This window comes from Ambystoma mexicanum, chromosome 1q, assembly GCF_040938575.1.
Source record: "Ambystoma mexicanum isolate Mex_15411 chromosome 1q, UKY_AmexF1_1, whole genome shotgun sequence".
NCBI classification, from domain to species: domain Eukaryota; kingdom Metazoa; phylum Chordata; class Amphibia; order Caudata; family Ambystomatidae; genus Ambystoma; species Ambystoma mexicanum.
Genome location: NC_090922.1, coordinates 1,048,752,592 through 1,048,824,680, shown reverse-complemented (window position 1 = coordinate 1,048,824,680; position 72,089 = coordinate 1,048,752,592).

Sequence of the window (72,089 nt, the reverse complement as noted above, 5' to 3'; positions counted from 1 at the left end):
GATGTGCCACATTGTACACCCACACCAACGTTGTCTTATCGTATTTTCTTTTGTACGTCTGAATTAGAGCCCCCTCGAACCCCTGAACCATGAGGCGTGGCTCTGCCAGATTGTACACCCACACCAACTTTGTCTTTGTCTTGGGACGGGAGGATAGCTCTATGGCAACACGCAGGTCTTGGAACCAAGACCACGTTGAGCAAACACAGGTTGGAATCCTGGACACGTGCTTGAAAAAAAAGAGGAAACTGCGCGTTATAAATAACATGCCCTTCCACAATGAAACTAGTGCCTAAATACCTATGGGTTATGTGCGCTGTAAATAAATGTAAAAAATAAAAATACATATGATTATTGTATTCCTGAACTAGCCCCCCACACAATGGCTTTGCCAGCTTGTACACCCACATGGGCCTCATCACGTGTTGGTCGGTGCAGTAGAAATGCTTCAGTAATTTGCCGCATGACCACACTGCACAACTACTTTGAGTGCAATGTTTGATGTTTGATGGTAAGGCTTGAATAAAGCATGCTCAAAGGTGCAAATGAGGAGCTGTTTTGGGCAAGAAGGGGCAGGTATTAGGTGGGAATGGCAATAGGGATTAGCATGGCCATGGGTGGGTAAATAACCAAACACCTAGTGTCCCTCCTCATTTCCCATTCCTCCCTATCTGTACTCTAATGCAATAGTTATGGCTTACAGGTATCACAAACATCACTTAATTGCCCATTCTAAAAACATGGCACATCCTAAACCAAACACATCATACAATTCATACCAGGGACTTCAACAAATACGAACAAATTCGGAATGCTTTGCTTAGATCATTACTCAGTGCAATAAAAACCAAACAGTCATTACAAAGTACTACACACTTAAACATTGAGACACAATCTTATATTGGAAAGTTTCAAAACAGAGTATTTGAATATACTTAAATTTGAATATACAACATAATATATTTGAATATAGAACATTGTTGTGCTAATCCGTTTATATTCAAATTGAACTGAATCATTTTCACAGAGAAGGTCATTATAGAAGTATTCAAAGTAGTCTTGGCTTTTCTTAAAATAAGAAGCGTTCAGATGAGTAATATCATGGTACGAAGGATTTATTAAAAAACAAGACTATGTTGTAACAAAAAAAAAGAAAACAAACAAGACTTTACTAATCTACAAGTGAAATATCCAAAATATCGATGTATTTCTTACCTAAGGCTCATAAACCGTTTACAGATGTACCCACAGGGAGATCCATAGTCAAGGGGATAGGACCTACGCTGCTGGAGCCCGTTTCAGAATGTACAGCTGGCGTCTTACGCCCATTAGTGATCCATCTTACTTCATATGCTGGAAACAGCATGCATATTCTACAGCTTCTGAAAGATGTTTGGAAACAGGATTATTGGTTAGTGGTGCTAGATGTTGTAACTCTCTACACCTCAATGAAACATGAGGTAGCATGTAGGAGCCATAGAACATTTCTACAATACAAAGTCAGCAACACATTTTCTGGAGAAGGCAATAATCATGGATTTTCTCAACTTGATACTGAAGAATACCTTTTTCATGCTCACCAAAGATATCTATCCACAGTTAACAGGAGTAGTGATGGGGTCTAAATGTTCCCTCTCTAGCTTGTTTATGGGTTTTCTTGAAGAATGTTATATGCCAGAGTCAATAGTGAAATGCTGTTGGTACATTGATGATATACTCTTGATTTGGGCAGGCACAGAACAAGAACGTTTACAGTTTGTCACACTTCTAAATGATAATGAATATGCTATAAAGTTTCCACTGCCATAATAACTGAGCACAAATGTCTTTTATAGATTTGGAAATTCTATTGTGCAATGGCAGAAGCTAACAGAACACTCTTTGCCAATGGCTGTCATAAAAAGTATTATGAAGAATTTACAGCATGGTTATTGCTCATTGCTTAAGGAACTGCAGGACATTAGATTTCTGCAAACAACAATGTGGGATATTAAGAAAAGGATTTTTACAGAGAGGGTATAGTTTGCATATTTTCGAACAAGCAGAACATAAAGCCGGTGCACATTTATTCATTTGTTTATTTATTTTAATGTTTATAATGCGCCACATGCCATGGTGCAGCTATCTTGTATTACTAGTTTTCGAGGGTGAGTGCTGACCAATGGGCCCGTCAGTAATTACCTCTCCTCGTAAACACACTTTGAGGCAGGTTTCAGATGGATCCTCATGACTGGGGCAAGAATCTCAAGAGTGTTAGTGATGGATAGATGGAGGTTGCTGAGGGCAGAGTCAGAGCTAGAGTCAGAGTAGGGGAGGTTTGGGGTGTGAAGGAGGAGACGAAGGCAGCCGCAGTCACTCGTTTCTGACAGGACCCAGGCCAAGGCTCATCACCTAGGTGTAACATTAAAACCCAGACCTCTGAGGGGCAAGTGGGACAACCCTGACCCCAGAAAAGTCCCATTGGAAACCCCACAACTCCCAGAACCTGCAGAATGCCATTTTGGGGAGGTGGCGATGTGGGGGCAAAATAGAGACTGATGCATTGTGGACATTGAAGTCCAGAGACATTTTTTGTATTGAACTTTTGCGCAAAGCAAGAGGGTCCGTGTCTGACTGAGGGAGACCCGTGTGAGAAACTAAAGAGTGGGTCTGAACCTGACTGAGGGAGACCCGCGTGAGAAGCTAAAGGAAGGGTTCGAGCCTGACTCAGGGAGACCCGTGTGAGAAGCTAAAGGAGGAGTCCAAACCCGACTGAGGGAGACCCATGAGAATTGGAGCAGGTTGGAACACGAGAAGGAGGAGAATTTCTGGGACAAAGGCAAACCCGCTGGAGCAGAACGACCAATTGGGGGACCAGAGCGAAGGGTTGGGAAACCCTGAAGTTGCCAGCAGGAGGTTGTTGCCTCTGAAAAAACCAGGAGAGAGCCAAATTCCAGATAAGAAGACTGCATTTTGTTTCAAGAAAGCCAGCGACCCTAACGGGTGAACGACAGAGTTGGGGTGGCGAGGCCAAGCCTGTGGTATGAACTTTGTCTCCTAAATTGAAATCGCAAAGTGAATGAACATGGAAATGCATAATGGTCAAGATTAACTCTGGGAAAAAGTGAAGTGAAAAGGTGAATGCTTGAAGAGGAAGATTTCTTTGCTTATGGTACAGAACTGCCAAGAGCAAGAGACACTGGGCCAAATAACACAAAAGGAGTGTAAGTGAAAGTCAAAGTGGTCCTGCGGCGGTCCATAGCAAAAGCATTGCACATTTGAAAGTCTTTGACATCGGTGAAAGGTCCTAGCCCGACTGAGGGAGACTTGGAATGTGAAATAAATTAGGGGAAGGGAACCACTAACGAATGTGAATAAGCCTTGGGGAAGGGAACCTCTGCAAGTGCTGTGATTGTGCATTCCGAGCCTGGCTGAGGGAGCGCTATGTTGAATCAGGTACTTTTTTGCTTTGAGAAGTCCGAGTCCGACAGAGGGAGACCTACGTGAACTTTTTGTTGAACTATGATTTATTGAGAGGGGCGAGCCCGACAGAGGGAGACCTATGTTACCTACATGCTCTGAGAGGTCCGAGACCGACAGAGGGAAACCTATGTGAACTTTGTGCTTTAAGAGTCTGAGCCTGACAGAGGGAGGCCTATGTGAACTTTTAATTAAACTGTGAAAGAACTTTGGTGAACTGGAAAACCAGTGACTTTAACGTGGAAGGCCATGCAGGCCTCAACCCACGTTTTGAACTGCTTCTTGATAACCTGAGCCAGAGTGTTTCATCCTGGCTAGGTGGGCCACCTTATTCCATACTGTCCAACATGGGAAGGGGAGTTAACTCAGCTATCTTGATTCTTTATGTTATAACACTGACTTTTCTTTGCATATATATTCCTTTTTACACACATTTTGTATAAGAGATAGGGCAGTCATTAGGTTTTGGTACTTGCATCATAGCTATAGGGCAAAGTAGGAGTTTTTCCAAACCCCACAAATCTAATGAAGGTTTTAAAATGGTATTGCTTGTGTCAGTGTCATACCTGTGATACCATATCTTCCTTACGGTTCCAAAACAATTAATGATAATTGACCAAAAGGTAGATGCAGTTGGTATCTTCACAGATAGAATAATGGTAAAACATATATCCTGTAAAAAATCACACAATGCAAGACCGCCATCTTTTATATTCTCCCTCTGCAGCAAACCCAGTTCTAAATTATGATAATATGATAGCCTTCTAATATTAGGCATTCTTTCAGGTTGAATCAATTCATATTTGACTTCACCAAACAAGTCGACCTTAGTTTAAATGTATTCAAATCATGTCAACCTCCAAGCAAGGCAACTTGTGCATTGAAAGACTGCCATTGAATCCCCTCCGAGGTCTGTTCTATTCCAGTTCAACTTATTCAAACTGATTCAAACCATAATTTTAAGAAGGAAAATCCATGACAGAAGTCAAGCAATGAAGGTTTTTCCATCCCTAGACTAGATATAAAACAGTTTTGCCAATACCACTTTGATACACACTTGAAATTAAAAAACATTCTGAACAAGTGAGAAGCTTGTTTGAAAATAATTGCATTGGGTGTTAGACAACACACTATACACTATGTGTTAAAATGTAGGACCACAAATGAAACTTGAAAGGAATGAATATGATTGAATCCAATCTCCCTGCATCCACCATTAATCATACCATAATAATATACAGCTTTAAAGTTAGACTAAATAACATGTACCTAAGCCGAGAAGTGAATTTCCACCACCCAACCTTAAAATGGACAATGTTTGAATGATGGACCAAAATCAGATGGAGCTGAAAATGTTTATTTTTTCATCATGGAGAAAGGTATAGAACGATTAGAACATTGAAGAGTCAATGACAAAGGCATACATATACAGGGCCCAGGTTTGGACAGGGGAAAGATACTCTTAGGAAGTGACCAACAGAATCAGATCCTGCCTTCTATGCTGTTCAGACTGTCACTCAGGCAAATACATTCTGATTCAATTTTTGAGATGTGTCAGAGCTATGATGGCTTCCCACTGTGGTATAGGAATTAATGTTGGCAATAATGTATTTTAAACACGTGTTGAAATATTCCTGCAATTGGTCAGCCCCCCACAGTGCTGAAATTAGATTTTTAGCTTTGAATCCACCCCTTTTTTATCTGGATACTCTTCTAGGGATAACAACATGTCAGGCTTCCTCCCTACCTACTCCACACTCATTACCTTCAGACCTGTGCTTTCCCTGGATATTCCTCCATGATTTGTGATGGCTGGGGGAAGGAGAGAGTGTGAGGACAGCTTCATGATCATTATAGCAGAGTACCGTGCAGGTGTCTTGGGTGCAGTACCTGGTGAGTTCATAAAAAAAGGTTTTAAGTTTGGAGCAGCTGCCTGCAACATCAGGTCAGTGCATTTGAGGGACACAATCATGGCTGGTGAAAGCACTGTTTATTTATTTGTATTTACAGGATCAAACTTTGCAGGTTTGTGCCAAGATGTCTGTTATTTTTTATACATTGCCCTTAGGTGGTTACCTGGGGCAGAGCTCCCACCATCATTCCTGAAATACACTTGCTCACACCCAGGAGATCAGCTCAATGTATAAAAGGGTCCCCCAACCAAATGAAGAGCCAGATCTCAACTCTTCTTGTTCTACGCCCCATGACTGAGGCACTTGGTAATACTGAGGGACATAATCCTGTTGCAGTTGACTGCTCCGAACCTGAATCAATCAAATCACAAGCAGCACTGGGGGCTGGGTCTGTTTGGGTAGCCATGGTAAAGATGTGGGGCTTTATGCTAGGATAGTTAGTGATCAAGTTCTCCAAATTTCTCTCCTCCACCACAGCATGATGTTTTGCTTCTGTTTGTATCCCCATTTTGCTATGTGTACCTATTTTTAGTGATGATATTAAGTTTAAATACGAGGGGGTTTGTGTTCCTGAACCCCAGCTCGCCATACAGACAGCTTGCTTCACTTCGGCTTGGCTCCATTTATCACAAGTTAAATGGTAAATTAACTGGGTAACCCTAGAGCCTGTCACCCCTCCTAGAATAATTCTGGGATTGTGGCTGAGGTCACATTGTACCTCGAAGTGTGTGTTTAAATCACAGGGAATTTCCTCCAGAACTGGAGTCATAATTTGGGGCACCTGCTTGCTCTTAACTCTTAAACTGAGCCCTATTCATAGATTCTGTCATCGTAAGATTTTTCCGATATTTACGAGAGGACACATTTCTTCTTTTATGCTGTTTTTGGTTTTGGAGTTTTTCTGTTTGGGGACAAAATTTAGAGGAGGATTATCAGATCCCTGCGACCTCCGCACTGTACCCAGTACATTTTGTGTCTGCTTCATCAGAACCACATTCTGCTTCTACAATGATTTCATCATCAATTGCTGATTTCAACATCACGTCATTATTAGTTTCTGTAAGCCTGTGGGTTTCCATGAGCATGGAATATGTGTCACATTACTATGGCTGTCATGTCTGTTTACACTCTCGTATCATTTTTTCATGCATATGGGGGGTTTTCTTTTTGGTGCGCATGAAAGGGCTGAGAAAGTGGATGCTAGGCACCACCAGCAAGGGGAGCGGGGTTGCCTGTGAGGTGATTTCAACTCAGGACTGTCGCGGGCCCCCCTGCTGGCGGAGAGAGTTGGAGAGTTCCCGTGGAGGATAAGTGGCCGGAGGGGATCGGTAGGGGGAGTGCAATGGAGAGTCGAATGAAGAGAGTAGCTCGAGCCTGCCATTGAGCGCATCCTGGCCCTCTTGAGTTTAAGTGATGGTCCCGTTTCGCTAGGCCGTCCGCCTGGCACGAGCCAGTCTCTCTCACCCACCCGGGGTTGAGGAAGTCTGCAGGGTCCGTTGGTTAAGGGAGTACCTGGCGGGTCTTTTCCGGCGCCACGCCACTGCTACGTAGAGAGAGAGAGCGAGCGGGGCAGCATTGCAGAAAGAATATTGAGTCAGATAAGAGAGGGAAATACTAAGAACGGGCCCCCGAGCCCTGCGTGAGCCGCCTGCCGGCGTAAACGTGGGCCGTGGGATGCTCTGACGTATGGTAAATTTCTCCCCTCCGCTTCCATGTGGGACGCTGAGTGGGATATAAGGTAATCTACGCGGTATAAGGGGTTTTGGATGACTCTAATTGCGCTGTGAACAAGGCGCTGTGGTGCCCTGAGGGGGTAGAATATATATTTCCCTCTGAGGACGGTATACAGTCTCGTATCTTGTCTGGGGAGTTGTCTGGGGAGTGGATCCAATCAAGTTGAATATTTGTTTACCAAAGGTGAAAGTGCACTCTCTCTTTCAGTGATCTACCTGCTATATTTGAATATGTATGTACCAAAGGTGAAAGCACACTTCCTCAGGTGACATACCTAATATATTTGAATATTTATTTACCAAAGATGAAGGCGCACTCTCTCACGGGAGTTACATGATATATTTGAACATCTATTTACCAAAGGTGAATGCACACTTTCATGTGATTGACATGCTATATTTGAATACGTATTTAACAAAGGTGAATGTACACTTCCACATGTGACATACCTGATATATGTGACTATTTATTTACCAAATTTACCATCAGTGATGTCATCAATGACATTTGTGATGTCATCTTTGATGTCCTGGGTTTTACTCCTAGCAGTGCACGGTAGTGGCGCAGTTATGGTTGCTTAGCTTATCATAACTGGCGAATTTCTGGGGTTTTTTGGTTTTACTTGTAACCATAATGTCCCTTTAACAAAGTTTTTTCACTGAATTTCATAGGTTATTAGTAGCGCAACTTAACCATAACGTCCCTTTAACAACGTTTTTTTACTGAATTTCATAGGTTTTCAGTAGCTCAACTTAACCATAACGCCCCTTTAACAGTTTTTTTCACTGAATATAGATATAGATAGCATGAATTTGATAGGTGTTTAGTAGATTTCCCTTAATTTATATACATGTAACATAGAACATACTGAACCCCCTGCCCCATGACATTGGTTCTGTGGTCCGCGGGCTGCGCGTAAAGTCCACGGATGGACTCGGTCAACATCAACACTATCCAACACCTCAGGGGGTATTTTACATTGTGTATCATGCAATAAAAACACTGAACATGTTCAAAAAGCAGCACATAAATAAATTACATTCAATAATAAATAAGAAGTGCAAATTGTATATGTAAGACACCAACTGTCCCAATATATAGCATATGCAACATAATGGAACATACCAAAAGAAAATAACATATGCCTCTAGCAGAATTACCTCACAGAAACTGCACAGCAAAAATCAACAGCACAACTACGCAGCAGTAACAACAAAACTTAAAAGAAACTGGTAAGTACACTACATTCATTTCATATATTTATAAACTTTCTGTATTAGTGTACACTAAAAAATTTTTTTTTTTACACGGAAATGTCTAGTACTTTGGAATGGCTAGAAGAAAATTTTCCTCAGGACAAAATGAGTGGAAACAGTGATAGTAATGGTAGATGCTAGTACTTAACATATATATATTTTTTAACAGACCATACAGACAATAAGAACAATACAGAAACAGACACCTTGGAAAATCATCTGCAGCGTGTAGAGCAGAAAATTGATCTATTAATAACACATTTCAATCTTTTAAAAAACTTTGTAGAGGAACATATAAAGGAAAAAATTAAATATCACTGTCCCACATGTACCTGTACCCCTTCTCCGTGTCTCAGCCAACTATCCCCAAAACCTCCCCAGCAAGAAAAACATTATGATGAGATTTAAATCCCTTCCTCCCCTACCCTCCAACATGTACAAACCCCTAAATCCCCTGTATTTGTATCAGTTTCTGCTTCCCCCTCTCTTTCATAATTTTTATATGTTTAGACAATAATAAAATAATATGTGTGCTGTTACTATATTCCTCTGTGTCTTGTTTTTGAAAAAAAGGGAGTTAGGTTGTCCGCGGAAAGCGTGGTTGCCTTTGATGTCTGCAATTAACCAAAATGGGCGTGTCCTAAGGACACTGTGCCTGATCGTACTGTCCATAATCAAAATGGAGATGTCCGCAGGACACTAAATCAGTCCGCATGTCCGCAACTATTCACAATGAGGTGTCCTTAGAACATACCCTCTGTTTGCTTTGTCCTCAACCACAATGAATATGTCCGTAGAACACATAGCCTGTCCGCCTGTCCGCAAAGTTGCGACGCACATTTAATTTGGTCAGGGAATTGAACTGTTTCCGTAGAACACCTGTATGCATGCGTACACCTGACCCTGTGCATTTGGTGTCCTACAGACACCTGTCCCATTCGCGAATGTCATCATGTGACCGCACCCACGCTAAGCATGAGTCCTTATTCGCTAACACAGTCCGGGCCCCCGGACATTAAAAAAGTGCTTCTTTGCGCAATCCAAGGTATTTTCCTGAAAGAAAACCACCCTTGCACATGTCCCAGACAATGTTCCTAGCGAACTACATATTTTATGGAACTTTTTGATCCCTTTTTTGCTGATTGAAGTGTTTGCAGACAGCACAGGTGTCTGTGAAGCGCGCCCCAGCACCCCAGAGTTGATCCTCATTCTGCTTTTGGATTTCCAAGCAAGACAGAGCATTGCTGGACATTGATCCTTGGTGGACCTGCTTTTGCTATTGAATTAATTCATTCTGGAAAATTCCTGACAGCTGTCCTGATGGCATCCATGGCTGCTGCTTGTGCTACTTCTGTCTCAGCACCACCCCCAAACCCTCCACCACAACCTCCCCAAGGGCCTGCAGAGGGGAACAGGCATGAGGATACAGAGGTGGATGAAGAGGATAACGAGGATGAGGTAGTGGAAGTCCCTACTACTAGCACTCACAATAGGTCTTGGGTGTGGAGGTTGTTTGCCACTCTTGATGGAGTACCGAAAGCTCGAGCAAACAAGGTGCGCTGCACTCAGTGCCAGATGGTGCTGAATCATTGCAAACCAGGTTTGTACAGCTACAATACTACCTCAATGAAGTGACACCTAAAGTCATTCTACGGTGGGGCTATTTGTAAGGTTGTACCTTGTGATAAATGTAGTAGGTTGAGTACCTCTGCAGCATCCTCTGTTTCTGCTCCTGCCACCACAACAGACACTCCTGTGGGGAAGTCCATCCCTCTAGCTGCCTCGCAGGCCATACGTGATTCTGTAGACCCTTACCTTTCGAGGGTCACAGTATTATGTATGTACTGCCAAGCAGTACTCAGGTGGGGGGAGACCCTTTGAAGTGCTTTCGAAGCTGTGGTCCTGGAGCATGAGAAGGACTGCCAACTATGTGAGAAAGGACCACCCTACATCTTCCTCTCTGCACCTGCCCTTTCTAACACCTGTGGTTGGGGCCCCTTCCTCACTTTCCCTTCCCTTCCTTTCCTTATGTGTCGTGTCTGGAAAAAAAAAAAAAAGGCTCTTTTTGGAGCTGCCTTTCACAGTTCAAAAATAGAAGTGCCAATGAAATGCTGCAGGGCCCTGTGCATTTTTAGAAGTCTGCGGACAGTCCGCAGACATTTCAATTTTTGGGGATGATGCCCTATCAAAACCATGTTATATATTTTGCAGAAAAATCTGATTGCCAGCATAAGTAAGATGTACTCCACCTATGCGAAAAAAATGTGTACTACAAAACATTATATTTTCATTGTGAAAAGAGGACATGGAGACATGGAGACATCTTTCAAAAAGGCACAAACAGCCGTGTTCACATTGCGCCTCGCTTTCTCCGTTTGTGGACCAAATGAAGAAGAACGCAGCCACATATGTCTCTGCGCAATACAAGAAAAAATTACTCTGGACTTTGGAAACATGTCCATGACTTTCCCAAGTCCTTCTTTGATTGCAAATTGCAAAGAGATTCCAGAGTCATATCCTAACCTGTTCCCTCCACAATGAATAATAATAATAATGGGCTTCATTATGACTTTGGAGGTATCAATGGTGCTATTAGCGCCATGGCTGCCTCCAAAATCGTGTCCGAGTCCGATCTGGTGGAGTGGGGACTTACCGGGACATTCTGCCCTAGGCGGACCTGGTAAGTCCCCATACCAAATGCCATTCCCCATTCCCATGTAAGCCCTCATAGGGCTCAATCGGAATGGGGAAGGCGCTAATTACGGGCCTGCTAATGGCAGGCCTGTAATTAGCGCCCTGGTCCCCTAACGGGACCCGTAAGGAACGTGTGGTCTGACCACACGTCCCTTGCGGTTCCCGCTAAGGGACCTCGGAATTGGGTGGTAAGGGATTACCAGCACCGGTCTCCTTACCGGTGCCCAGTATCCCGTACGGCCCACCTTGGAATGAGGCCCAATGTCTGGATGACGCAGTGTCACCAAAGTAGCACAAAGAGGTACCAAATCCAGCCACTTCATTTCACGCACTCCATGCCAGTGTACTTCCACATGAGGGAATCTAAGATGTGCAGCCACTGCACAGCGATCTGCATGCACCTCCAACCAATTTATCCACGGGTCTCCCAAAATCCAGACAATCTGCTTTCTGAAAGACACAGCCATAGCTATCTGCTCTCCTCTCAGGAAAAAGACTTTCTGACAAAGTTTCTCCTTACACATCACACCCAGTAAACCTTATTGACCAATCCCTTGCCATGCTAAGTCTCATTTGCATGCCTCTCTCAGCCTGAAAATCCCTGTATGTAATACGCGCTGTCCATGGACAACCGTGGTGCCCACGGACAAATCGTAAAATCTGAGATGGGGAATGAAAATTTAAATAGTGTGCCCCATTTCCCCTTTGAGGTTGGCTCTCAAAAGAGCCTTTTTTTCTTTTTTTAAAGATGGTTCAGAAACACCTTTTATTATGTACATTTCTTTGTTTTTTTTTTCTTATTTGCCTCCAAATATCTTCACATTAGCTTCTCCAAAGCAATCGTTATGTTCCATAAAATATAAAGACATGCTATCTGTTTAAAAGTAAACAACATTACCAGAATTAATGTTGTCATTATTGCAAAAGAACATGCCAGCTCTAATCATAAAAGTAAACATGCCTTGGTTAATTAAACACCTAGCAACATTTTGCTGAGGACAAAAAACAGAAACTATTGTCTCATACTGCTATAGGTACCAAAGCAGAAAAAATAACCTTGGCATTTGGAAGTACTTTCATGACTGCCTGAACCAGGTTTTCCAGATCTTGCAACAAAGTAGAGGCACTGACATAGCCCAAATACAAAGCACGACAGTGTATGACAACTACATGTGGACTATTAAACCTAGCCATCTCCTGACAAACCTCTAGCATTGCCTGCACTTAAAACCAGGCACAATGCACCACACCACCTCCACTCATTTTATGTCAAAATTGATAGCCACATTCCTAGATTTAGCATACTGCTCCAAACCATTCACAAACATATCTCCAACCACCAACACCCTGACTTTCTCCACCTCTGCCATCTTCACTACACATAGTCTCTCTCAATACGAAGCAGAACCTCAACACCTGATTGGCTAATCCCCAAAATACACTCCCATTTCATGCTCAGAAGCCCCCGATGTGGCACGCCCTGTCTGTGAACAACCGTGGTGTCTGCGGAGCACGTAAGTAACACTGGGGAAGCCCTTCTACCCTTTCCGTTTCACTCTCTGCACCATTCCCTCATTTGCTACTGTTAAGCAGTCACACCCATCCACCAATCACATCCAAGAACTCTACATCTAACTCCATCATCACAGTTGAGCACTTTAGATGTACTGTTGATCACTCTGAGTACAATTGGGCTGTGATTGCAAAGCACGCACATCAACAACTACAGCAAAACTCTCCTAGATTTCTGCTTCCAGATTCATCCACATCCACATGAATGAACACAAAGTACAGGTAGGAATATTTCCTGCACAGTACATGTACAGCTCTTGTATGAATGCATATAAACCCTGTATAACCCACAGCTCCCAACCTTTTGTGTCACCAAGGCGGGTGAAAACACCTGAGTTTCTTTTTGACAGGTGAGAGGCCATAGAAGTGAATGGCGTATGGGGAACTTGGTGGGTGATTCAGCTGCTTGCAAGGTGGGTGACACCCCCCAAAAGCAGGTGAGTTGAGAGCAATGTATAACCTGTTAAAAAAAGCTTACTGTCATTCCTCCCATCTACTATGATCAAGTGTCGCTTGCAAAGCTGTCTGCTCTCCAAATTATTATTTACCTATATTACTAACTGTAATGTGCAAACTGTTATTCTCTTCATTCATTCTGTCATTTGTGTAACCACTGCCACCTATTTATCCACATTTCAACTATAATAGCATTCAATGCATTATAGTACATAGGATGTACATACAGTTTCCTTTCTATGCAATCTGGATATTTTGCACAATCTATCATTTGAACTTTCTTTAGAAATGATTATAATAGTAATCCGACACAACACACACAGCTGTCTAACAAAGTGTCATTTCATGTTAAAAGATGTGAAAAATAACAGTATAACTGTGCAAGAAGGCTTTGTAGTGTGTTATAAAATGACACGCAGCCAGGATGAGTACATGCATCTTTATTCATGGACACAGATAGCCAATATCATTTGAAAGGCTCCCAGCTGAAACATCACCACTGCCTCTACAACCGTTCTTCCAATCTAGACAGCTCTCTCATTCCAGCTGGTTGCCCATTCCATTCTAGAATTTACCACATCATTCAACTATACACAGGTGCAGTCATGTCTATCACATCATGTACAACTATGTACAAACAGTGTTGTAAAACAACACATACAACATCTCCCCCTTCCCTTCAGTTTACAACGCAAGCACCACACCCTTCCTTGCAACCCTTACTTTATTTCAGAATCTCCCATCTCCAAGCACCACGGGATCACCCAGTAGTTTGCTAATCACCTGCAGTCTGGTAAACTTGCTTTGTCCCATTGCCACTTTTCCAGGTTTTCTTATTTGAACCTTCTCCCCTACAAATATCCTGTAGAGCAATAAGCTGCTGAACCCATCAAATCCTTCTGCCTTATTTCCCACACCTTCACAATGCATACATTGCATGTTTTTTCCCACAGTTCCTGCCATTTATCCTGTATAAATAGCAAGAAAACCATACAGTTATTTCTCCTATCTCCTAACATCCAATAACACTGCCCTAAAAAGCAAAGTGTGCTCTGTGTGCTTACTATTGTAATCATTTCTAAAGCACGTTCAACTGACAGATTCTAAGTAAAAGTTACAGAATGCACCTAGACAAAGGAAAGTGTATCTACATGCTATGCACAGTTATCAGGAAGCACTGCTACTACAAAAAAACTAAATCATGTCTACATTAACAGTCCTTTTAACACACATATTTACTAACTTCTTTCTTTAACAATTGCAGTGAAGACCACTCTCCTGAAAACCAGCAGTGTCTAAAGTACGAACCAGAACTCAGAAGAAACCTACTTTTTCCATCCAAAAAAGTCAGTGCAATACTGACATAATGTTCTAACTGTTACTCAAACACTGTAGAATTTTAGTATTGTAGAAGAAACAATTGTATTAACCCTGCAGCATTAGATTCAGTATTACTGCTTGACCCTCAGCAGCTGCATACTTTGTATTTTCATCTGAACACCAGTATAGTAACACACAAATACCAGAATAGCCTTCCCAACCTGAAGTAACAGCCCATTGCACAATCACACAGCTCTACATACATGATTACCATCATACTCAGACACTCATGCACAAACCACACATACACTGCACAACGAACCAAACCCACAATATTTTTTTCTCCAACAGACCTCAAAGAATGCCTACCAAAGAGCAACTCCATAGAAAGCAACGCAGAAGTAGACAACATCAAAATAAAAGTGTCCAAAATAAGCATCCACCTCCAGCAGAATTTGTACAAAAAGTTCAAACAAAACAGCTAATAGAGTCACTAAGCAAAACAAAAACAGCTTCCATTAAAGAAACTTTGCCTCCTCTTTCAAAATGTAAAACAAAACAGAAAGTGATTAACAAGACTGCAGCTACCACTAGTGCTAACACTGCACCTATAAATCTTAATGTAGCCACAAGTAAGCATTCCAAAAAAATTATTTTACGAAAAATGTTCCGCCACAGAGTCCTTCAGAACCTTATAAAAACAGGAGAGAAATCACTCACAACCCTTAAAGCCTATCATAGAAAACTAATCCTAGAAGCTCTCATAGACAGTGCAATCCTTCTCAAGAGGAAATTATTCATTTTAGTTTTAAACAGAATGAAACCACTCACAAAACTAAGTACTAAACTACAAAAAAGTCTTCTCAATAAACGGAATATCAACAAACATAACTTTGCAAACATCTGTGGGGGTGAATGGACTCATACCACCAGCACAGAACCATATTACAATGAAAAAGCATACAAACAAAAGCAAATAAACCCAATTGCTATAAATAGCAGTGGACGAGCATATGAAAAACTTAAGAATACCATTATGTAACAAGAAACACTGCTAACAAAAATATCCCCAGAAAACTCAGTATCACCTCTCCATTCCACTGAACCAATGCGTCCAGTCTACAAATGACCGTGCACATCAATGTGTAACTTAGCCAAAAAACTTTCAGAACTTTATGCCAGTTCCTCAATCAGTATGTGAAAGGAAAAGACAAATTGAAAATAAAACTATTACAAAGTATGGACTCCTGTCCAGTGCACAAATACACATGACTACAAGGACATTCATTAGCCTGCATTTCTGGACCTATTTGCAAAAGCTCCTTCCACCATATCAAAATGATATCAACACACCTTACAACTATAAGAAAATGTACATACTCTGGGAGTGCAACGTCCAATAGATCAATCTTTAATTATCTTAGTAAATGGCCTACAAAAATTGGCAACAACTTGTGGACTAACATAAAGTTAGACAAACCCTGCAATATCTAAAAGACAGCAATGAATACTACAAAGAAATAAATATTGAAGAAAACCTGAGGGAAACCACTGAAATAATTCTAGACTCATCGGAAACTGGTCAATTTCAACTTCTAGATCCTGCTATAGAATCCAATATTTTAGACCATTATACAATTCAACCATTATACTCTAAAGATACCATAGATGATGCACTGGAAACATACCAAAGGCGACAAGCCAAAGGATCTCCAATCAGTATATGGGAAAAAAGTGTAAAGCACGTGCCTTTCCTCTAGACTTTCCTACTGGAAAAGGAGGAAGGTACGATGATAGACCCACACAAAGAACAGCATCAGAATACTGCTCTTTACAAATGTATTCTGAAGACCCCAGATTCAGACAAAACATCGAATACATATTCCATCTTCTCTTTGAAAGTGAACTAGCAACTCTATGCTATGGAGTTGCACACACATTACTACAAAAAGTGCAAAAAAGATGAGGTTTTACAGTCAAGCATTACAAATGTTTTGGCAAACATGCGTGTTACAAGGAATACTGGTTCTGATGTCACGGAGATGTATGCTGTATGATAAGAAACCTTAGCCCACCCACTTGGTTTGTGACATTAAGTTGTGCATAATACGCATGTGATGATTTACACAATTTCCTACGCATAGCAAACAAAAACAAAACAAATATAGATATAAAAACACCAGGAGAACTCTGCTCTCTAGATCCTGTAAATATATCAAGATATTTCGATCATCGCTTCATTGCTGTGCTACACTTCTTAATTTGTAATAAAACTGTTCCTCCCCTCGGAGAAGTGCAAAACTTCTTTTGGAAAAATGAATATCAAGCCAGAGGAGTAACACACATCCACATGCTTTTGTGGATTAAAGATGCTCCTAAATTTGGTCAGGACAGTGATGCCACTGTTTTGCAGTTCATCCAAAAAATATGTCACTTGTGAAATCCCTTCACAAAAGACACATGGTGATCTTCATGCACAAATATGGGAGGTATTTTTGTCGCAAATATAGAAACAAATGGAAATACTACATCAAATGCCACTTTGGTTTCCCCAGACCAGTTTCAACAACAGGTCAAGTAAACAACTTCCTGTCTTCAGTTAGACAGAGGGCCTCATTATAATTGTGGTGGTACAGTGATGAGGGCGCCGTTATCACTGAACTGCCACATTACGAGTTCTGCTCAGACCATGCATGCAGAACGGCACCGCGAGCAGAATAGGATGGTAGCAATGGTACCATTATGAACGGTACCGCTGCTACCATCCTCCCTATTCCCATTGAGCCCTATGGTGGCTCAAATGGGAATGGGGACGTACCGGCTCCTGGTCCCGCACAAGGGTAATTACCGGGCCCACAAAAGTCAGACTGGCCTGGTAATTCCCCTTTCTCGGGACCTGGAGCCGGACATGAGTTTGGGGGTAGCCATGCTCCGGAAGGACTCTGCCCGAGGTTTTTTTTATCCTAGGTGAGGTTTATTACAACAGATGAGGTATTAACTATGACTGGTCCTTTAGAACCCATCACTGGTAAAGTAAAGATTATGGGGCGCATACCTGGGCAAGTTGCCAAATGTTGTATGCTATGGTTATGTTATGGTGGAGTTTCTATTACAGGCAAGACCTTTCCCACAGAAATTCCAGGCGGGGATCTTGTGGTGGCCTGCCCTGTGTGCCAGTTAGACACCTGGCCTGTCATACCCCTCTGTGAAGAAGCTTCTACACACAACAAGGGTGCCATTGTCATTGCTGCGGCGGTGGCTGAAGCCGTTAGAGTAACTATGGAGCGACAAGCACAGTCTCCCTTGATTGATGAACATGGAGGATACACCCAGATGCGGTCCTTTTCAGGTGAAAGACCCGAGCCCAAAGGGGAAGAGAGGTATGAAGTATGGGCCAACCTCACTCAACTTATGCTGCATGACTGGAAAGTGTCAAATCAGGAAAAGAAGAGGCAAGTGATAGAGGCATTGCGGGGACCAGCCCTGCAGATGGTATTTTCCCTGCGCACATTGAATCCGGATCCAACATCCGTACAAGTGATGAGGGCACTGGAAGGAGTCTTTGGTACTACTGAACCCGGGGAAGATTTGATGATGAGGTTCCGGGCCACCTCTCTGAAGCTGGGGGAGAAATTATCTGAGTTCCTGGTGAGGATTGAATACATTTTGCAACTAGCACACAATAGAGGAGGAGTAGAGACTTCTCAATTGAACAGGTGTTGTTTGAAGCAGATACTTAGAGGTGCTAAGGACGCTGCCATACCCATCCTCCAACTGAGATTGCGTGAGTAACTCGACACCCCTCAAGCCTTTGAAGATCTACTTAGGTCAATACCTGGAAGAAGAAGAAGAAGCCAGCGATGTTAATGCCCAGAGCCATCATGTCCAAATCAGAATCCCGGCTCCCAACTCGCCCATTGTTCAACAGAAACAGATCGAGGAGTTACAACAACTGGTAAGAAAACTGCAGACACAGCTGCTACCCAGGGAACACCCGAATGCACATCAGCAGGGAGGAGGCAGAGATGTCTTTCCTTCAGCACGTGACAGAGAAATCTAGGCATTTAGGTGAGCTCAAGAGCCCCGAGACTATCTTATCCCATCCTCTGCATCCTTGCCATCATGGAAATGTTGCCATCAATGTGGGGACGACAGCCATTCAAATCATCTGTATGACCAAGACCAAGACTATGCCAGTGTGATTGCCCTATTTTCTGCACTAAAGCCCACTTCAGCCCAAGCCTTGTCAGCAAACGCACGGGAGGTTGTAGCGGAGGAGCAGCTAGAACCTTGAACCAAGGAGTAAGCTCCACTGTCCATAGCTCCAGCATATCCATGAGGACTCGAAAACCTGATTTACTAACTACCAAGCTCCAAATTAAGGCTCAGGAGGGTCTCACAGCTGACTACCTCTGTCTCGTCCATGAGATGTGCAATTCAAAATCAATGTCCCCAGCGGTTTGCAACAGACTATGAACTCATGCTCATTCTCCAAACAGCATTTCTGCGGGCCTAATTGGACCCCACATGACAATCCCAGTTGAACTTGAAGGGCAAAGGACTACTGCACTACTGGACAGTGGCTTACAGGTCACCATTGTCTATGAACCATACTAGCACCAACATATGGTATATCTGCCCTTAGAACCCCTGGTGGGGCTGAATCTGATGGGGGTTGGAGATCCAGACGGACGATATCTGAGTTACATCTGCGTGAAGATCCACTTAGATCAAGAGGTGGCTGGAGTAAGCACCACATTGACTGCCTTGGCACTAGTGTGTACCACTAGGAACCAATATCTGGGTGAATCCCTGGTCATGGGCAACCACTCTGCCCTGTTTGGTACACTAGCCAGGATGTGTAGGGAGATGGCAGGTCCGCAGTTCGCACATTCTTTGACAATGCACCCAGCATGCCAACAGGTGTATGTTAGGAAAAGCAGGGAGAAGGCGTAGCAACCCGATGGGCCCGTGGGAGGTGTGACCACCACTAACCACAGTCAACTTGATATACTACCTAGTTAGACAATTATGGTGCCGGGTCATGTACATATCCAGGATGGGAGCCGTGGTCAGAGATTGGTGATGGAGACTCCTGAAAGTGAAGAATTGCCTGGAGGCCTGATGGTCCAACGTACGCTTATCAGTGATACCGGCACCGGGGTGACCCACATTAGAGTCCCTATCACTAACGTCACGGATGAAACTGTGCATTTACCTGGAGGCCTGACCATCGCACAACTTTACATTGCTGACTCAGTGGCACAGACGATTGGAACCCGAAGCTTACATCCTCCCTTGGATGTGGGTAAGATAACATTTGGGGAAACCCCGCTTTCAGAACGTGCGAAGAATCACCTACAGGATCTACTGGCAGATGTACTGGGATTTGGGCAAAGCCAAGAGTGCAACATTCATCTGCCTGAACAATACCACCCCTTTTAGAGAAAGGTCATGAAGGATGGCACCTGCAGATGTGGAGGATGTCCGGCATCCCCTTGAAGAATTGCTGCAGGCAGGTATAATCCAGGAGTCAAGAAGCCCTTATGCCTCCCCTATAGTAGTGACACGAAGGAAGAATCAGGATGTGGGGCTGTGCATCGAATACAGGCGGCTGAACAGAAGAACGGTGCCAGGCCAATATACCACACCTCGAGTGGATGAGGCCCTTGACTGCCGGGCTGGGAGTCAGTGGTTTTCTGTATTAGACGTCCGAAGTGGGTATTAACAGATCCCCATTTTCCCTGAGGATAAGGAGAAGATGGCTTTCTTCTGCCTCTTACGATTCTACCAATTTACTTGAATGCCTCAGGGGTTCTCGGTGGCGCCGGCTACCTTTCAACGTTTGATGGAACGAACAGTGGGAGATATGAACCTACTAGAGGTACTGGTATACCTAGATGATATTATCGTGTTTGGGTGGAACCTAGAAGAACATCTCCAGAGGTTCCTGAAGGTTCTAGATCGTCTCCAGCAGCAGGGGTTGAAAGTATCCCTAGAAAAATGGCAGTTTTGCTGCACTAGTGTGAAATATATTGGCCATGTAGTGTCAATGGAAGGAGAGAGAGTGGATCCCGCCAAGATGGAAGCCCTTGAGACTTGATCACAGCCACAGAACTTGGGAGAGATGAAAGGTTTCCTGGGGTTCTGCAAATATTACTGACGGTCTGTGCCAGGGTTTGCCAGAATAGCGCAACCGCTCACTGACTTGACCAAGGGTTAGCCAGCACCACAGAAGACAGCGACTGGCAAGGGAAAGCACTCCACGGCTCAGTATCATCCCAAAGAAAACAGGTCTGTGAAGGAGTGAGAAGTGTGAACAAGTCTTTATCCAGTTAAAAAAAATGCTTACCGAAGCTCCTGTACTGATCTACACTGATCCCCACCTGCCTTACATCCTACACATGGATGCCAGCTCTGATGGGTTGGGCGCTGCACTCTATCAAGAGCAACATGGATCTGTTCGACTTGTGGCGTTTGCCAGCTAGTGGCTGAACCCTTCTGAATTAAACTTCCCCACCCACAAACTGGAGTTTTTGGCCCTGAAGTGGGCAGTGTCAGAAAGGCTGCATGATTATCTGTATGGAGCTACGTTCACCGTCAGGACAGTTAACAATCCACTCACCTACGTACTCATGTCAGCCAAATTGGACGCTACAGGCCATTGATGGTTGGCAGTGTTGCCCATGTACAATTTCCAGTTGGAATATCATCCTGGAGCAAACAACACAGATGCTGATGCCCTGTCCCGAATACCCCACACTGACGACCGCTCCAATCCCCTTGCCAATGAGGTTGTTTCGGCGGTCGAAATGAAAGTCATTTTCTTGACAGGAACTTGCCAGGTCACGGAGCCAGCACATTGTATTGACTGCCTAGGAGGGACTGAGAAAGGGGTCCCTGTGAGCTATTGTGATTTGACCAGTCTAATGGCTCATGAACTGCCGCACCTGAATCAGGTAGATTTGAGACAAAAACAGCTGCAAGACCCGGAGATACGGGAAGTACTACAATGCAAAGAAAACAGTGCCAGAGGGCCACTGGAAAACAGAAACCTGCCCAATCTCCAGCTATACCGTAAAGAATGGAAATTGTTAGTGACAAAAGGAGGAGTACTGTACAAGGAGAGTCAGATCCAAGGGCGTACGATACACCGACTGGTGTTGCCCCACTCCTTACGCCTGCTGGCCCTTCGTGCTCTGCATGACCAGCATGGGCATATAGGGAGTGATAGAACATTGGAGTATTTACAGAATTGGTTCTACTGGCTTCGCCTAGGCCTAAAAGTGGAAGAGTATTGCCACACCTGTGCTCGATGCATTGCCCAAAAAACTCTCAGTCATCTGGCAGAAGCACTCCAGCATCTGCAAAGCTCTGGACCTATGGACTTAGTGTGTTTGGGCTTCCTGTGCCTTGAAACTCACAACAGAGGAATTCAGAACATCTTGGTAGTGACAGATCATTTCACTTGATATGCCCAAGCATACCCCACCAGAGATCAGAAGGCAATTACCATAGCGAAAGTACTCCGGGACAAATTCTTTGTGCATTATGCCTGGCCTGCTTGCCTGCATTCTGATCAGAGAAGAGACTTTGAATCCAAACTCAAAGAACTCATGAAGTTAATTGGGGTAAATAAAACCAGAACCTCTCCTTACCACCCACAAGGGGATGCCCAAGCTGAACCCTTCAATCTTACACTGTTGGGCATGCTGGGAACACTGAGTGCCGAAGAAAATCTGAAGTGGAGACACCTGTTTACCCTAGTCCACGCTTACAACTGTACCAAGAATGACAGCACAGGATTCACCTCGTACCTGCTAATGTTAGGAAGGGATGCCCGGGAACCCATAGACTTGAGCTTCGGTGTCTCCTCTAATGGGACAGGAGTAGAAAACTACTGCATGTATGTGAGGGACCTTCATGATCAATTGTCCAAAGCTTTTCAATTAGTGCAAGCCACTGCAGAACTAAAAGCACAACAGAGCAAGAAGAGGTATGTAGAGATGGTCCGGTTCCACAACCTGTAACCTGGGGATCGGGTACTCATTAGGAGTCTGGGAAAAAGAGGGCAAAACAAGCTGGGAGACTGCTGGGAATCGCAGCCCTATTGGATTGAGCGACAGCTGCAGGGTTGCCTGTGTTCAGACTGAGAAGGGAGGGCTCACCCAGGCATGTGAAGAACCTTCACAGAAATCCTCAGCTGCGCATAGAAGATGGTGTGGAAATGGATCTGATGGTTGCTAAAGTTCCTTTTCCCCCAGATAGAGCAGCACCAGAAGTTCTCCATTGGAGTCCCCACAAAGGTAAATCTCACCACCTGCAGGCCCATGTACTGTACCGTTTGTAGCCTCTGAGTCAAGAGAGCCGAGAAATAAAGAGGACCAAGAGACTCCAAATACTGAAGTAGCCCAAATACTGGAGAAATAAAGAGGACCAAAGGCTCTCAGACATTTTGGTCAATCCAGAAGAAGAGGAAGAGGATGAAAGTACTGAAGGTCCAGCCATGGGCTACTGTTATAGCAGTGAAAACTCCACTTCTGGTCATGCAGAACAGTCTGATACACAAAGTGAAGACTCTGGGCATAGGAACTCTGGCACGTGTTCCCCAACACAAGAGGAAAATATGCCAAAGTCAGATGCTGTGACTGTCTGCATCAATAGACTTTCATGGAACAGCGCCTGAGAATCCTTCGGAGGTCATTAATGAACTCTGGCGATCTCAACGAGAGATCAGGCCGGTGAGAATATGGAGCTACGATGCACCTGGAGACCAAATTGAAACTATCAGAAGGGGACTGCCTGTGCACAATATGGCACGTACAAATGTGTATAATAATGAATCATTGAGTTGCTCTGGACAATGGTGAACTGTGCCTTTGTTATGGAGTGAAAAATGTTATATTGTATTGTATGCACTTCGGGAGCAAAGAAACCCTTAGGGACAAGGGTTTGGTAGAAGGAGATGTAAACCCACATTTCCTGTGGGTTTTCTGTGAGCATGGAATATGTGTCACATAACTATGGCTGTCATGTTTGTTTACACTCTCGTATCATTTTTTCATGCATACAGGGGTTTTTCTTTTTAACTCGCATGAAAGGGTTGAGAACGTGGATGGTAGGCTCCACCAGCAGGGGGAGCGGGTTGTCTGTGAGGTGATATCACCTCAGGACTGTCGCAGGCCCCCTTGCTGTCAGAGAGAGTTGGAGAGTCCCCGCGGAGGATAAGTGGCCAGAGGGGATCGGTAGGGGGAGTGCAACGGAGAGTCGAATGAAGAGAAGAGTTTGAGCCTGCCACTGCGGGTATCTTGGCCCTCTGGAGTTCCAGTGACGGTCCTGTTCCGCTAGGCCGTCTGGCGGCACCCCACCTGGGGTTGAGGGAGTGTGTGGTTCTGTTGGTTAAGGGCACACTTGGCAGGTGTTTTTTCACCAGCACGCCACCGCTACGTAGAGTGGGAGAGCGAGCACGGCAGCATTGCGCAAAGAATATTGAGTCAGGTAGGAGAGGGAAACACTAAGAACAGGTCCCCGAGCCCTGTGTGATCCACCTGCCAGCGTACACATGGGCCGTGGAATGCCCTGATGTATGGTAAATTTCTCCCCTCCGGTTCCATGTGGGACGCTGAGTGGGATGTAAGGTATTGTACGCTCCATGTATAAGGGGTTTTGGATGACTTTAAGTGTGCTGTGAACAAGGCACTGTGGTGCCTTGAGTGGGTAGAACATATATGTGCCTCGTAGATGGTTTATCCAATGGGGTCTGTCCTAGCATTGCACTGAGGAAGGGATACAGCATATTATCTTGTCTGGGGAGTGGATCCAATCAAGTTGAATATTTGTTTACCAAAGATGAAGTATGCGCACTCTCTCATGAAATATGTGAATATTTCTTTACCAAAGGTGGAGGAGCACTTTTTCAGGTGATCTACCTGCTATATTTGAATATGTATGTACTAAAGGTGAAAGCACACTTCCTCAGGTGACATTCCTGATATATTTGAATATTTATTTACCAGAGATAAAGGAGTACTTTTTCATGTGATCTACATGCTATATTTAAATATGTGTTTATCAAAGGTGAAGACTCACTTCCTCATGTGACATATCTGATATATTTGAATAGTTATTAACCAAAGGTGAACGTGCACTTTTTCAGGTGATTTACCTGTTATATTTGAATATGTATGTAAGAAAGGTGAAAGCATACTTCCTCATATCTGATATATTTGAGTATTTATTTATTTATTTACCAAAGGTGAAGGTGCACTCTCTCATGGGAGGTACATGATATATGTGAATATTTCTTTACCAAAGGTGAAGGAGCATTTTTTCATGTGATTTACATGCTATAGCTGAATATGTATGTTCCAAAGGTGAAAGGACACTTCCACAGGTGACATATCTGATATATTTGAATATTTATTAATGTGAAAGCCCACTTTTTCAAGTGACCTACCTGCTATATTTGAATATGTATGTACCAAAGGTGAAAGCACACTTCCTCATGTGATATATCTGATATATTTGAATATTTATTTACCAAAGGTGAATGCACACTTTCCTTAAGTGGCTGCTGAGATAAAAATGAGTGTATTTAGTCAACCACAATGAATGCACACGGTCTCAGGGGATCTCCCTGAGTTATATGAAGATTAACAGAACCAAGGTGTATGCCAAACTTCCCAGGTGCTAATGTTATGAATAGTTATTCAGCAAATGGGAATTAATCGGATCCCTAGGGCCCAATAGGACCCACTGAGAAAAACCTAAGGCAGAAAATGTGTAATTTATGATACCAAAAAGTGATGACATGAAAACTGTTGAACATTGTTACTTCCCTGTGTTATTCGAGAGAGCCTCTGTTAGGAGCTCAGTATTGTAAATTGTCATGACAAGGATTGGTTTGGCTGAAACATATATATATATATATATATATATATATATATATATATATATATATATATATATATATATATATATATATATATAGAGGGAAGTTTCCTGCTTGTTAAAAGAAGCCAGACTATGTCTATTTATTTAATCAGGTGCCCTTGTGTAGCTGTCTCACATATGGGTGAACCTCCACTTGGCCCTTACTAAGATCCATCCACCTTTCCCCCTTGGTACTCCTGGTATGCACATGTGTGCAGTGAGGTGTCAGACTCCTTTGCTCAGGTCTCCCACAAGTTGCAGTCCACGCATACATACACAGAAATCTAATAAACAAGTAAGATGCACCTTACACTACTTTAGAGGCAATTAAGTTACATAAATCTCCTCTTAAATCATCGTCGATAATAATTGCAGTGGTATTGAGAACACTAAGTGCAGACTTTTTGAGTTGAATCAAGACCAAAGGGCAATCAGTCGGACGGAGTAACTTGGGACAGAGTAAGTTGGGAGTTAGTTCCAGGTCCTCCAGTTTTACATTAATAGCACTTAGCATAATGGTGTGAGCTTTTACTTCATTGCAAATGTTGTATATTTGAGAAAAGAGCTGAGGACCATATTAAGGGCTGCAAAAAGTTATGGGCCGGTTGTCGGCCTCCCTTAAAGTATGGTAAATTGCTCCTTCTTCCTGCTGATCCTCCAAAGGGATCACTGATGATGGTTACCTGAACCAAGGGCAGAAAGATTAATCAAATCGATTGGGGATCCGACTTGCGAATCATCACAGGTTTGTTGGACCACACTCTCTTCCACACATGGGTCGTTACCCACAAATGCTGAGTCTGCATATTCTATAATACTGAGGTCTGTCAGCCCATTCGTTTGAGAGTGGTCAAATGTGTCCAGCCCCCGGATTGGAACCACTGATCTGATTTCCGTGCTTGTGCCAGTAATTCTTGGGAATAAATCAGTCCAATGGGAGACAAAATTGTTGAGCCAGTGATTTAGGTTGAAGAGCATTTTTCTATGGGATGCTATCTGCTTCTCCTTAATAACTGTGCCACTTAACCGGCTTGGTGTTTCTTTTTCATCAGAAACATGTGCTAGTGTTGATTGTTCGTCACCCAAATTATGTAAGATATCAGTTAATATTGGCTTACTGATGGCCGGAGCCTTTGTCCGATGAAATTGCGCACCTAATCTTTGCAATCTGACTATTAGCAGAAGATGTTGCATGTTTGTCGGATATATTGCCAGTTTAGCTCCTCAAACCTGCATGAGAGGTCATAACAGGAACCCAACCGCAATAGTCAAGTGGTTGTGTAAAGCAGCAGATTTGAGGAGAGAGATACAGATAGGTTGTTGGATCATAGGGTGTGTGCCTCGCAGTCGCCAAAGTTAACTCAAACAGTTAACAGTGGCAATAGAAACATCACATTAATTAATGTATTTATATTTGTATAGTGTGCATGCAACCAGGGGGCATTGAGGCGCTGTTACAGGAGCAAATCAAATAATCGTACCTGCGTCCTACAATACCAAGGGTACCACAGGTACATATTAGCCAAGTGACATTACCATACCGTAAAGTAGTGTAACAGGGTTAATTTACTGGCAGGTAATAGTAGGGGACAGGGGGAGTAATGGGATAGGACAAATGTTTATAATGTTCCCAGATTATTGGCTCAACGGGTAAAGAACGAACCCTGCAGTCACCAAAATCCATACAAATTGCTTAGACTGTTTGAAGTATTCAAACTGTTACAAACCCTAAACAAGGCGATGCAAAATGCTTGCTGGATTTGCTGGGTAGAAAAGAAAATTGCGCAATCCGGAAAAAAGAGTTCTGTCACTTTAGTTTGCGTGATTGAGTTCAAATTGTAATGCCTCATTACTCCATCCATTAGGTTCCAAAATCCAGGCAAATTGCTTACAATCCTACATCGCATCGAATTAACACGTTGTTTCATAGGCAGGATTCTGCAGGATTCTCAAGCCAACACACATCGTGCAGCAGAGGAGAGGTTCACAATCACAAGACACAAAACACTCAGCAGGGACTCCGATGAGGTTCCCAGTATTTGTTAAGAAGCACCTCCTTCACTGTGAACAATAAAAAAAGACTACCGAAGCTAGAAACAATGTAGCTCACAGCGAACACAAAACACTCGGCAGGCAATCCGCTGAGGTTCCCGGTATTTGTTAAGTAGCACCTCCTTCACTGTGAACAAAAAAAAAAAGACTGCCCAAGCTGGAAACACTGTAGCTCACAGCAAGCACAAAACACTCAGCAGGCAGTCCGCTAAGGTTCCCAGTATTTGTTAAGAAGCACCTCCTTCACTGTGAACAAAAAAAAAAGACTTCCCAAGCTGGAAACACTGTAGCTCACAGCGAACACCAGCAGGCACTCTGTTGAGGTTCCCAATATTTGTTAAGAAGCACCTCCTTCATTGTGAACAACATCTGACAATTAGTCATTAACGCACTTTAAGAGAACACTAGTACAAATAAATCAGCCCCCCTTAATTGTAACTCATTAATACACAGATTCACACACACATTGCTATCACAGTTATTCACATGGATGTTTCCACACACTGTTTTTGCTGTTACTTCCGTGCTATATTCTACTGCCTCGCTGCATTTGTGGCTAGTACTGGATGCAGGGTACAAGGATTACATCCCCCACAAAACCACAATGCAGTACCCGAAGAACTCAGGAATATTTAGTTCTGCTGCACTTCGTAGCGCTCATGGTGTGTGCTGCTCGGTGCTGTCACTTGATAACCGTATAGTGTTAATAAGAACATCAGCATGCCATGCGCTCAGAAGTATTTCCGTTGCAGTCACATGTGCAGCAAGCATCAGGTATCATGTCTCTCTGTTGGTAGGGTAATCTGTTATGTTGTGAATGGAGGATAGCACAGGGTCAACTTGCTGGTCTTGGAAGCAAGATCACGCAGAGCAACAGTGGTTTCAATCCCGGATCTGCGCTTAGGAGCCTAACTCAGGCATGGTTTTAGGCTCGTTATAATAAAACAAATGAATCTGGATTTACCCTGCCAGTATAGTGGATGCTGTATGGTCCCCATCCTGTGCTGGTGCCTGATGCGCCGCTCTGTATCCTGGTGCAAGTTGAGTTTGGTGTTCTCCATGATTGTGTTGTATCGATGACTGCTGCTGGATGTCTGAAAGAACAAGGACACGTTAGAAGGTAAGGCTGCTGTAAATAACACAGTGCATGCATATCATAGAAAACAGTCAACACCCACCCATGGCAGTAGTATAATGCGGTCAAGCATAGAATAACTAACATGTTCATGTTCTACCACCATTACTGCAGGCAATCTCTTACAACTACAGCACTCACTCACGAACATTACAAAGCAATGTCACTGCCATTACTTTAATCATAACACACGAGGTGCTCCTTCAAATAAGGAATGCATCCATTCCATTGCATCTGATAATTCAGAACATTTTTACTTGCCTGGACATATAGGAGCTAGTGTTTCTCCGTTTGGGACCATTTAGCTTCAACTGATCCTCCACATGCATCTCACATAACTTTCTATAGGGCTTGCCACTTCAGAATAATTGCACCATGTGGTTCACTGTATATAATGTTCAACCAATGGCGATGCACGCATGGTGTCGCCATCTATGTTATTGTATTTTCACATGCACAGACATGATGTCTTTGCCAATGCATATTTAATCATGGGGACAGTTTATTGCGTAGAGAATATTCTGAATTCTACAATTTGGTTTTGCTTGTATGGTCAAATAAATTGATCTTATTTGTAAAATTACAGGCAAACAATTGCCACATGGGTTATATCCAAGTATGGGTGTCTTATACCAAAGTGCTGCTAAATGTGTTGGCTTTTTACTGTATTTCTCAATTCCTTCACAAGGAACTGCAACAAGATCCCCCCGTTTTTAAATGCAGACATTGGTCTCTGAACCCTAGGTTCATCTGTCTGGACTCTATGCCAATTCTCCAGGATTCACTTACACAAAGTAGTTCTATATTTACAGTAAGTAGTAATGCAAACTGTCTGACATTGTTGCTTGTTTTATTTCCCTCTAACAAGCTATGACAGCTGGTGTATGTTGCTCATTTGCCTGATCTCTTCACTAAGGAGAACTATCCACAAACAAATATTGCATTATTGGAGATTGCTTACTAAAGTCATTTAAAAAGGTTATAGTTTCTTCCAGCAGTGGAGGTTACTAAATAAGCTGAAAGAGAGCAACATTGACTCGATTATCTTCAGGCATGTGAAGATGGTCTGCATACGCAGGCGCAATGGCAAGCAGTAGTCTGCTCTGAATTGATCTCTTCTCTATTTGAGTGGGTGCCTCATGTGCTGTAATTACAGTAGAGGTGGTAGCATTGCTCATTACGTTCTCGGAAAGGGCATTTTAATGCTCCTATGCTGTCTGCTGTCATTATGATGGTGTTGCTCTTTTACATCCCTTAAGTGAGCGTGTTAGTTGTTCTATGCCTGACCACATTCATACTAATACAGGTGTCTTAAACCACGAGACAGCAGACATTTTGGAACTCATAGGCAAATACAGCGATCTGTTCCTTCAACCTATCTCCAAAGGCACTTCGTAAAAGATACTTCTGAAGTTATACAACTCATTCAAGGTCATCCATACGACAAGCACTCCAACATTCTGGTGACATCTGACATCTCAGTATTATATACCAACATCCCCCAGAGAGATGTCATTGAGCTAATCACAACCAAACTCGATGAAAGACCAGCCCCCCATGCAATGCCTACCAAATGTATCATACAACTTCTGGACATTGCTTTATGCATGACTTCTTTTCACTTTTGGCAAATAACTTTTGCACAGCAATGAAGGTGGCTTTCACCCCCGGTAAACCCCCAGTATAGCAGACATAAATATGGTAGAACTTGAGGACACCATCTTTAGGAACAACCCTTATGATCAACACATTATCTCCTGGAAGAGTTACATAGATGATGTTTTCTTCATTTGGAAAGGTTTGAATGCCAGAGTCTGTGAGCTCCTTTAACAGCTCAACTTGTTAAATACACACTTTACATTCACCATGAACTCAAGCTCTCAATCCATCCGATTCTAGGATGTCACTAAAGGACACAGAGAAGGTTATCTATATACCACAGTAGACCAAAATGAGACTGACTGCAACTCGATTCTCCTTTAGACCAGCCAACACCGTAAAGGGTTGCGTGGCAATCGTCTATATTCACAATTGTTATGCATTAAAAGGAACTGAAGTTTAAGGAAGACTACACAAAGCATGCTAAAGATTTCAAGCCAGAGGATACCCCTTCAAACCTTTAAAAGATTCTGCAAAACGTGCATGACACATGGATAGAGCTACGTCAGTTACCCCCAAAACCAAACAAATGCTAGAAAATACTTTGGTCTTTGTGACCAATTTCTCGAAATAAACAGTGCAAAATCTTAAATTTGTCAAAGAATATTGTCATTCAGGACAATCTCCTTGTAACACCAGTAAACCCCCACTGTTCATCCTCAAAAGAGCATCAAACATATCAGTTAAACAGGTCCACTCGAAATATGTACAGCCACGCCATGAGAATATCCCTAAAAGACTTTGGAACACAAAATTGAACCCAGTCAGAGGAAACTATCCCTGTGGTGGATGTGCTGCGTGTTCATACACAGTGAATACAACCCTTTTCACATACTGATGTTTTACAATGCAATTGTAGGCGCTGATGAACTGCAACACCAAAAATGTTGTTAATGCTGACTATTGCCCATGCAATATGCACATTCACATGACTACCAGGCCGATTGCCAAGAAAATAATTGAACATCGATCTAAAATCGGAAATAATAACATGCAAGCACCCTTGACGAAACATTTTGCGGACCATGATCATACTGAAAATGATGTCAGGTGGCTGGTTATTGACCATCTAAAAACTGACACAAAGAAAAAGAACACCGTTTGCACACCAAGCTAGCTCAGAGAATGTTGCAAGGTTAAAGGATATTTAGTGAGGTGCAGAGGAGGAAAACACTGGCTTGACACTAGGTAGTGGTACAGAACAAGAGAAAGAAAGTGTCCACGGGCTGTGGATCACTCGCATCCCCTGCACACTCCAGTTGTTGCCAATGGCAATCAATTGTTCAGAATATTTCTATAATTCTCTTGGAGATCTGTTGTTGTACTTTATTTATAGTCTGCAATGCTTACAAAGCAGAGAGGGATAATTTGGTTTAAAGTGTATTTGGAGTAGCTGGCTAATTTGATACCAGCCAGGGTTGTCTTTAACAATTGGTTGCTAGTGATCACTTATACGTTTTCCTGATCTATACAGATAATAATCAAGCAGTCACTTGGTAATTGATTTCAGTAAACAAAAAATCCAATTTATTAATACATGCCAGTCTATATTCAGCAATATTACCAATTGTTGGTCATCATGTAGTGCCATGTCTTCAATCAAACAAAATATACATTTTAGGTACAGTAGAGGCCTAACTACTGTTCAAATGGCTCAACGCGTTTCTGGAATTAGTTTCCCTTCTTCAGGAGCAAAAATATTCTATGTTATCAACTTTCAAGCCTTCATATTTTCATAATCTGGGTTCTTCCGGACAGTCTGTTCCCTCTCTCATTGGTGCCCTTTTTATACCTCTCTGGTATGAGTAGTAAAAAAAAAACGGGATGGGAGTCCCCTCTAGCGTGGTAATTTGGTCCCAGGAATCAGCAGGAGCTGAAGAGTTCCCTTCTTGTGAAAGAGGTCTGGTTAATCAGTGGAGAGACCAGGACCCCAGAAATGGGGTGAAGCAGTGCTTGTCAGGTTAAAGGCAATCTGTTCTAGTCTTCGTTTGTTGCCTCTCAACTACAAGTGGATGACAGCATCACAGTGCGCGATCTGAATGACACAAGGCCTAGTAAGATCGTTTGTTTTGTCCCCCTTCTGTCTACCCTTCCTTGCCTCGTTGTGCCTAGAAACAACTCATGTGCGATATAAATGACTTATCATATCGTATGTAAGAGCATTCTCCACTGAGGTTTACAGCAAATCTCACAATTCTATTTATGTATTTATTTATTTGTGTATTAATTTATTTATTTATCAGTTCCTCATAAAACACGCTTGCAATGTAGTGATCTTTTCAGAGCACAGATCATGAAGCAACAGTTATAAAAGAAGGAGGTATGGGTAGGATGGTTCAAGTGAGGTGGCATCGAGTGAGAGTGGGAGGGATATTTGAATGAAATGTCAAAAACATGTCACATAATGAAATGTTCAGTCAATAGTTATCTTCTTCTCAGAGTTATGTAGGCAGGGGTTTCCAAAAAGGAGGAGCGTGAAAAGCATATCTCCATCCTCCTGGATGATACTTTGGCCCTCATTACGACCCTGGCGGAAAGCGAAAAACGATGGCGGAAATGCAATACCGCCATCGAATAGCGCTCGGTGCGACTATGACCCGTCACCGTAAAGTACGATGCCATTAGCGACACCGTAGTGAACGCCAACGCTAACTGCACCAAGTACGCGCGCGCGCGCCATGCCAAACCGTAATTAGCACCATGGCGCAAGGGTACGCGAATTCCGACCCTAGCGGACATGTACCTAACGCCATCAAGCACGGCGGAAAGTACCATTCCGCCATGGTGAGAAGTACGGCATCGCGAATCAACCGTAAACGGCCCCACTGAGTGCCTGTACACCGCTCCCTGGCCACATAGTACAACTCCCCGTAGGTGCAACGAAGTCACAATGCAACCAGTGAAATGTACAAGTCACCCATGCATGCCAACGAACAAATGAATCACAAGAGGGGCCAATGGGAGCTGCAGGGCACAGATGGCACGAATACAGAAGCTATACCAATGGACATGACCTCAGTCTCCCACCAAGAAACGCACGCAAACACAGGCAGCATAATTCCGATAATCACATCATTCCACCAATCCACCTGGCTGACCGGCATCTGTTACACAAAACCTACCCCCCGCCCCTGAGCATGACATCATCCAAACGGTCATATTGGCAGCCCTCACCCCTGACCTCACTGGGCTTCGTAGGCAAACGCGCCCAGCACAGTACCACGCAACTATACTCCGAAGCTGGAACCCAATGCAGATCTCCTCACAATACATCGCTCCCCAAATAGGAATATGCCACATCACTTGCAAAGAAGAACGATACACGGCCCATATCAGAATAGAAATTTAATGCACAACAGATTCACCAAGCCCATACAGCCATTAGGCCATGAACTCCAAAACACATTTCACCATTGTGGGCTGCATCCGCAAGAAATGACCAGCTACTTCCTGTGTGACGCCCTGTTCCCTCATGGTACACAGGGGCTACATTCCGTACGAAAAGGCAACATGGAAGCGCCTAGAACCGCAGGGCCGTCCCAATAGGGAGGCACTAGTCCAGCTGAAAGGCCGAAATGTTGCTCCGAGCCACTAGTACTGCGTAAGGGCATGTGGCCCATTGGCGATCGTCCCATAAGATCGTAATGCTGCTCCACTGATTAACACGAAGCAGCAGGTGTCGGGAGTAAAACCCATCTGCAGGAGTGGCATACAGATGGCAGTGGCAAAAGGGGAGGAGATACCTGTCAACCAAAAGAAAAGAAAAAGAATAGAATGGCCATCAGAACTACATTCGAACAACTCACTTCAATGATCACACTAGATCCACAGCCATATGCATGCTAGCCCACTCCAAAGGATCATCACCACCCCAAAACCACTTGCGACTCATAACTATCCATATCGAGGTGAAAACACCATCACAAACGAGTGTACCTGTGCATGCCTCTGTGAAAACAGAATCCATCAGATGGGATTGGTAACGTGCATGGACACAAGTGTCTGAAGGCGCGTCGAGACAGGGAGGGCTCAACAAGGCCAGATAGACGATGGTCCCACTATGGCAGCCCTGCATCACATAGCGCAGGGGAGGCGGACAGATTCCAAGAAGCCCTGTACATGGCAAACACCGTATCAAATCATCTGCCCATGCATCCATTCATCATTCCCTCATCCCGTAATGATAACGCCTGTTTCCATACTCACATAACATGTGAGAATTCCATTGAGTCTGTGCGTTATGCAGCCTGCAAAATCCACTGTGCCCCAGCCCGTAATTCCAGTGTTGTGAAGTAACATGTATTTGGGAACGTCCGGCCTCATCATCCACTTCGCTATTGCGCATCCCAAACTATTCATATCAATCATTGCATCCTCGCCATGGCCCCTGTCCCAAGGACACTGAACAATAGAACGTTATATTTGCAGTCAGACATGTGGGCATCTCCTCGCCGCTAGCTGAAGACCGAAAGCGCCGCCCTTCGAATTCCTCATTTGCAACATCACGTCGAAAAGGCATCTGTGGCCGCTTGAAATCACAAATTAATCCATCTAGTGCGGCTGTGTGTGAAAATGGCAACTGCCTTCACCCACAAATGGGACGCCCCGCCCGTCGGTGCAACTCGGTACAGTGATGCATGAGGGCCCACCGTTACTCGAGTACTACATTCCACTGACCCTTCACAAGTCTGTTCGCGACTGCAAAGAATGCATGTGAAACAATGGGACCATAGCCGAATGAACATATCAACCAATGTTACACGGCCATCGGGTACTAATACATGATTGTAATAGCAAGATGCCATTCCTAGAATTCACTGAATGTACAAATGGTGTGTGACTCCAACAGGATCATTACACATTGTTGTGCCCGATTCCCTGGATCAACCCATGATTCTATGGTCTTGAGGAACTCTACAATACCACGCTACATGGAGCGACACGCAGGGAACAGATCTTGGCTACTCGGTGAGTCTCATTTCATGCATGATGATGTGGGGTATGTGATGCGGCAATGACCTGGCAGGAAGGGGGGGGGGTGCGTACGTAGCAATGGCATTCCACATAATTCGTTTATCGTCCACATACAGGTGATGCCGGATATCCACTGAAGAGATGGCTCCTCACACCAGTCCGGAACCCACGGGACCAGCATGAGGAGGACTACAACCATGCCCACTCACGTACCCGTGTAGTCATTGAACAGGCATTCGGCCTACTGAAGGCCCGTTTCCGGTGCCTCAGCAGGTCTGGCGGGGCACTCCTGTACCGCCATGAGAAGGTTGCAAAGATGGTCATGGCATGTGTCATGCTCCACAACATGTGCGTACGTAGAAATGTGCCCATGCCCCCTGACGCAGAACTGCAAGCACCTGAAGATGGTCATGATGAGGGTGGGGATGTGGCAGCACCTCAAGGAGTCTGCGAGGCACAGGAGGGCCGTGAAATTCGTCAGCATCTCATAGATGCATGCTTCTAGCACTCACGCCTGGTGGCTGATACATGGACACGGGACTCGTGGCACTGTGTGTGTCTGGTACATGCACAATATGGACTGTACGCCTATGATGGCCTAGTACACAAAGATCATTGTCCACACATCTCATTGTTTGATCGTGCATTGTTTATGGCAGATGTAATATCATGTGGAACACCCTATCGACCCGCCACCCAAGTGAGCCCAACACACCCCCTCCACCCTCCTACCTCCCCCCCGAACACCAGTGTCCAAAGATGCTCATTGTCAGTGGGCAGTCGCTATTGCAAGCCCCCTCTGCGGGTATCAGGGGCACCCCTGCCTGTGGAGCGCAGGTTCCTCCCAGATCTACGTTGGGGGCTGCCCTGGACGGAACTTGCAACGGATGATGTCTCTGCCTGCTCACGTCCATGCATGTCCCTAAGGGTTTGTGAGAGCTCAGTGAGCACACGGCGCACTGCGGCAAGTTCGGCACATACGTCTTTGGACGTCGCATGCAGTTCCCCCCTCAGGCTCTCAGTGCTTCTCTCCATTTGGACTCTCAGGCTCTCGGTGCTACTCTCCATTTGGACTCTCAGGCTCTCGGTGCTACTCTCCATTTGGACTCTCAGGCTCTCGGTGCTACTCTCCATTTGTGCCCTAAGTGTCTCAGTTGATGTTTCTATGTCTGCTTAGTGCCCCCACATCCATCGGCATGGTCCTTGAGGAGCGTGGCCAGTTGCTGCTGTTGCACGATTAACTGGTCGAGGGACTGTTGCCTCTGCTGGGCCATGGCCATTTGCGGTGGTGTCACAGAGGGGCTGTTCGCCTCATGTTGCCCTGCCACAGGGCTTGTGGGGGATGGCCAGTCGTCGTCTTGTGGGTGCCCCTGCGTGGTATCCTCATGGTGTACAGGATGGAACAGACAGGGGGATTGGGACAGGTCATGGATGGATCTGACTTCGACATCCCCGTCTTCTGTGTCGGAGCATGCTGCCATTAATGGGGTGTCACCTATGGTGCTGCTGCCACCAGAGGCAGTACCTTCTGTGGCATCCATTGGGGGGACCTGTGGTGGTGGTGTTGTGGGCATGCTGGCTGCTGGGGTGCCTGTTGATGTTCCCTCCTGTGTGCTGCCACTTGATATGTGCTGCTGCCGTGTCTTGATGCGTGCAGCTGAGGTGGAGGGTCTTTGGCCGTCGGTCTTGGCCCTCTTTGCAGGTGTGCTGGTAGGGGTGTCCTGGAGCTCGTCGTTTGGATCGGACCCTGTGGTGGAGTAAAGGAGGGCAAGCGTTATTAATGGGTCTGTGGGAATTGGAATGGCAATGTATCACATGCATTGGGGTGGTACCTGAGGGTGATTTGGGTCGGGGCCTTGGAGGTGGTTTCATTTGTGTGTGGAGTGAGGGTGCAGTTGTTTGGCAGCCTGCAGTTAGGGTGTGCCTGCTGCACGTGTAGTGGGTGTTATTGGGGTTTTTAATTATTTATGTATTTATTGTGGTTTTAAAGTGCGCTATCAGGCCAATGTGTGTGGACGTTCTCCTGGCCATGTGTTTCTGTTGCACTATGTGGGCACGTGGTACTTCACATGATTGTACATTGTGGTTTTGGCATTGTTTTATTTGGGCCACCTACCTGATTCTCCGGATGTCTGCACTCCTTTCTCCATCCCTCCGACTCCCTCTATGCTCTCCATTCCAATGGTGGAGGCACAGATTTCTTCCCAGGGGGTCAGCTTGATGGGTGATTCCGACCCTCCCCCGGTGGCTGTGGCAATGTTGCGGTTGGCAGAAAGTATGCTACGGACGCGTATCCGCAGGTCGTCCCACCGCTTCCTGCATTGCTGTGGGTTGCGGGGTGCGGTCCCCACCGCACTTACCCGCTGTGCCACCAGGGCCCATATGGCCTTCTTGTTCACAAGTGCCGTCCTGGTCATTTGCGTGGAGAAGACGGCGGCGGCATTCTCCTGGAGGGTCTCTGTTAGCACGGTGAGTTCCTCACGGGAGAAGTGGACCTGCCGCTTGCGGTCGCACGCTTTCTTCGCTACTTTTCCCATTTTTCTTGGTTTCACTAGGGTGGATGACGGGTTGGGATGTGTCTCAGGGTGGTGTTTTTAGTGGTTGTGTGTATTTAGTGGTTTTATAGGTGTACGGGGTGTTGTTTCCCGTTCCGGGCCCATGTTTTTACTTCCGTTTCCGTATATTTACGGTCGCCGTACTTTACGGTTGGCGCTCACTGCGGTGTCCGCTATGATGGGTGGCGGTATTGCACCTAGGGCGCCGTACGGCGGCGGTGTGGGCCGTTTTGGGGTCATTTCCGCCATCGCGGACTTTGCACTTCCGCCATGGCGTGGTGCTCGTGCCCGATGGGTCGGAATGGGCCGCACTTTGCTCCATCGTGCAATGGCGGAAACGCTATTTACGCTGTGGCGGTCCGGTCAGTCACTTTCCGCCAGGGTCGTAATGAGGGCCTTTGACTACTGCGCAATAGTTAGTGAAGGAAAGTTCAATTATCTGATAGGTCTTACATGGTGATCGTTCTTAACTTGTTTTCATAGATAAGGAAGACCTTGATTATTCTCATTGTGAACATTGCAAAGAATTTCGAATTTCAACCAGGAAGATATTGGAAACCAATGAAACTTTGCTGGTACATGTATGGTCTGATCATGTGCTTTCAGTCTGTAATCTGTGCTTGAATTTTGGCTTTGCATAGTTTTGTGTTTTGGGTTTTGCAATATAACGCTGAACGAGGCAAGTGCGAATGGATTTGACATAGGCAAGCCTCGAGTTCATAACTGTGCTACGATTAAATGCTCAGTGGGTTTGAGAAATGTAGGGCAAACCTATGTTAAACTATCATCAGCTGCCTGCATTTCATAAGCAGATTAGTTTGATATGTAGTTTGAGTTTATCATTAAAGAAGAAACCAAGGTTGTGGACTCTGGAAGAGAGACATAGATCCTGATTCAGGAAACCAGAGAAGTGGAATGCAAATTTGCTTTGAGGCTCCAAGGCTGTAGAGTTTGGAGGTATCCCGTTCAGAGTGAGTTTATAATGCCTTGAATTACTTTGAGACAGGTGGGGATGAAGACAAAAGGCAATCCTTTGACCATATATAGTTTGGTAGCATGTGTGTCTGGCTCACACTACCAGCTGGGTGTGAACTATTATATCTGCAATTCCAAACAGATTAACTGATCTGCTATTTGCCTCATCGAAGTGTAATGACCAGAGGTTTGGGGCAAAATGATGACAATGCACCACCACAAACCTAGTGTTGCGGAAAGCAATACATGTGCTACTTGTGATCCCTTACCTGATTTCTTGACAAGATAGGATAGGGCTGGCCTGGCATAGACAGACAGGCAATGGGAAGCAAATACTGAATAGCAGGAACACAGGCCAAAATGCACATTCCATGCAAATTAATGTGAACATATACATGAATACTGGCTCGCGGAAAGAACAAACTTGACACTTAAATACTTTAGCGACAGATTTGCATAAAACAGTACATAGGCAACACTGGATCAGGGTGGATTGGCATGTTTCTATGCACACAGCAGGACTATAACACAGCAAGTCATTTTCACACTTTTAATTGAACTTGCAATGTCTGTTATTCGTCAACAAAAATGAGCACATAGGTTTGTACTCTCCTATCCAGCACAGCATCAAAGATTTTCAACATTTTGCCCTTATCTCATCTATGAACACATTTACAGGTATTACTGGAAATTAACACAGTTTCCTTTTACATGCAGTCCATTCTTTTCCATCCCAAGCAGCTCCTAGGGCTGCTGCCCATTTCAATAATGAATTATCTGGGGATACAAGATTTTGACATAACTAGCATGACTTTAAGCTTCAGATTGATTTTGAGGGCACACCTAAATGACAATTTGTTTGCAATTACCAGACCTCCTGTACCAGCCTCCCACATCACGTGAATATTGTCTATATATTCTTATATACATTACAGTGCGGTCACCCCACTATAGTTTCAAGTTCCATACAAAACCCGGAAATTAAATTGCTAATAACCTTTGACTTGCATGACGGATATTTTGCAAACAAAAAGGTTTTGATACCCCAGCCTGCTTCTCCCCACCCCATGACTGGAAATGTTGGGATGGATTTGTTAGAAAATTTAAAGTTATTAAGAAAGCAAATGCCATTCACCCAAGAGTCTGCACACTGGCTGCAAGTAGTGTAATATGTACAGCAGTGGACAGGGCCTCAGGCGGCTAGCTTATGTGTGTGGGTTTTAGCAAGATGACACGGAGCAACACAGGTTCGATCCCCTGGTCCGCGCTTAGAAACCTCTGGGTATTAAGCACATTATAAATAGCCTATCATCATCTTAGTGGCTGCAAGTAGTGTAATAGTATATGTACAGAAGTGGACAGGGTGTGTGGCAGGTGGCTCGTTGGAGTGCCCTGAGATTTTTGGGTGTATGATAGTCTGTGCAGTGAGTGGTAATTGTGGCCAGCTACTAAAGTCTTGGGTGCATGGCCAGAAGGCATGCAGTCAAGAGTCTCCCCACTGGCTGCAAGTACTGTAATAGTATGTGTAGAGAAGTGTACAGGGCCTCAGGTGGCTGGCTTATTGCACCCAACAGTGTGCTCACTGGTTGCACGTACTGGAATACTATGTGTACAGAAATGGAGAGGGCCTCAGGGGCAGGGTTATGTGTGTGGGTTGTGGCCATTGTACAGAATGTTGGGTGCATGGCTGTATTATGCTCTGGTGATTATGACCAGCTACTGGAGTCCTGGGTGCATGCCCAGACGCTATGCACCCAAGAGTCTGCCCATTGGCTGCAAGTAGTGTAATTATATGTGTACAGAAGTAGACAGTATGTGTGGCAGCTGGCTTATTGGACTGCCTCGAGGATTGTGGCCACTGGGCAGATTTCTGGCTGCATGGACAGCTGGATTATTGCACCCAAGAATGTGTCCACTGGCTGCAAGTATTGTGATAGTATGTATACAGAAGTGGACAGGGTGTGTGGCAGGTGGCTTGTTGGACTGCCCTGCGATTCTTGGGTGTATCAAAGTCTGTGCAGTGGGTGCGAGTAATGTAATCGCATGTGAAGGGAAGTGGATAGGGCCTGAGGCAGTTATGTGTGTGGGTTGTGGTCAGATGTTTGTGTGCATGGCTGTATTGTGCTGTGGTGGTTGTGGCCAGGCCCTAGACCCTTGGGTGCATGGTCAGAGGCCGGAGGGCGTAGGCCATACACCCAAGAGTTTAGGGCCTGGCCACAACCACTGCTGCATAATACAGCCATGCACTTAAGATTGTGACACTGGCATATAGAGTGCACAAATATGTGTATAAAATACAATTTGCAGATTACAAAGAAGCATGACACCAATAATTGCATACTCACTGTATGCACTGTTGAGGCACTGTGCACCTCAATACCAGATTTCAATATTGTGGCATGTGGAAATGCAGGAGAAACTGTTGTTTCATTGTCTGTGATAAAAGAAAACAATACATGTTAGGGTATGTATTTCATAATGTTGTATTGCATTCCATTGCAGATATTTGTGTACTTTGTGGACCCTCATAATTAGTACTTCATAAGTACTATGCTTTAAACAAGTGTACTTTGCAATGTGCTCAGTTCCTGTGTTTGTTCGCATAATCATTGGGTCTGTGGGAAAAAAATCGATGCAGGATTTTAAAAAAAAACCTTCTACATTCATTTGCTGTTATGTGGCACACTCTGTTGTATTCATGCTTGCACTACTCACAGCATTGTTTAAGGTGCATATCAATGTGTCCTTCTGGTTATAAGCACTGGTGCAGTAGGAGTAATTGAAATGGTGTATGATTTTCCTTTTGGAAGTGGTGGTACTATGGTTGTAGTTAGATGCAGTTAGGTATTCTAACTGTTTATCTTTTTCCTCTTTTTAGCAGTATTTGTTTATTCCTTTGCTTTCTGTTGGTGTTTACTAAGTACTGTGGTATTGCAAACTAATATTGCAGGATTGTGGGGGCAGTTAGATACCAGTTGGCGTATTCTAACTGTTTACAGTTTCTCAGTTTTGCATGGTATGTGTTCAAGGATGTTCATCCTTGCTGGTGGATTTACATTTTTCACTATTATGAAGTGCCTTTGCAGTACTATGGGTGTACTTGCATGTAGTTGCGTATTACTTACATTGTATGGGCATTGTTAGACAGCTGTTGCCTTATTCTATTGTTGGTGGTTTCACAGGTCATTGAGGACAGTTAGTTTGTAGACCCTCATACTCAGTACTTTTCTTTGTAAGTACTATGTGGGAAACAATATTAGTGTGCCCTTTGTACAGTTGTTGTTTCTGTGACTTTAATCGTTGTGGAAAAAACTGTATAGCAGAGCCACTGATGACTTCATGGGCCACTTGCTGTATGCTAAGTTGTTTCAGTTTCACAGGGTAGAAGGTTATTTTCCTTTTCCAATTACATATGTGATGGTGGGTATTGGGCAGTAGGTTATGCTACTTTTGCAGATCAGTGAGTACATTTTGGTTTCACAAGTATTAAGTGGGCATTTGCAAGAGTTTCTGGTAATCCCTGCTTCAGAGTAATTGAAGCATCATTGCATTCAAACCACCCACATTTCTTTTTAATGTACACAGTATAGTGACCTGCACAGGTTGTGGCGCCCCTGTGGTAGATTATGCCTACTGTTGTGAAGGTCTTCTTGCCAATTGTTATTTGCCCACCTGTGAAGCTGGTAAGCTTGCAGTTGTTTTAGTACCATCTGCATTGTATCGTAAAAGTATTTCTATTACATATTAGCTATGTGATTGTATTTGTAAGGTGGAACAATTGTTTGAATTGCAAGTAGTACATAATATGCCATGGTTTGCATTTTGTACCAGCTGCTGAAATGGAAGGAATACACAGTTAGGTATAGATACATACACAAAGCGCTCATTAGGGACTTATTCCTGCACCATTTGGCTGCAGAGAGTGCATGTGTTTTTCCACATGTATGAAATCTGGAAGATTTCATTTATAGGTGTGTTTTTGCTTTCCAGTACTTGCAGTAGGTATATTAGAAATTCTTGTGGGTCTTCTTGTGTGTTATCGTGAATCTCGCCATTCCCACACAGTAGTCCAATTCCTACCTTATTCCTGAGACAACTGTAAGTGTTCTCAGGATTGTTTGTTGCATTTCTGTGAAGGAGTAGCATTTGTAAACACAACTGGTCTGCACCGTTCAAGTACATGTTTTCAACAATTGGTGGCAATTGAAATAGAACATTGAATGCTACATTTGCATAGAAATTTATCCCAGTTGTGTTGGAAAATTTGAATGGACCAGACAGTTCTGTGTCTGACTCATTTTATGGAGTCCATGTGTTTTTTAGAAGAGGTAGTTCTGTTTGTTTGTGCAGTTGGGTATGCATTTGCCTTTTCAGTAAATCCTTTTGTGGTTGTGGTAATTGAGGGAGTACCAGCTGCTTTCAATTTCTTTGGAGGTACTGTTGGGAGATCATGTATAAATTGTGTTTGCTCTACTTTTCTTTTACAAAGTTTGCCTTTTTGAGGAACATGGTACATTTTGAGATGGGGTGTGTAGAGTGCACGTAGTCTGTTGTACTCTACGATGCAAGGAATGTCAGCCTTGACTTTACTTGCATCAACATTGACTAGAAACAGTCCTTGAAGTGTGCGTAGGCGTGACAGTGCTACATAACGCATGTCTTCTTTAGATTGTGGTGCCAATGTCGATCAATGCTTGATCTAGGGTCAGACCTAGCAATTTATGAATAGTGACTGCATATGCTAGAGACGGAAAAAACAGTTCTCTGAGTACATACATGTCTTTGAAAAGAAGGAATCGAGCTGTTGAGCATCCTATCCTTTTAACCTCTGAAAAATTGTCAAAGTGAATGTTGACAAACTGAATGCTGTTTTGTGGGTATGTCTGGAAGCCAACAACTGTAGCAAGTGCTCCATTAACTAAACCTTGCTCCATGTCAAGGTTACACTTTAGCATCACTCTAGCATCCCTCTACAGTTTAAACGCAATGTTGACATTTTCTCCAAACCAGCTGTGCTGGAGATAGAGTTTTCTAAGGTATTTAGTCGTGCTCTGGCTTGTTGACACCTAGGTACTGTCATATCGTGTACGTCCAGTTTGTCTGTGGAGTAAATTTGCAATAGTGCTTGCATTTATTTTTTCAACATTGGTTCATTGAATTGTACCATCCTATCCAAACCTCAGATTGGATTTAGGAAGGTTATGAGGACAGAATTGAATGCAACCTTGATCTCCCACATTACAGCGAACACAAAAAAGAAAGGAGCCAACCCTGTGTACATTGTGAGTATTGACCTGTCAGCATCGTTCGATTCTGTAGTAAGGGATCTCCTCTGGCTAAAACTAATAAAATTGGGAACACCTGAAGGAATTGTCTTTTGGCTGATGAGGTCGCATTCTACTACAGCCTATACAGTCAGAATTAACAGAGAAGGAGCAATGACCAAACCCATTAACACTTTTGTAGGTCTTAAACAGATTTGTAACCTTGCAGCAATTTTATTTCATCTATATTAAATCTCGATGATCTATGGAATGGGTTGGGTATGTACTCTGTTAGAATGGGCAGTCCAGGATTGCATTGGCTTGCATTTGCTGATGACTTGATCATCATGGACTCTACACCAGCAGGCCTCCAGACTAAACTTCAGCTATTTGATAGCTATGCTTATGATCTGAATTTAGCACCCAATGTGAGCAAAACCAGCATATTGGTTTTCCATGCTGGAAAAAAATTAAAATCATTCACTTGGAAAATCGGTGAAATGACCTTACAACTCACAGAGATACGTTATTTAGGTTACCATGTAAGCAGTAATTCATTGATTGCTACATGGAAAGAATGACTTAATCAGAAAACCCCTCCATTGGCTAGTCAAATGAAGATCATTATTGCCAAATATTGTCTCTTCTCTCTTAAACCGCTAAGGGACTTTTTAATAATGAAAGTTCAAGCAATACTAATCTATATTCTTCAAAAATGCACTTTTGATATGAGTAACTACCTAGACTCCTTACAAAGTCGATTACTTAAAGGAGCAATCAATGTAGCACTATCCATACCTAACTGTGTTATTAGGCATGAGTTTAGTCTCATTTCTCTTTCATGCAGAGTACTATGGCGATCACTGTGTAATTATGCACAGTTTTTAAATCCGCCCAGTAATTGTTTATACAGTGTTTTATATATTATGATGGAAGCAAAAACGGTATATTCCATCACGAATTACCAAAAACGGATGCATTTAATACTAGAAGAGCTTGCTGTAACTCCTTACGATCTATGGTTTAGACCTGCATTTGTTAAAAAAACTGTTTGACAATGACTGGATACACACAGTTGATCAATTACAGCAGTACTGTATACAGAATATGCCAAAGTGATACAAAAGAGATTACCTTGCTGTGCATATATCACCATATTTCGTTGTGCATTCATAAGAGCTCTATATATTCGGTTTAAATTAAACCACTTCAGAACTAAGGAGAGATGTGGACATTGGGAGGGTATGCCACTGTTTATACAGACGAGGAAATGTAGGTTTCCTAATTGTGATGAACCAAATGAAACATTGAAACACTTTGTATTCGAATGTTCGCAATTTAAAACATTGCATACTTTGTTTTTAATGAAATTTGTGTGTATAGGAAATGTAGATTCTATCGAAATCTTATGGGATAGATTCATGCATGGTTCATATAATCCATTCATATTTGCATTAGGACACCTTTTAAAGGTTATAGAAAAAGACTTAGCAGTCTTTGAAATAAAATGACTGAGGAATTCAAGGAAAAAGGGAAAATCCTCTGTTTTATTGTAAAGTGGAATGTTGTCATTGTTGGAAAGTATTTTCTGTACATGTTGTTTTAGTAATTATTTTGGATATTCACAGATGCAACAATTTTATTGTAATATGTATTGTCACAAATCTTTGTGTTTTCTTTTACTTAGATATGTTGTAAAGGTTTTATTTAACCAAGCACAAATAAAAAATAAAAAGAAATAATAATTGTGCACAGCTTTCTAGGGTTGACATTAAGGACATACAGTTCACATTTTTGTGTGCTAATTGTTCCATGACATTAGTAGCACATGCCTATATAGCTAATGGATGTGTCTGCTATTTAAGATATTTAGAGGTGGAGCCAAGTACCCCCACTCAAAGCTGCGCCCCATGCTGCCTATATGTTGGGAGACAGAGTGTGCAACACATGCAGTACCAGTGAAAATACCTATACCGAAAAGAATCACGGAGGTAAGGTACCCATTGAGGAAACCATATATGCACTCATGAAATCCTGGTGGAAGTGTGAAAATAAGCAAGAAAAAAGACTGATGACGTCATGTAAAGCAGAACTGACACATCTAGAAAAGAGACAGGAGGCTGAAGAATGAACACATTCTGTGGGATATGAAGACGAAGTGATAAAGCTGAGCAACATTTCAGGCTCGAAATGAAGATACTCATGCTACAGAAACGATGAAGAAAATACAAAGTCATTTTATAATTGGAAAGAACAAATTGACAGAAAAAAGTCACGATCCACAGCACTTGTAAGTATAAACTGGACAAAGAGCGTCAAGGCTGCAGGTATCTGGGTAGTGTGGATATACTGCTAGTATGATCCCACTGAGGTAAGTACAAATGCAACACAAACAAGTCCAAGTTTCACTGCGCCAAGTATAGCAAAATAAAAATCAGGAGTGATTTGTATGAAAGAACAGCCTTTAAAGTCCAAGGTTTTGTATAAGAAACAGCCTAACACGTGTTTCGAGCCTTCCACGGCTCTTTATCTGAGGCTATTATTAGACGTAGGATACAATAACAAAATGTAGCTTAAATTTCAGGCTCTATCCCTATCAAGGTAATACTGCCTCAGATTAATTGGTGTCTGGTTTATAGGGTGAACATTAAAAACAGAGGTGAATTCAAGAAAGGCTTGGCTGGCCCAGCACCAGGAAGTCAAGGCCAACGTGAGCTTGGATGTTCATGAAGTAGTTACAAAACGTGTGAAAAGAACAAACACATGTCTAAGGTGAGGAACAAGAACATTGAAGACATTAGAGGTTCACCATTTAATAGTATTTTAAATACCGAAAAGCTCTGAAACATGGTCTCTAGTCACATGGTCCGATGAAAATCGATAGTGAGTTGAGCTGTATCGAAACCAAGAGACAAAGTATGCCTATATTCCCCTTTATTCACAGGCACAGAGAACATTTCCAAGGCCATTATTCAAAGGCTAATTGACTGGCAGAGGGCAAGAGTGATGATAGATGGCAGGCTAATTAGGTGGGAAGCTATGGCCATTACCAGCCCACCAGCACCTGGGTGCCAGCCTGTGTGCTGCTAGTGTGTGTGGAATATTACAGAGGCGTACAAGAGTGCAAACCAATTATAGAGGGACACGTAATAGAGAGCCCTATAGTTTATGTAACCAATAGGACGCCATGTATTTGATGACGTCTGTAATAACTTGCACTAGATTAGTGCTTAGTTGCCCACCTGATTTTAGAGACCCAATCACCTTCCCTGACAAGTTTGGAACGCATACCTAGATGTTCCCTTTAAGCCTATCACTTTCCCAAGTAGGTTTTTGTAGTTTGCCACATAGATTGACATCAATGATGATGATGAGGTTTTGCTATATAACCTGTATTCTTTATGAAACTCGCTGAGTGAGAAGATTGAGCGGATGTTCGTTAATGTTCTATATACTACCTGTTTTAGATAATTGAAAATAAAACAGACGTACTTTGCCAACTTCCTGAGTCAGTCTGATTATTGATGTTTGAGTATATTCTGCATCCCATCCATCTCAAATTATTGTTACCCCGTTTGAAAGGGCCTAGTGTTGGGTACATGGGTATAAGTGGTAGCAGAGAGATAATGGTTAATGACCCATCAACCAAGTAGGCTTTTAACGGTCTCAAAATATTGAATGTCCTCTGCCATTTAACTGGAGGAACGTGACGCTCCCAGTAAATAGCAGACATTAGTAAAAATGTTCAAGTCACTAAAGAGATAGGAGGAAAGTGTCCCTAGTTCACAGAATTCCCCATCCGATTTCTACAGGCAGCTAAGAGGACCAAAGGCTGAAGTGGCTGGTTGAGGAGGAGGCGATCTTGAGTGTCAGAAGCTGAAAATGCAAATGGTGAGTAGACTGAGAGGGCAAACAATGAATGGGCATTGAGTGGGGAAAGTGACAAAGGGATAACGGGGAAAGAGTAACAGAGGGTTGGTAGGTATTTATTTTTAAGGACAAAGAGCGTCATAGTTTATGGTATATGGATGAGGAGCGATCCATATAATAAGCCCAGAATCCTTTGTCAAGGGATGTTTTAAGAAGAAGTTGTTCTAAAGTCCAAGTGGACAAACCTAGGCTATGAACGATCAAGGATCGTTAAAGAGAACAACTTATACTCAGATCGGATTCATTATTAGGGGCTTGAGAAGTCACGAGGAGCGTTGACAGAGATTTATGTGGGCCGGCCAGTCTGTCAGTTTGTCTGTCTGCCTGTATGTTGTATATGGTAGAGAAATGATGACATATTGAAGAACAAAAAGTATTAGAGTGTGGTAAAAGGCTGAAATTTGATTATTTATTTTAGTTGATTGATGATGTTCATTGAATAGGTAGATCGAAGTAAAGTGAAATAGAGGTTTGGCGCTGCGATGATCGGTGCATGCTCATATTGTATGTATGTAGTTATGTATGTATGTATGTATGCATATATTCTTATGTAGTGCTGGAAGCCTGCAGGCATCATGGCGCTTAACATAAAACAATACAACCTATAACTTGATGGCTATTACTACTCCTATGCTGACTCTAACGGAGCTGGTTGCATTTCCTGCAGAATCACCTAAAGAGGTGTGTCTTCAAACCTTTCCTGAAGAAAATAATATTTTCTTCTAGTCTCAACTTAATAGGGAGACCATTCCACTGCTGAACAGCCAACACACCAAAAGATCTGCCCAAACCAGCCTTTAACTTCTGTTTAGGCACAGTAAGAAGCCCCTTTCCTACAGAGTGTAGATATCTCTGTGGGGAACATGGCACAAATAAATTCTTTAAGTATTGAGGGGAGTGACCAAACACACATCTATGAACTATGGTCATAGCTTTAAAGTTCACCCTCCCCTCCACTTTGAGCCAATGCAGATCTCTTCGTGCCATGTTCACATGGTCTTTTCTCTTAAGTCCCTTCACAATCCGCACTGCATCGTTTTCAATAACTTGACATCTTGCCATATCTTTTTTGGAGGCTCCTAACAATAAGGCATTTCCATAGTCCAATCTAGACAAAACCATTGCCCTAGCGACCGTGGTTATGTTGGCCTTATTCAGGTAACGTCAAATGACCCTCATCAGGCATAAATAGTATGACGTATTTTTGCATAGGTAGTTTCCTTGCGCCTCTGAGCTGATTGAATCATTGACCATCATTCCTAGAGTCTAAACTTGATTTAATACTTGGATTTTTGCTTCATTAATGGAGAAGGTTGTACTCTTCTCCTAACTTGGTTTTAGTTTGATTAGTTCCAAAGATCAGGATTTCTGTTTTGGAGTCGTTGAGACACATCCAATTCTGTTTCATCCAAGATTCTATTTTACTATATACTCTTGCTATCTTCTCACTGTCTCTGATGTAATTACCCTCTAGTTCAATGATTAGCTAAGTGTCATCGGCGTAGTTTGTAAAAAACACACCAATCTCATCCAGCACATCGCATAGACTTCTCATATAGACTTCTCATGTATACATTGAATAACAGGGGAGAGAGGTTAGCTCCCTGAGGAATTCCCAACCTTATTGCGATAGCGTCGGAAAACAGGTCCCCCAATGCACTCTTGCTTGACGCTGTGATAAGAACGAAAGCAGCCAATCCAATGCTGCTGTAGAACATCCTGCAGTGCGTTTCATTGCATTTATCAGTATTTGGTGATCTACCATATCGAATGCCGCACTGAGATCTAGCAGCATAAGCATACCTGCGTTACCCTTATCAATTAATTCCAACATGTGGCTTTGAAGGTCTAGCATAGCAGTTTCCATTCTATGAACAGCCCAAAAGCCCGATTGCTGTTTATGTAAGGAATCTAGTTTTTCCAAATGTTTCTGTAATTGTCATGTTGCAATTTTCTCCAAAATTTTAAGGATACAATTTGAGCACGTAATCGGACAGAGGTTGCCAGGATCCTTAGGGTCAAGACCTGCCTTTTTAATTAGGGGCGTGATGGTAACTTTTTAAAATTCTTTTGGTACTGAACCTTCTCTAAACAAGGCATTAACTATTTTCGTAAAGATTGGGGTATACAGCTCCTTATTTTCCAAAATAATTTTGGAAGGTAAGATATTTTATGCGCATGAGGTGGGTTTCATGTGTTTTAGTACTTCTATCATTTCTAATTCAGATATCGTGGTGACGTTGAAAGAGTCTAACCCTATCTGTTTGGCCCTATCTTTTCTCGGTGCTAATATACCTGCATGTATTCTTGCCTTAATTAGATTTTGTCTCGCCCTTTAGTATTTTGGCTGCAGTCTTCTTTGGTAGGTGTAAAAGGAGGGGTGAGTGATTTGGGTTTCTCAACCTGTTTTAGGATTTCGAATATCTTACTCATGGCATTAGATGCTGATTCGATTTCCTTATTATAAAAATTGGCTTTAGCCTCTCTTATACCATCTCTATATTTTTTGTTAGCTACCTTTTCCTTAGTATGGTCCTGTTGCCATTTTCTTTCAAGGGCTCTTTTTTCTATTTTAAGTTTCTCTAGTTCACTGTCACCAGTTTTCTGGTGACTGCATTCCTTTGTGACAATCTTGGTTTTCAATGGTGCTACTTGTTCCACCAAAGCTTGGAATTTTGTTATGTATTTATTTAACATAATTTTGCAGCTATCATTATCCTGTAGCGATGACAAAATATCATCTAAGCAGGGTTGTAATTGATTCGCATTCAAATTTTTTAAATTCCTGCTCTCAACTTTGATATGTGGATTGTGATACAGTTTGTTTAGTCTACAACAGTACTTCAAAAGATACCAGAAAGTGGTCACTCCATATGCATTGTTCTGTGGTTACTAGCTTGACCTGAAGGTTTTGAGTTAGAACCCAATCCAATTGGTTTCCGTGGGGTGTAGTTGGCTCCTGATTCACTATACCGAAGTCTAAGGTTTAAGAGTTTTTTCCACTGCTATGGCATCTTTATCTTTGGCATTCCCTCTCCAATAGTTGAAATCACCCATAAGTAGGGTAGAAGAATTAGGTGATTTCAATTTTATTAATTGTGAGCAAAGTTCATTTGCAAAGTCTGAGACCACAGATGGTGGTCTATAGATGACTATGATGTTTAAGCATTTATTGGGTGTGTGTACAAGTTTCAGATGTAATGTTTCAAATCCTTCACAACTTATGTTGACTTTAAAAAGTTTTATAGATTATCTAGTAATAATAGCCACTCCCCCACCCTGGCCCTTTTCTCTGTTTATATTGTATGCAATATAGCCTGCAGGTATCGCTAGGCCACATGTAGGCCCAATTGGATCTTTGAGCCATGTTTCTGTGACACATAGAACGGCTAGTGTTTGCTCCATAATCATCTCCTTTATATTAGACACATGTTTGGTCATTGATCTGGTATTAAGTAACCCTACCTTCAGCAGTTGGTTTGGCTGAGACTTTGTATGGTTTACTTCCTTTTCTCCTTGTTGATAGGCATTTCCTTTCTCCTGCAGCAACATACTCCCATCTTGAAGCTCTCCTCTCGGGCTAACATTTGAAGATGGCATTTCCCACTCAGAACAATGTAAATATAATATATTCTTGAAAAATAATGGAACAATTAGAAAAGGGGATGCAGAGCAGAGCACTCACCGGAGCGAAACCGGAGTAATCGGGCCCCTACATGCTGGCGCTTATGCGCCTTATGTGTGATTTAGTTTGCTTGCAAACTACAGGATGCTTGGGAACTGTAGTTTGCAGCGTCCGACACTGCCTGGCAACCTCGCAACCTCGCTATCATGAGTGGAGGCTGAGCGTTGCTTTCTCTGAGCTTGGTCACCGCTAAAATCTAACTAACTGTTCACAAGCCCTGGCGTTCAATTAAGCAGCACTTCAATTATAAAGATACTCCAATGTTACAAATATTAAAATCAAATTTAGATCAATTTAAAATATGCAATCTAATCTATTAAAAACAAATAACTAAAACTTTACAAAAGAGTGGTTTGCCTTGCATTGACTGCGCCACACACAAGTTCAAAAAAAGATTTATTTTATATTTTTGGTTTGATCAAAAGAAAATAAATGAAAAAAACGTGCAGTTTTCCATTTGTAATCACAATGTCCTCTGGTTCTGGTTTACACGTGTTTCGGCTGCTCAAGAGCATTTTTCAAAACAAACAAGTTGGGAAATTCAACAGATCATTCATATTCATGTTCATGTTCATGTTCTAATCACATGTTTGAACAGATTTTTGTTAGTCACATTGAGTTTAAAATGTGGAGGACAGTGGTGATGGGGGGGGGTTGAGTGTATATTTAAACATAATGTTTCAAAGAGAAGACCAATCAGATAAATCGATCAAAATCGTCCCAAAATATAACTTTACAAAGCCTATCTAGCAGAACAACAAGGTGATGATGAAAACAACTTGCTTATATATTGTATTATTTTTCTGAAAACTATTCATCTGTGTAAAATAACGGTAAGTATTGACAGTCGATTGAGACTATTCATGATGGAGGATGTTACTCCGCTGATACACTTGTGTAGACAGCTGACAAAAGATGCACCCAAGCTTAAGCAGTACAGTGCAGAATGGGTTAAGGGCACGACAGATAAAATGTTCATGCCATGGCCATAAGGAGGATCACTGTCTAAAGCAGTTTTGCAACACATGACAACACTTGCACGCAGCGTAAACGGGAAAAAAGCTATAAAAGTGGTTAGCTAGCTTAAAGCTTTAGAAGATGTACCAGGAGGAAAGGGAAGACCCACCTCCTGAAGACTGTATGCTTAACCAGTGTAAAGAGGGGGGTGAGGAGCCTTCTGCTCCCCCTACAGCGCCTGAAGTAATTGGCGATAGTACAAAGATTACGGATTATATCCTTTAAGAGAGTTTAAGGCAGAGATAGGGTATAGCAACCCGACACATTAGTCACCTGCATGAAAAGACTCCAAAGAGGGATGTGATCCCTAAAGTCCCACAGACAAGCAGGGAAGTGACCGACCAGGTATGTCTTTAGATACAGAAAGAGAAATAAAGAGATGGAAAGGAGAGAAAGGCAAAGCTGACAAGGTAGCGCTTATACAGCACGAATGAATGGGTGATAAGATATGGCTCAAACTTGATGGGACAAGCATTGAGGAAGTAAGACAAAGGAAGATCAGGACAAACAAGATAGAAAAAGACAGGGAATGAGAGAAACAATTGAAAGAAGACGAAACTAAAAGAAAGAGTAGACAAAGACAGGAACAACTGTATGTTAAGACGGATTTCTGAACTCTGTCCTGGTGGCGCAGAAGTTCAGAAGGCCAACCTAATTACTTGGAACAGGGTAACCTCTGGACGATCCAGACCAATCAAGGTAGCGATCGCGGCGGTGAAGACTAGGTCTCAAGAGGGGTGAGGGTGACTGAAAGCCAGCAATGAGCACACAAAGCAAGATCACTTACAAACTACTCCAAACAGTTGTTATATCAAAAATATATACACATTTATTTTAAGGCCTTTAAAACAATGACCGTAGCGAGAAAATCACAGTATCACAATATTAAGCCAACACATACCATATCAACACAATATATATACAAATACGACAGTCGCAAGCGTTATATGCACGAAATGTGTAGTCCACCTGCAAGGGAAGGAAAACAGGCAGTGCGATACAATGCTTTAGACTCAGTTGTGCTCAAAAGTACCTGCACACGCTGGTGCCAACGGGCAAAAGGAGAGTTTCTTCTAAGGAAATCAGGCAGTTCAGTTCAGTGCACAAATGAAGGAGAACAAGTTCCGCGACTCAAGCGCAGCCTCCACAGTGGGCAGAAGCAGAGCGCGAGTACGGCAAAAGGGTGCTGTTTTACACAGCGGGGAAAAGCAATGGGCTCCTGCAGGAGGGCGACCAGATCCTAGCTAAACTACTCACCGGTCCCCGATGCAAGCAGACCCAGGCTTCTCCGCGTCAGTTTCAGCAGCTGGCAGGTTCAGAAGAGCAGGGAACGCCTTGTCGTCGTGTTGAGTAAAAAGACGTCCCAATCGAAGAAACCTGCACAGTTTTGTCACCACAGCAGGGCAACGGAGCGGCCGTGTGTATCTGAGCCAAATGTACACTACTCACTTCCGACCTGGGAACGCCAAGTGTACGAAGCGTGTGAGAGTGACAAGGACTCGGAATACAATACAACCTGGCGGCGGTTACAGAGCAAGACTCCCGTGTAAGCTGGTCAGTCAGCTGGATGGCCCAGAGACGCTTCCGAAGGCTTACTGGCAGGAGATGATGAAGATGCCAAGAATAGCTGTTCCCGCTATTCCAAAGGGTCGAAGTACCAGTACAGGCCTTCTGGTTCGATCAAAGGTGAAAAGGGTTTCACAAGGCGACAGCAGTGCAGAGGAGGAGTCCTTCAGCGGGTCACCAGCGATTCCTCGGTCCAGCCTCTTGGTTGCAGGATACTTGGCTCCTGCATTCCTTCATTCGTGAGAACTCAGGAGATCGACCTGGTAGTGGTGTTTCCAGCCCCCTCTTATCCACGGTTCCCTTCGCGCCAAAACGGAGGGGACCCAATGGGAGATCCGCTCATTAACACTCACACCATACGTGGACCAATCACGGACCATGGTGGTCCCAGGCATTCACACCACCCTAGACTCTCTGGCACCCAGGATGTGTATTGGGACCAGACATCCCAGCCCACATCCTGGAGGCACGCAAAAGACGTGTAGAAGCCCGCAAACGCATCTGTGTTTCGCGGGAAAGTACATGCCCAAATAAGGAAGGCCCCGGGTCGGCTCGACCTGGGGAAGGTGAAGGGAGCAAGACGGTCAGCGGACAGGACAAAGGAGCCTCGTGGTCTGGCCATTTTGGGAGCCAGGCCACCATTTTGGGTTAAGCGCAGAAAACGTGCTTAGAACGCCAAAAGGAGCTCAAAATGCAAAGAAACGATCGCTGCCACCATTCCCGTCCCTGAATTACTTGCACCGATCAAATACAATCCTAAACGAGTATCTAGGGCCTGTAGAAGGCTAGAGACCCAAGAGAGCTGTAACTTAGCTTACAGTGCCCTCTTGTGTCATGTTGCACTAAAGCCGCAACATGATAAAAGAAACTACGGGAAACAGCGTTCCCCGGTACTGACTGTCTTAAGGGCATGTCAGTTTCCCCATAAGAAAAGGAGCGAAAGCCCAGAGGAGTGTGGCAGAAGGCTGCACTTCTCTGGCAAAGTCAAGAACAAGGTGAAAAACAACAGCAAAAAGTTTAGGGGTTGCCACATGGAAGGAAAATTACCTACAATTAAGAAATCTTTCCTAACACTGTATCAAGATGAACAGTTGAGAAATCAGGAGAGAGCATGGGAGCAAAGGAAATATGACAATAGGCAAAAGGCAATCGAAGAACGAGACAGGCAGGAAAAGAAAAGGGAAGAAGAGGAAGAACAGAAATTGAGAGCTAAAAGAATGCAAAGACGAAGAGACGAAGAAGTGCATAGATCATATGGGAGAAGAGAGGCAAAAAGACAGGAAGAAGAAAAGGTTAGGGAGAAAGCAAAGAAATGAAGAGAGTTTGACGAGAAATAGAACGAAAGAGAAAGCAAAGAGCATGCAACATTGATTGCATAGAGAAAGAGTTAATGGAACCTAATTCAGTAGTGACATGGGAGGACATAGAGGAGTTCTTCCCAACACAAGAACCAATGCCAGGACCTTCTAGAGGCTTATCAGGAGATGAGGACAAAAATGAATCCAGAAATAAAGGGAAAGATGAACGATTTGAAGGAGCTCAGTCGTGAGGCAAAGGGTTGGGTCTGTTCAGCCTTGAGCACAGGGCTTTGTCTTTGGATAAATTAACGTTAAACAGAGATGAGAAAGAGGGAATTCATACTAGTTGGTGAAAAGATATGTAAGACAAAGAAAGAGAAGCCTTCTGTGGGGAGGAGGGCACTTGTGAATGTGGTCCCGAGGGTTGTTCTCCTACAGATAGGGAAGTAAGATGGTTGGATCTGGACCTACCTAAATCGAGGATGCCAGACTCCCTGACGTGGCCAGATCGACCTAAAAGGTGACCTCTTAGTGAGATGGGGGACTCGCCAACCTATGTGAGTAGTCTAAGGTCATTACCAGGAAAAAGACAGTGTGGAACCATTGTCCCTGCTATGGACAGGCAGACGATGGGAGTCAAGTGTGATTTTGGGATTTTGCAGTTCCCTTTGCTAGAAAAAGGACGGGCCAGACCACAGTATATACCATGGCCCCAGATGGATAAGGATAATTTAAGGTATAAACTCCTGAGTCTGACATCGGGTGCCGGAAAATGGATCTATGAATTAGAGAAAATGACAGGAGGAAATACGCTAGCCATAGGGGACATTAAGGGTCTTCTAGCAGCTATGCTTCGGGAGAGGGCTGATGACATTTGGTCGAGAGCAGGATAAGAGAGTGTCACTGCACAGATTACAACGCACTATGGAACGCCGTTTAATCATTGTCGAGCGGCAGTCTGGAAACCGATTTGAGTACAATATCCTGATATGTCAGATATGGGAGCTATAATGGCACGAAAGATGCAGATTGGGGAGGGCCGGCTTGTTTACAATCAATATTTTCAAGAACAGTGGTCTTTGGATACGCAGGAACCATGGGGGAAATCTATACCTGTATTCAATCATACCAGACAAGGTACAGAGACAGTTCAAGATGCTGGTGGGTATGGAGGCGAAACCATGGGCAGAAATACAGCTGACCATTGCGCATCATTGCCGATTGTTGCAGGAGGAAAATCAAAAGAGAGACGATGGTAGGAAGATTCAGTACAGAAGAAGCTATCGAAGTATGCTATAGAAGGGGCAATGTTAACTAGTTGAGAAGGGCCAATATTACAGCAAGCAGCAAGCAGCAGATATTCCACAGGTGAACAACCAATGGCAGTTCTATCACGGAGGGAACAGATTCGTACCAAGAGGTAGGGGAAACTTCTGCAGAAGAGGAGGCTTTCAGAATAATCAAAGAAATTATCAGAGTTACCAAGTTGGATTTCAGACTATGCAAAATGATAATCAAGGCATGCAGGGAGGACAAGTCAGAAGACTCCCTCCTGTATGGTGGACACGTGGAATGACAGGGCACATAGCACGAACATGTGGGAGCCAGGGGTATGTACAGAATGGGCAGTTCTCAAAATGGGGGCCATTTATCCACCTGCATATAGCTCACAAAGTAGGGATGGGTTTTCCCGAGATCAGACAGTGTATCAAGCACAAGCACTGAGAATGCAAGAAAATGCAACAAGCCTTGAAGCCACAGAAAGCAACATTGAATCCGCCACAAGGGCAGTCACAGCAGGCACCCATGCAGATACAACATAGCACAAACATAGGACAGTTATTTACTCCTAGGATAGGGGATGTCACTGTTGAGGGTGAGAATCCTTTCACGGCCACAGGAATAAGTATGTACCCACAATAGGACAGCTCACTGGCTGACTTGATGTGTTCAGTACTACTGTGACTCCATTTCCTCAAGAGGAACTGAGGATTGATATAACTATAGGAGGCAAATCCTTTTCTTTTTTAGTAGACACAAGTGCAACTTTCTCAGGCATACAAGAGGGAACATTTTAATTATCGGGTAATGCCATGAATGCTGAAGGATTCTCAGGAACTACAAGTAGTGTTCCATTTACTGAAAAACTGGCAGTCTATATAGGAGAATGTGATATGTCTGTTCCATTGTTGTATTCATGGAAGACACCAGTTACTATACTGGGCCGAGATTTAATGACAAAACTGAACATGACGATCACTTTTACTGATGAAGGCATAGTGTGTTCAACACCAGGAATACATTATTTAAACATGGGTAAACTTATAATGGCATTTACAGGGAAAATAGCCATACGAGGGGTACCATTAGAACCAGAAATATTTCACTATGGCGTACGCATTTTGTTAACATGGCTGCCTGGTATAGTTGGTAAGACTATGAGAGTACCTGATGAAAGTTTCTTTAGACCAGAGATTCGCATTGAAGAAGAGGGGAGACAGATTTTTCCCTTAGAGTTGCAAGCAGCTGTAGTGCGAGGAGAATTGGTTATGCTCAAAGGATTTGATGATGACGGGAAGTTTTTCATTATTGATGGTTCTTCAAAGATCGATCAAACTGATGGACAAATATATTCAGGTGACACTGTGGTAAAGCACAGGGATAATGCAGAATTTGAAGTAAATGACAACTGTACGACTACCGTCCCACTTTTCAGCACAGGCTGCAGAATTAGTGTCGCTGATTGTTGCACTCGAGAAACACCCAGACCAGGAAGTAACAGTATACAGTGACTTTGCCTATGTGACGTCAACAATACACGCAGGGCTAGCACGTTGGAACAGGAGGGGCTACCTCTGAGCCGACGGCACTCCAGTGCAACATGCCACCTTATTGGACAGACCTATTAAAGCACTACAACTCCCAGTAGCCATCACAGTAGTCAAGTGTGCAGCACACACTAAGAGATAGACTTTATTTCACTTGAAAACCAAGACGCAGATGAAGAGTTGTATATTCACCTGATATAATGAGATTTGATACACCTGATTTAAAAGAAAGAGTGGCAGTGATGATTATTGTGAATGAAAGCTTTAACCATTTGTCAAAAACACAATTTATGGAAGTTCAAGGTGGAGCCCCACAGGATGAGGAAAGCCCTGGTAAACTGGTAATGCCTGCAGCCTTATTAAGGGTGGCATTGGAACAGCTACACTTCCCTGCACATGTCACTAGAGAGAGCGTTGCAGCAACCATTGCAGAGGATTGGTTTGTACCAAACCTGTTAGAAACATTTGCTGTTTATGTAGTAAATTGCATTGTATGTCAAATGTTTACTGCTTGGCACATGCTGCGAACAGTGAATTGAGTTATTCTTCAACTAAATGGTCCTTTTCAGCATTTACAAATTGACTATATTGATATGCTGCAGGTCTGTAATGGATATAGGTATGTGATAGAGGTGGTGTGCCATTTCTCTAGGTGGATCGAGGCCAGTTCATGCACACACCCTGACGCCATTTGCACTGCAATGTTTTTAGTTCGAGAAGTATTTCCTAGACGGGGAATATGTGAGGTGTTGAGATCAGATAATCGCCCACATTTTGTTTATGAGGATTTTGAGCAAATATGTTTATTATTGAGCGTTAAGCATACGTTTTCTCCTGCTTATCACTGACAAATGAACAGTATATGTGAGAGACTCAATGGTCTGCTCAAAGAAAGGATAGCCAAACAAAAGCTAACATTGAAAAGGGGATGACTGCATTGCCTGCCCCTTGCATTATATGCATTGAGGAATCAACCAGGCTCTGACCATCACCTCACACCCATGAACTAGTTTTGGAGAGGTGAATGAGAATGCCTCTCACTGCTCCATTGAGGACTAGAAGTGATACCCAGACAACAGCAGAATTGTTAGGAAATGAGCTATGTGCTTACTTAACATGTACAGAACACAGATGAAGACCCTCCAGCAACTAGAACAGAGGAAATTCAGATCCCAAGACTATTTCCAGATGATAACATTTTAATCAGGAATTCTTTGCGCAAATGGCACAAACCCAGATTTAACAGCCCTTTCATAGTGAAGGACACAAACCCATCGGCAGTGAAGGTCCTACGGAGACACGCTTGGATACACCTGGGGGACGTAAAAGTCTACACTGCAGAGACCACCACACCCCAACCCCATTCAGACGAAAGCCACAGAGAAGAAGTTCAGCACGTGCAGACTAGATCGATGATGAGGAAGAAGGACACACAGACTGTCCACTAGACAGATAAAGAGTACGTTGTACTGTAGTTCTTCTGAGACACTATTTGTAGCTGCTAAGCAAGTAGTGAAAAGGCTACTGTTCTTGAGCCACAGGAGTTTGCTAACATTGGACTGTGAGGCATTGAGACCCTGAAGAAGAAAAATACCAAATCTCGAGTTTCTTTTTGACGACTGGAAGAGGGAGCAGTTTCCTGACTCCTTTCTTACTGAGTTTCTCTTTGGAGGCACCCATGGTGGTGTCTGATGGCAACACTTATCGGATCTGTTTTGCTGTTTTCCTCTTCATTCTTCATTCTTCGTGCAGCTATTGCGCTGGTTGGGAGAGCTAGTGGCATTCACCTGTTTCTACAAGATCCTAAAAATGTTCCCATTATGAGGAGACTGCTCACAGCCATTATTGAGCAGATCCTCCAGCTACCTGAAGTTTGTATGGAAAGTACAGATGGTCCTATCTAACGAAGATGCCCACAAACTACTTGGAATGATCTTTAATTTTCTGCTACACAAACATCCTTACCTTGTTGGACTAACATTCCTATATTTCTGAGAGATCCTAGGAATGGACTTGCAATAAATTGGCTGATACACAAGATAATCAAGCGGATTCGTCTACTACCTGAGCATCTGACAAACTTGCCTGATTAAAGTTATTTTTTCTTTCTTTCAAAGTAATCACAAAACTACTGACGTATTTTCACCAAATTTGCCACAGGAGCAGCGGCTTGGTCCCAAAAGTGTGCTTTTGTAAATTTGGTGAAAATCCATCCAGTCGTTTTTTTTTAAATTACCAAAAGGTAGGTCACAAAAAATTAGTGATATCTATGTCCGCTCCGCGGACACACTTCCCTGTTCACTCCGCGGTCAGGACACCTATTGGCCAATCGGCCTGTATCATGTCTGCGGACATGCAAGGTGTTTACTGATTGGCTGGAATGAAGCCTGAGGTGTGTCGCATTGTTTTGATGCCCCCGCCATCTTGGATCTGCGGACATCTGCGGACAGTGCGGCGATGAATGGGGAAGAAATACAAATTTGGCAAGTGTGTTGGTGTGTAAGAGTGCTTGGGGAGGGTAGGGGAGTAAGAGATGGGTCAAATGCCGTATTTGTTTCGGTGGCAGGCACCTCTGATGTGTTCGTCATGTCTGCGGTCACCGCGGATGTCCGCGGACATACAAAATGCAATGCAGTAGCCCATATAGCCAGTTAAAATGTTTGATTCTATGGGTGTGATTTATGGGTGTGATATGCTGCGGTGTTTGTGGCCAGGGCCTAGAGTCTTGGGTGCATGGCCGAAGGTAAAAAGCAGTGCAGTATAACACATCCATAGAAGTAAACATTTTGTATTGTGGTGTATGGTTAGATGTTTGCTTCAATGGTTGTGTTATGGAGCAGTATATATGTGTTGTATTATAATATACTTACTGTTTGATTTTTTGTGATTGGATATATTTTTTTCATGACTTGGATAACTGGAGCACATATTCTTTTTCAATTTCTGTGATAAAAGAAAAGATCATGTTAGTGTAGGTAATTTATAAAGACGTATTACATTGCATAATAGACATTTCTGCTTTATTTCGACCCTCATATTTAGTAGTTTACAAACCAGTGTACTGTGCAATTTACTCAGTTTCTGTGTTTGTTGCTTAAATCATTGGGTCTGTGGGAAAAAAAATCCATGTTGGATTAAAAAAAAACTTTTTTTGTTATGGTACAGTACATTTCTTTCTTTGTTTTCAGTGTTTACTTGTTGTTTCTGGCTAATGTTCTATCGGTTGGCTTGTTGCAGATTGTAAGATACCTGTTGTCGAATTGTAACTGGTTCTAGTTTTTTATTTATATTCTGAAGTTGCTAATCTATCTGGTGGGTTGTTGCAGATTCTTGGGGCAGTTAGATACATGTTAGGGAATTCTAACTGTTTATTTCTTGTTATATTTTAGTGGTATTGATTTATTTGTTTGGTTGTTGCAAAATCTTGGGGCAGTTAGATACCTGTTGGCATATTCTAACTGTTTATTTCTTCTTATAATTTAGTGGTGTTGATTTATCTGTTTGGTTGTTGCAGAATTTTGGGGCAGTTAGATACCTGTTGGCGTATTATAACTGTTTATAGTTTTCTAATTGAAGTTTTATTAAGGTTTATGCACAGATTAATTATTAGTGGTATATATTTATTTGTTTGGTTGTTGCAATTTCTTGGGGCAGTTAGATACCTGTTGGCGTATTCTAACTGTGTATTTCTTATAATTTAGTGGTATTGATTTATTTCTTTGGTTGTTGCAGAATCTTGGGGCAGTTAGATACCTGTTGGCGTATTCTAACTGTTTATAGTTTTCTGATTGAAGTTTTGTTAATGTTTATGTACAGATTAGTTGTTAAATATTGGTTTTAAGAAGATTAAATAAGCGTTTAGAAGATTTGTTGGTAATCTCTGCTTTAGAGTAATGGTACTATCGTTACATTCAAACCATCCACAGTTCTATTTTATATATGACCTGCATTGGTTGTGGCTCCTGTGAGGTAGATTATACCTATTATTGTGAAGGTTTTCTTACCAAGTGATACTTGACCATGTGTGAATACAGTCAGCTTGCAGTTGTTTTTGGTACCGTCTGCATTGTGACGTAGAAGCATTAATATTACGTATTTACTATGTGTTTGTATTTGTAAGGTGGAGCAATTATCTGATTTGCAGGTAGTACATAATCTGCCATGGTTTGCATGTTTTACAAGTTGCTGAAATTGAAGGGATTCACAGTTAGGTATGGATACATACACGAAGCGTTCATTACCGATTTGTTCTTGTGAAATATTGTTGCACAGAGTGCATGTATGTTTCCACATGTATGAAATCTGGAAGATTTCATTTATAGGTATGTTTTTGTTTTCCAGTACTTATAGTAAGTACATTAGACATTCTTGTGGATCTTCCTGTGAGTTTATAGTGAATTTCACCATTCTAGCACAGTAGTCCAATTCTTGTCTTATTCCATGAACACTGTATGTGTTGTCAGGATTGTGCTTGCATTTCTATGAAGTACTAACATTTGTAATCACAATCGGTCTGTATTGTGTAAGTAAATGTCAACAATTGGTGGCAATTGAAATAGAATATTTATTGCTACATTTGCATAGCAATTTACACCAGTTATATTTGAAAATTTGAATGGACCAGATAGTTCTGTGTCCAAGTCATTTCTTCGGAGTGTGTGTTGCTTCTTTGAAGAAGTACCTGAGTTGGTTTGAGTAGTAGATTCTTCTTTGGTTGTAGTAATTGATGAAGTATTAGCTTCTTTTACTCTCTTTGGCGGATTTGCAGTGAGATCATGTTGCATTTCTGTTTGATTTAGTTTTATTTTACAACGTTTTGCTTTTTGTGGAACAGGATGGGTTTTTAGATGGGGGTGTATAGTGAACGTAGTCTATTGTATTCTAAAATGCAAGTAATATCAGCTCTTACTTTACTTGCATCAAATTTGATTAGAAATAGACCGTCAAGTGTACGTAAGCCTGATAGTGCTACGTAGCTCATGCCTTCCTTAAAGACTGTGTTCCCAATGCTTTATCTAGGGTAAGACCTTGTGATTTGTGAATGGTGACTGCATATGCTAGAGTTAGAGAAAGTTGTTCTCTGCACACATACATGTCCTTGAAAAGAAGGACTCGAGCTGTTGAGTGTCCTATCCTTCCTTGTAGTCCTGTGTATTTGCGCACTGGACAGGTATCTATATTTTGTAGTGGTTTCATTTTGATTTTGCCTTTCACATACTGATTGAGGAACTGGTGTAAAGATTTGACATTTTTTTTGGCAATGTTACGCATTGATGTGCTTGACCATTTGTAAACTGGACATTCTGGTTCAGTCGAATGGAGAGGTGATACTGAGTTTCCTGGGTATATTTTTGTAAGCAGTATTCCTTGTTGCATAATGGTATTATTAAGTTTTTCATACCCTCGTCCACTGCTATGTATGGCAATTGTGTTTGTTTGCTTTTTTTTTGTATGCTTCTTCATTGAAATATGGTTCTGTGCTCGTGGTGTGACTCCATTCACCTCCACAGATATTTAAGAAGTTATTTTTGTTGATATTCCGTTTATTGAGAAGTCTTTTTTGTAATTTAGTAGTTAGTTTTGTTAGTGGTTTCATTCCGTTTAACACTAAAATAAATAACTTCCTTTTGAGAAGGATTGCACTGTCTATGAGAGCTTCTAAGAATAATGATCTACGGTACGTTTTAAGGGTTGTGCATGATTTCTCTCCTGTTTTTATAAGATTCTGAAGGACTCGGTGGTGGAATTATTTATCTAAAATACTTCTTTTTTTGGTATGGTTACTTGCCACTACATCAAGATTTATATCACCAGTGTTAGCAGTAGTGGTAGCTGAATTCTTGATAATCACTTTCTGTTTCGTTTTACATTTTAAAAGAGGAGGGAAAGTTTTTGTACTGGAAGCTTGTTTTGTTTTGCTTAATGACTCTCTTAGATCTTTTGTTTGAACATTTTGTACAAATTATGCTAGAAATGGATGGTTATTTTGGACACTTTTATTTTAATTTGCTCTACTTCTTTGTTTGTTTCTACAGACTTGCTTTTTGGTAGGCATTCTTTGGGGCCTGTTGAAAAAAAAGAAGGTATTGGTTGGGCCGTTCTGCAATGTATTTGTGCTGTGTGCATGAGTGCCTGGGTATGATGTTAAGGATGTATGTGGTGGTTTGTCATTGTGCACTGGACAGCTACAACTAGTTGGTAAGGCTATTCTTGTATTTGCGTGTTAGTATCCTGGGATTCAAATGACAGTAGAAAGTAAGCTATTGGTGAGAGAAGCACTAATAGTAAATCTAATGGTATAGAATTAAAACAGTTCTTGGTTCTGCAATACGAACATTGTAGGGGCTGAGTTATGTCATTTGTGCGCCGAAAAACAGGGATTTGTGTGCCATTATGCCTGCAAATGCCTGTTTAACAAATGGGGATTTGTGGGCAGAATGGTACACAAATCTCTGTTTTCTGGCGCACAAATTCCATTAATCAACCCCACAGCGTGTTTCAGTAACAGTAATAATATTATGGTAGTATTGTACTTACTCTTTTTGTTTGGAATGAGCAGGTTTCTTCTGAGTTGTTGTTTGCTCTTCAGATGCTGCTGCTTTTCAGGAGAGTGGTCCTCACTGCAATTGTAAAACAAAGAAGTTAGTAATTTTGTGTGTTTATAGCATTGATGTTAATTTAGATGTTGATGTTTATGTTTTTGTAGTAGTATTCTTGTTTGATACATGAACATAGTGTGTGCATGCAGTTTCCTTTGACCATGTGCAGCCTTTATATTGTATATTTTACTTACAATATGTTAGTATTCTACTCATTTGCAAAGCATGTTGAACTAAGTATATGAAACTCACTTGGTTTCTTAGGGCTGTGTTATTGCATGTTAGGAGATAGAAGAAATAATGATGTACTTGTTTTGCAATTTTTGGAAGGTAAATGGCAGAAACTGTATAGAAAAGCATGGAATGTATGTGTTTGTGAAGGTGCGGGTAATAAAGCAGAAGTATGTGATGTACAGGCAGTGGTGTTATTTCAGCTGTGAGCTTTTCAATGATAGTGTCTATCTGTGTGAGTGTATACAGATGCATGAACTTATCCTGGCTGTGTGTAATTTTTTAATACACTACTAACTTTTTTTCTACAATTATACTGTTATTTCTCCCATCCTTTAATATTATAATTTTTTAGATAGATGTGTGTGAAAAAAGAATTTAGATAGCAGACAGGTTTGGAAGTGACAGTTGATTATAGCAGATGGGAAAAATAATAGTAAGTTCATTTTATAGGTTATAAAGGTTAAGTGACAGTTACTCTATTTATATGCATTTTATAAGAGTTGCACACATACTCTACATAAAATATGCTTTCCTGTGGTTTGTGTTCATGCATGTGGATATGCATGCAGCTGCAAGTAGAAATCTTGGAGACTTGTACAGTAGTTTTTGTAGTTGGTGCTTTCCAATGATATGAGACGTGTACTCAGAGTGATCAACAGTACATTTGAAGTGCTGAACTCTGATGATGGAGTTAGATGTAGAGGTTTTAGATGTGATTGGTGGATGGTTGTGTGACTGCTTAGCTGTATCCAATGAGGGAATGTCACAGAGAGTGAAGTGGAAAAGGTAGAAGGGCTGTCCAAGAGTTACGCGGTCCGCGGACACCGCGGCTGTCCGCAGACAGGGCGTACCACATCCAGGGTTTTCCAGCAAATCCAGCATGGAAAGGGGACTGTAGGGATTAGCCAATCAGTTTTTGGGGTTGTGGATTTGTATTGAAAGAGGCTGTGTGTAGTGAATATGGCAGAGGTGGAGAAAGTCAGGGTGTTGGTGCTTGGAGATATGTTTGTGCATGGTTTACAGCAGAATGCTCAATGCAGGCATGTGGCAAACAATTTTGAAATTAAATGAGTGGAGGTGGTGTGGAGCACTGTGCCTGATTGCAATGTACAGGGAATTGTACAAGTTTGTGAAGATATGGGCAGGATAAACAGTCCCCATGTGATAGTTTTGCACTGTGGTGCTTTCCATTTGGGCTATGTCAGTGCCCCTACTTTGTTGGCAGATTTGAAACACTTGGTTCAAGCAGTAATGAGCATCCTTCCAGTTGCCAAACTTATTTTATCTGGATTGGTACCTAGGGGAATATGGGACAATATTTTTTGTCCTCAGCAAACCATTGCTAGGTGTGCAAACAACCAAGGCATGTATGCTTTCATGCTTAGAGCTGGTATGTTCTTCTGTAATAATGAGAATATGGATTCCAGTAATGCTGTTTATTTTAAAGACATAATGTCATTTCTTTATCTTTTATGGGAAATGCCATGCTGTTCTGGAATGTAAGGGTTGCTTAGGAGAAGGTTAAGTGAAGAATTTAGGAGTAAAGTAAGAAAAAAATACAAAATAACAGGTGTCTGTCAAGCATCTGTAAAAAAAACCCCAAAAAAAGTATCTTTTCAGAGCCAACCTCAAAGGGGAAATGGGGCTCACAATTTAAATTTACATTCAACACGCTCAGATTTCCGATATGACCGTGGACATGGCGGTTATCCATGGACACTGCGTATTACATACACGGATTTTGGGGTGGGGAAGCAAGCAAATGAGAATGAGTAGAGCAAGCGATTGGTCAATAAAGTTTACTGGGTGTGTTGTCTAAGGAAAGAGTTTGTCAGAAAGTATTTTTTCTCAGAGAAGAACAGATAGCTATGGCTGTGTGTTTCAGAAAACAGATTGTCTTGATTTTGGGATACTCGTGGATACATTGGTTGGAGGTGCATGCAGAAAGCTGTGGAGTAGCTACAGATCTTGGATTCCCTTGTGGAAGTGCATTGGCATGGAGTGCGTGGAATGAAGTGCCTGGACTTGGTACCGCTCTGTGCTACTTTAGAGACACAGCATCATCTAGACATAATTACAATTCATTGTGGAGGGAACAGTTTAGGACATGTGTCTGGAATTTCTTTGCAATTTGCAATGAAAGAAGGACTTGGGAAGGTCATGGACATGTTTCCAAATTCTCAAGTAATTTTTTCTCGTATAGCGCAGAGTCAAATGTGGCTGCGTTCTTCTTCATTTGGTACACAAATGGAGAAAGCGAGGCGCAATGGCAATAAGGCTGTTTGTGCCTTTTTAAGAGATGTTGGCATGTCCTCCTTTCACAATGAAAATATTATGTTTCGTAGCACATATATTTTTCGCAGAGATGGAGTCCATCTTACTTATGCTGGCAATCAGATTTTTCTGGAAATGTACAAAATGTATTGCAACCTTTTTTGGAATTACAGCCATCCATTTTGCAGTAGGTGTTGACCATTTGAAGTTTTTCAAACACAAACAAACACCACCAAAAGGCTCTTTTCAGAGCCACCACTTCCTCCCAGGAAAAAGTGCAATGGTTTTGATAAGGCAGCACCCCAAATATTAGGTGTCCATGGACTTCTAGAAAATGCACGGGCCCTGCTGCATTTATTTGCCACTTCTATTTTTTAACTGTGAAAGGCCCTTTTTTGTTTGTTTTTGTTGTTTTATATTTTTTTGGGTTTTTTACACATGACACACAAGGAAAGGAGAGGAAAGGAGGGTACAGAAGGGACACCAACCACGGGGATAAGAAAGGGCAGGTGGAGAGAGGAAGATGTAGGGTGGGCCTTATTTAGGTAGTGGGCAGACCGTCTCATGCTCCGTGACCACAGCCTCGAAAGCACTCCGAAGCCTCTCCCCCCTGCAGAGTACTGCATCGCAGTACATACACAATATTGTGACCCTTAAAAGGTAAGGGTCAACAGCATCATGGATGGCCTGTGAGGCAGCTGGAGCTGTGAGGCAGCTGGAGGGATGCACTGTCCCACAGGAGTGTCTCTTATGGTGACAGGGGCAGAACCGGAGGATGTTGTAGAAGAACTCAATCTACTAAGTTCATCACAAGGTACAACCTTGCGAACAGCCCCACCGTGGAACGGCCTTAGGTGTTGCTTTATGGATGTCGTACCAAAGCTGTACGAACCAGGCCTCCCACGACTCAGCACCATTTTGCACTGGTTGCAGGTAACCTTGTTCGCACATGCTTTTGGTACGTCACCATGAATGTATGAAGATAGAATAAAGATGACCTCTAGCTTGTGGCCTTTTATAGGGGTGTTTGTAGGCACTTCGTGGACACCTGCGCTGTCCGCGGACAGATCGAACACCCCAAAAAGGCTCAAAAAGTTCCAAAAAGTATGTAGAAAGCCAGAGTCATTGTCTGGGACATGTACAATGGTGAGTTTTTACTGTAAAATACTTTGGATTGTCTAAAAAAGTACTTTTTAAATGTTCGGGCACCCGGACAGTGTCTGCAAATCAGGACACACGCTCAGTGTGGGTTTGGTCACATGATGATGTCACAAACACGTCCGCGAATGGGATGGGTGTTCGCAGGACACCAAATGCGTAGGAACGGTCCTGCGCATGCGCGCATGTGTTCTACAGACAGTGTTCGGGTCCTCAAACTAATTAAACGTGCGGCACACGTGAGACGAACAGTTACGGACAGGCGCGATGGTCGTAGGATTTATGGGTGTGGTGCGCATGTGCGTAGATGTTCTACGGACAGTACGGACAGGTATGGTGTCCTTAGGACACCTCCCTATGTTTAATTGCAGATATTCCGGACACCGAATGTGTTCTAAGAACATGTCCATCTTGCTTGTGAACAGTGCGGACAGATATAGTGTCGTTAGGACACCTACATTTTGGTTAATTACGGACATTCCGGACACCAAGTATGTTCTAAGAACAGTTCCATCTTGCTTGCAAACAGTATGTACAGGTATATTGTCCTTAGGACACCTACATTTTGGTTAATTACGGACATTCCGGACACCAAGTATGTTCTAAGAACAGTTCCATCTTGCTTGCGGACAGTACCGACAGGTATAGTGTCCTTAGCACACCTCCATTTTGGTTCATTGCGGACACTCCAGACACCTGGTGTGTTCTAAGAACAGTTTCATCTTGATTGCGGACAGTACGGACAGGTATAGTGTCCTCAGGACACCCCCATTTTCATTAATTGCTGTCATACCGGACACCCGCGCTGTCAGCGGACACACTACCTGTCTTTTCAAAATAATAAGATACGAAGGAATGAATTAACAACACATATAATATTTTATTATTATATACAAATATAACATTTATGAAAGAGATGGAGAAGCAGAAACTGACACAAATACAGGGGAATTAGGGGTTTGGAGAGGATCGACGTGAGGGGATGAAGGGATGGAAGTCTCATCATAACGTTTTTCCTGGTGGTGAGGGTTTGGGGATAGTTGACTGGGACATGGAGAGGGGGAACAGGTGCATGTGGGACAATGATATTAATTTTTTTCTTTTATGTGGTCCTCTACAAAATGTTTCAAAAGATTGAAATTTTCCATAAGCATATCCATTTTTTGTTCCATGTGCTGTAGAGTATTTTCTAATGTCTCTTTTGCTGTATTATTTTTAATGTTTGTATGGTCTGTTAAAAAAAAGAAAAAATATATATGTTTAGTACACAAAGTAATGATTATTAATTTTCTTATATAGAGAAGTGTCTACCATCAGTATCACTGTCTTCAGACATTTCCTCACGTGGGAAATTTTCTTCAAGCCATTCCAAAGTACTCGACATTTCTGTGTAAAAAAGAAATATATTACTTTTAGTGTACCAAATACAGAAAGTTTAGAAATATATAAGAAAAATGCAGTTTACTTACTAGTTTCTGGTAAGTTGTGCTCTTAGTCTTGATCTGCTGTCGCATCTAGCTGTGCAGTTTCTGTGAGGTAATTATGTTGGAAGCATATCTTTTTTGTTTTGGTATATTCCATTTTAGCACACATGGTATTTAAATGGATGGTTGATGTGTTACATATATAGATTGCACTTCTTATTTATTGTTACATATAATGTGGTTATGTGCTGCTTTTTCAACTTGCTCAGTGTTTATATGGCATGATAGAACAATCTAAGATACCCCCTGAGTTTTTGGGTGCTATTGATGTTGTCCACGTCCGTCCGTGGACATACGCACAGTCCGCGGACATCAAAATCACTAATAGGGGGTTCAGCATGTTATATGTATATGAAGTAAGGGAATTCTAGTAAACATCTATCAAATTCACAGAATGTATATTTATATCCAGTAAAAAAAAAACTTTGATATAGAGACGTTATGGTTAAGTTGCATTACTAAAAACCAATGAAATTCAGTAAAAAAAACATTGTTAAAGGGATGTTATGGTTAAGCTGCGCTACTAAAAACCTATGAAATTCAGTAAAAAAACTTTGTTAAAGGGACGTTATGGTTCCAAGTAAAACCAAAAAAACCCTGACATTCGCCAGTTATGGTAAGCTAAGCCACCATAACTCGTGCCACCACCGTGCATTGCTAAGACTAACACCAGGATATCAAAGATGACTTTCCCAAGTGGGTTTTTGTAGTTTGCCATGTAGATTGACATAAATGATGACAAGGTTTTGCTATATGTATTTTTTATGAAACTCGCTGAGTGAGAAGATCGAGCGGATGTTTGTTGATGTTCATTATACTCCCTGTTTTAGATCATTGAAAATAAAACAGATGTTCTTTGCCAACTTCCTGAGTCAGTCTGATTATTGATGTTTGAGTCTATTCTGAAACCCCATTAATCTCAAAATATTGCTATCCTGTCTTAAAGGGCCTAGTTTTGGGTACACGGGTTCAGATACCCTGTGCTTCCTTAGAAAGCACACCAATCTGAATGCTTTTCAAAATGTTTGCATAGGTGAGGTCTGCAGACTGATGCATATTTTCAGTTAGTTCTCTATATTGGAAATGTTTCCAGAGATTTACATTTCCTATGCTGCCAAGTGCCCTATGGCACAGTTTGTGTCCTAAGTTTTTAAAAATAGGTTCACCTTTCACTGGTGTTAATTGAAGAAGATCTCCAAAAACAATAACATGTTTTCCTCCAAAGAGTTTTTTGTAGTCTGTTTTAAGGACCTCTTACAATCTGAAGTGAATCAAAGCCAACATTAGGTTGAAGACCATGCTCACCTCAACTATTAGGAGCATTTTCATTTGTCTCCGTAGCTCCATAGCAGCTTCTGCTGACAGTTTGTAGTAGTCTAATTCCTTTTGGTGTTCTACTGGAAGGAGTAGCAAGTGGTGTAAAGTAAGACCACCTATGTTGTAGGCAGCTAAACCTGCGGGGGCAGTTACAACAGCTGAAAACTTGTTGCTTGTCAATTGTTGGAGGAACTTGCTGACAGTTTTTATTAAGAATGTTTTGCCTGAACCAACTTGACCACTTACATACAGGAGTACAGGTTTACAGTTTTGACAGGTATAAGTTTTAATTTTGTGCTGTATACCATGTTTAATGTCTTTAGTTACTTCTAGGAAAATGCTACGCTGTTCATTGTTTAGTTGTGATTTTAGTAGAGCAAAGTTTTCTTCAGATTGGGCATACTGACGGATGGTGTTTTCTACTTTAGTTATGGCTAATTCTGCCTCATTTGCTATGAGTGGCTTTCCAAGTGGTTCTTGGATTCCTGTAAGAGAAGGTTGACTGCTCTCAGGAGTGTTAACATTTAGTTGTGCTTGAAGTTCTTCTTCTTGTTGGCGTTCATTGTCCAACATGTGTTTGTACTGTGTAAAGTTTATATCTGTTATAGTGCTTTCACTTGCATTGAATGCATCTTCATAGGAGGCATGGGTGTCCAATAAATCTTCTTCTTTTCTCCATGGTTTAAAAAGTTACAGTAGTGACATGTAGTTAAGTTCTCTATGTTGATGTTATGCTTACCTCTGGTGCC